Here is a 72,089-nt window from a genome sequence, read left to right on the forward strand (position 1 = left end):
CATAGAGCAATTGAGTAAACTTCTTTGAAGAGACATTCAGATCAGCTCCAGGTTTACCCATGTACACAGGTTTTGATGTATGCATGTAATAATATGTATGTAAATTATTTGAGTAGTTGTATATATATAAAAAAAAAAAAAAAAAAAAAAAACTCTTGTAAAATATTTTGGTATGTAATTAAATGTAAATTATTGTGATATAAATGTTGAGTCTTGTAATCAATGAAATGTTTCTTTTATGATGAGATTGGTTTGAAAATGAATTGGTTTGATTATTGAAATTTGAATTATGAGTTGAAATGAAGTTATTGAAGTTGTATTTGAGAAAACATATTAGGAGTGTGTTTCTTTGCAGGTTTTGAAGAACTGTTTTCTCAAAACACAACTGGCACTTTGCCAAAATTTTGAAAAAAAATTTATAACACCAAATTTTAATCGATAATTTAAATTTCACGAAAATTGTTTTAAAATCTCTTGTAGTATATCTAATGGGTTATCGGTAGGCGAAGTGCAGTAATTCATTAGGTGTACTACGGGATCATGTTACATCTTACGGGGGAGTAAAGTGTGACATGTTTTGTGGTATCAGAGCAATCGTTTTAAAGTAAATTTTGAACTGTGAATTTGAAATCTTATTATCGGTAACTACAACTGCTCAAATGTTTGATATATATAGTACATTTACATCATAAATATGAACTAGTGGAGAGAAATCTCCTTGTGTTAGTTGTACAGGAATAGAAAATCTTATGAAAAGATATGGAAGAGAATAATGAGATAATAGAACAGTCCGTGATGGTAGAAGTACAAGTTGAGGCCCCAGCTCCTTAGAGTGTCGAAGGCCTGACTGTACCAGTTTTGCCGGTACAAATTACTGCACAAATGGCCCAGCAAATGGCCACTTCCTTTCAACAAATGGCTGATACTCTGTCAGCTCAAGCTCAAGCACAAACCCAACCCCCACAAGGGCAACATGAAATGGAGAAGAGGGAGAAACATATGGGTCAGAGCTCGAACAGTAATTTAGGGAAGAGAAAAGAATTTGAGGAGCCCCGAGCTCAGGAATATGACAGAGGCGGATCATCAGGGCAGAGACCACCAAGACCTAGTTATCGAACAACTAGAAGTTCCTATCCTCCTCGTATCTGTAACTTTTGTGGTAAGCTACATGGAGGTATTTGTCGTAAGGCCTCTGGAGCCTGCTACAATTGTGGAAAGCTTGGACACTTTGTCAGAGATTATACTAGAGCACCTCGATCTAATCTCTGGAGTTCACAGACAGTCAGTCAGAGTTAAGATAGAAATAGAGTTGGTATTCCTCACAACCATAACATAGTGAATCAACTCAAACATAGTAGCGTATCAGTTAGAGCGTCCACTATGCGCCAAGGCAAAAGAACAGAAACTTCGGATGTAGCTGCTGGTAAGTTCTTAATTTTTGAAAGAAACAATTAGTTATTATTTGATCCCAGCACTACTTAGTTGTGTGCTGGTGTTAGAACTATATGTTCTGTTGCTATTCCTTTACATGGGAATGAATTTTGATGTATTAGTGACTAGTCTTTTAGGATAAAAACTATAATAACAAGTATGATTAACATTAATTTTGGAAGAATTGTTAGCTAAAAGTATTTTCTAACACACGATAAATTATAAAGTTAATTAGCGAGCCTACTTAATGTAAGGCAAGAGGACTTAAAAGTAAGTTACAGTAATAGAATTGCTCTAGATGAGGGCAAAGATGTTACTGTTAGTAATTGTCAAGGGATATTGTAATCAGAATCGGTTTAGGATATTAGTGGATTCGAGAAAGATAAGATGTTAGAAAACCTAGTCCGTGAGGTTATAACGTAGTGACTATGTAATGTTCTTGATGTTTGTATTGTAAGCTGCAGATTACAGTACCGACACGAGATTATTGTGTAGAGCTACGTGCTTCCTCGTGGTACAATAAAATAAGTAAGTAATCATTAAATTGATACAGTTACGCCCGAATAGAGTGCTATTACTGGAAATAAATGTGAAAATTTTAGTTAAAAATTTAAAACTTTAGAACTAGCCTATTAAAAGACTACACTTGTAAGGTAGCTGGAGTCAGTAACTCGGTTACAATAATGTGAACTACCTGCACCACAGTAATTGCTATAAGTTTAGAGATATCAGTACGACTTATCATCCTCAGAAGGATGGACAGTCGAAACAAGTGATTCAAGTAAAATTTGAAACTCATTGAGTTTCTGTAAATAATAAAATGAAATGAAATGATAATAATAACCTGTAAAATGTAATAAGCCCTCGAAAATATACTGAGAACTTGTGTCCTTGAATCTGAGGGGAGATGGGATAGATACCTTCCACTAACAGAATTTGTATACAATAATAAGTGTCAAGTTAGCATACAAACGGTACCCTATAAAACATTGCAAGGGAGCGGATAACTATGGATTTTGTGATGAGACTTCCGAGGACACAGAATAGTCATGATGCAGTATGGGTCATAGTTGATAGACTAACCAAGTCTACTCACTTTTTGCCAGCCTGGATGGACTATAGTTGGAGAGATTGGCTAGATTGTACATAAATGAGATTATTAAACTGCATGGAGTGCCAGTATCGATTGTATCAGACAGAGATCCTAGGTTCACTTCTAGATTCTGGGGTAGTCTTCAGAGAGCCCTAAGAACTAGATTGAACTTTAGCACGGCATTCCACCCATAGACAGATGGCCAGTCTGAGAGAGTAATTCAAATATTGGTGGATATGCTACGGGCTTGTGTGATTGAGTTTGAAGGTAGTTGGGATATACACTTGCCTTTGATTGAGTTTGCTTATAACAACAGCTACCAATCAAGCATTGGGATGCCTCCATATGAAGCTTTATATGGCAGAAAGTGCAGAACTCCCCTATGTTGGGATGAAGTAGGTGAAAGGAAAATGATTGGGCCAGAAATTGTTCAGCAGACAGAGAAAAAAATCAGATTGATCAAAAATCGACTCAAGGCTGCATCAGACCGTCAGAAGTCTTATGTTGATCTAAAGAGAAGAGATATTGAATATGCAGTGGGTGATAAAGTATTCCTCAAAGTTTCTCCTTGGAAGAGGATTATGAGATTTGGCAGAAAGGGGAAACTGAGTCCTCGTTTCATCAGACCATATGAGGTTCTAGAGAGAGTGGGTCCTTTAGCATATCGGTTGGCATTACCTCTAGAGCTAGAAAGGATACACAGTGTCTTCCATGTGTCCATGTTAAGGAGGTATAGATCTGACCCATCTCATGTACTATCAGTTGAAGAGATTGAGGTAAATCCAGACCTCTCATATGAGGAAGAACCCATAGAAATTCTGGCATATGAGGTGAAGCAGCTGAGGAATAAACAGATACACCTGGTTTAAGTACTGTGGAACCATCATTCAGGCCAGGAAGCTACTTGGGAACGTGAAGAGGACATGAGGAGACAGCACCCATAGCTGTTCAGAGACTGATGCCAGGTAAAATTTTGAGACGAAATTTATTTTAAGGGGGGGAGAATTGTAACACCCTTATGTTCGGTAGTGCATTCTACTGTTCTGGTGACCAGTGTTGGTCCGGACAGTTAGAATGCCTAAAACTACATTTAAATGTTAGTGAGGAGGCATAACATAATGAAATACAAAAAAAGAAAATACAAGAAAAACAAAGGAAAAATAATAGCAATAAAATGTAACCAAGTTAAATGAGCCGAAAACCGTAGCGATGGGTGACCGCACTGGGAAGTTGCGGTGTGGAACGTTGACTAGCCCTGGACCGTGGGGAATCCTAGAAAATAATTTTGAGGCATAAATAAACGTCTATTGAAGTATAAATATCATTAAAAATATCAAAAAAAAAATTAATTAGTACAAAGAAAGACGAGAAATCGAGAAAACGACAAAACTCGGTATTACTGAAAAATCGAGAGTACAACCCGAATAGGGGCATTTTAGTCAGTTGACACCCCGAGTTGCCTTTTAACCTAAATGTCCATTAAAAATAAGTGACATTAAAGTTGGAAAACCACATAAAAAAATTGAAATTGAAATGAAAAATAAATAAGGAAACTTTTGGGGTAAGGTTTTGAATAATGAAAAGTTTAATATTAATTTATCATTAAACTATGTTAGTGGAACATTATACATCATATAATATCATAAGTGGACAGAAATATCCACTAACATTCTGCAATTCATCTTCTCCACTTGAAAAATTCATTTGGCCAAATGAAAGCTCTCAAAACCTCTCCCATGGCCACCCACCTTTCAAGCCTAAATCTCCATGATTAAGCCATTATTTCCCCCACTTGTCTTCATTAAAGTTTATCCCCACCTTGCAAGGAAGAAGTTGATAGTAATTTTAAGAGTTTTGGTAAAGTTTAGGCAAGCTCACAAGAGGTAAATGTCCATTTCTTCTTCCTTTCTTTGTTAAAGTTTGTGTGGGTGTTGTGGTGAGTTGATTTATGAAGAAACTTTGAGGTTTTAATGAGTTATTGGAAGGTATTGTTTTTGGCAGCCATGGAATGTCAAGGTTAATGAATTATTTTTACATGTAAATGGTAGTTTGAGGTATTGATTTAAGTGTTTAAGTGTATTGAAGTTGATTTCCATGTATAAAGTGTGATTGTAAGTTGAAAAATGAAAATGAAAGTTTGGTATATATGTGTAATTTTTTGGCAGCCTCATGATGAAGATTGAAGTATTCAAATTCATGAAATGTTTTTGAAGTATTATAAAAAAAATTGGCAGCCTATGTGATGGTGTTAAATAGTGAGCAGCATGTGTAGTTTTCATGGATGTGTATGTGAAATATTGGTGTTGAAGTATGTGGTATTTCGGTGGAAATTGAATGTTGGACTTTAATGGTAAATTGTGTGCATTGAGCACTTGAGTGTTCTGCCCAATATACTTGCTGGAATTTTGTTTAATATTTGTTGAATTGCTATGCATGAATAATGAAGTAATGAGGAGGAGAAGGAATGTCAAATTGTAAGTATAAGTATCTTGTGCAAGTTATGTATTGATGGCAGTACCTAAATTAGGTTATAAGTGCAAAATTATGGACCCAATTGGTATGTGGCCAATGGAGAGTGAAAATATACACCAAATAGGCCAACTTTCATGTAGAAATGTTGCCAAAATTCTGCCTACAAACTAACCTTAAAAATGACCAAATCCGGATTAGTGACTTGAAAGCCTGAAAATTGACCATTTGGGTAGTAGTTAGTGTTTTGACCATAACTCACTCAAAACAGGTCCAATTGACCTGAAATTTTTACCATTAATAGTTTAGACATAGAGCTACAATTCTTATGAAGACACCAAAGCCCAGAAATGGCCAGAACAAAGTCATATAGCTTGCATAAATTCGGGTACCAAAACTGGCTTAACCAAAAGTGACCTAAAAATGACCTAAAGTGACCATTTTGATACATTCTGACCAGCATTGGTAAATTGACTATAACTTGGTCTACATAACTCAGAATGACCTAAAATTTTGCCCCGCGTGCAATAAGACATAGACCTACAAGTTTGTAGTTTTGACCGAAACCCGAAATATAACATCCCTATTTGCATAATCTAATAAATTATACTGTTTCGGTGACCGAAGTCGGTCCGGACAATTAAGGGAATTAGAACCACGCTTAAGACAACTGGATAAGCTATAAACACAAATGATTAGTAATTGCCAATTAGTTAAGCATAAATAAGAAGAACAGAACATAAGAAGTTAAATGAGCCGAGAGTCACAGCGATGGGTGACCTTCTCGGGAAGGACTGCGAAGTCATTTTAAACTCAAATTTTAAACCATAAAATGTGACGCTGCAGTCCTTAGGACCATTACGAACACAGTGAAAAATAGAAAATCATGAAAAAGAATTGTTAAGCCAGTCAAATAATTAGGTTAGGGATCCAGAAGAAATATTGAATTTTTTACAAACCGGGTTGAACCCGTGAGGGGCAATTTGGTCAATTGACCCCGAGAGCTGACTCCTGACCTAACTGTCAAATAAAATCAGAGAAAAGAAAATTTCAGAATCAAGAATTAAATTAAAGAACTAATAGAAAAATAAATAAATAAAAAAGAGAAAATGAAAAAGGTGTATGGAGATGACATCATGCATGACATCATGCATGATGCCATAAAGATTATAATTAATAAATTTAATTAAATTGATTTTTGGTCTTCCATAAGACAAAGTACATAAAAGAAAAGAAAAGAAAAAAATAAAAATAAAAAGATCCATCTTATTCTTTCTCGTAGCTCTCTTTCTCTCTTTCTCCCAAAGCTCTCTCACCCTTAAAACCTCCATGAAAGCTCATCTTTGAACTTGAAAAACCAAAAATCTCACCATAGAAAATTACTCTACCATGGTCAAAGCTTGTTTGGCAACTAGAAGAGGTGATTGAAGAATAAAGAAGGAAGAAAGGAAGAGGTTTGAAGAGAAAGAAAATTATGCACTAAGGTTAGTAAACTAAATTTGATTTTCTAGTTGAATTAGTTGTGTTTATAGCTTAATTAACTTAGAAATAAACTTAAAATAAAATGAAATTAATTGTTGGAGGACTAAACATGGATTTTGATCAGCTAGGGTTTGCTATGGTAGTGCATGAATTTGATTTGATTATAAGTGTAGGCAAGCTTATATGAATGTAGAGGTGATATTGAGATACTTGGATGTGGTTAAATGTAATTACTAGTGTAGTTAGGGTTTTGGACCTAGGGTTTAGAGGCAAAAATGTGAGAAATGGTAAAATGATGTGTTTGACCTAGTTTGAAGTGAGAAATGGTCATTTGAGACCAAATGAAATGTGTTGGAAGTGTTGGAGTTGGGACTAAATTCGGACTCAATGTGGTCATGCTGCCAGTCCCTTTGAGGGACCAAAAATGAAAATTTACAAGTCTAATGGGTATGAGACCAATTGGGAATGAAAATAGACACTAAATGACACAATTTTCATTTAGGAACCATACCCAAAAAGTGACCAAAACCTAGTGAACAAATTAACCAAACTTGGAAAATCACAGTCTGCCCTGTGCAAACTTACCAAATGAATAGTGTTTGTTCATTTGGCCATAACTTGAGCTAGGCACGTCTAAATGACCTGAAATTTTATCAGTAGACAATTTAGATATAGACCTAAAACTTTCATGAAGAACACAAACCCAAATTATGCCATTAACCAAGTCATTTGGCCACCCCAATTTGGTGACCTAAATCTGCCTGAACCAAAAATTGCCCAGAAAATCTGGGTTGAGTCCAATCCGGCAGCCATGGTTCAAATGGCTATAACTTGAGCTACGAAACTCCAATTGGAGTGATTCATAAAGGAGAATAAACTTAAGACAATAGGAAACATTTTCTATGGAGAAAGTTTTACCAAATTCTAACAGTAAAATGACCAATGGAACAGTGCAACCTAGGACACCAAAACTGAAAATTTGCAATTTTGCCTAAAAGACCTAAGTTTTGAGAAAATGACCAAAACTAACAAGTTTGGTAACCAAAATGTGGTATTTGGGTGAAGTTGGAGTTCCCATACCTATTAAGCCTTAGAAAGTCAATAAATTGACTTGAATAGTACCATGAATAGTAACTCCAAAATGAAAATTTTCAAGAATATTAGTTTAAGCATATTTGAGCTAGAATTAAGTATTTATGAATTAATTATTAGATTTATTGTGAAATAAGATACTGAACCACTATACATTTTGTGTTTTAGCTGAAAAAGACCCGAAAGGTATAAGGGACTGAGTCAAGGCCTAGAGGCGACTCACGTCAGGTTTATGCACAATAAACTTAAAATTCTTTATTTCTACTTGATAATTCTTGAAATAAATGTTATGAATAATTTTGATTGTTATGGCTTTGAAAATATTATTTGAAAAATAGTGTGTTGCCTACTTTATAAATAAAAAGTTTAGAATGAAATATGATTTGTGAATTGTATAAAATATTTGAATAACTTGATTTAAATTGTTTTTAATTCACACTTGGCATGACAATATTAATATGTTCCTCCTCCACTTGTGGGGTGAGTTTGATATTTGATCACTTTCCTCCCTCTCTGGCTTTCCAATCTGAGGGGCGAGTTTGGATGAGTACTCATTAGCTAGCTAGCCACCTCCCTCATTGATTTCGATTAGTGGGGTGAGTACGCCTTGTCGTGATGTACACACGGCATGTTCGGAAAATTTTGTGTCATGGCTTAAGTTGTGTTATTGTTTGGCAACACTATGTTTATTAAATTGTTTGATCAAGTTGTGCTATATTAAACTTTGAAAATTATGATTTGTTATAAATGTGATTTGAGAAAAAAATTGTGATATGCGATTATGAGATTTTTGAATGATGATTTGTTCATAAATGTTTTATATTATGCATTTTATGTTTTATTGTGCACCACTGAGTATTTATATACTCAGCGATAGCTTTAACTTGCTGTCGCATATAGAGAAAAGGACATAGCAGCAAAGCGAGCTGCTACAGTTAGAGAGGAGAAAAATTGAAGAATTTTTGTACGGGTATTTATCTATACCCTGGTAGTTTAGTTTGATGTAAATATGATAGTATGCATATGTATATCTATAATTTGAGCAGTTGTACAGATAAAATTATAATAATATTATTTTTGAGATTTTTCATCTGTAAATTAACTTATGATTGTAAATTAATGATTTAAAATGTAATGTGCATGAGTTATGAAATGTTTTGAGATATTAATTCTTGATTTGAAATTTGGATTTTAAATTGAAGTGTTGCTACTGCTGTTGATTTGAAGTTTGATGGTTGCAAATGGAGTTGTGATTGAGAAATATATTGGGAGTGTTTCTATTTTCAGGTTTTGAAGAACTGTTTTCTCAAAATATAGACGGCACTCTATCGAAATTTTTGTAAAAATTGCAGAGATTTTAAATATCTAAAAATTTAATTTATGTTTGGACTCTAAATAAAGGTTTTTAATATTTGAAAAAAAAATTTTACCCATCAATTCCAAAATGAACAAAAATTGTTTTAAAATCCCTTGTAGTATATTTAATGGGTCACCGGTACGTGAAGTACGGTAATTCATTAGGTGTACTACGGGAACATGTTGCATCTTACGAGGAGTAGGGTGTGACACAAAAATCGAGGAAACTAGATCGTCCGATTAGATCAAAATAGTACACCGAAATTCGGCAAATTGCAATAAAATGCAATTTACTTAAAAGTGAATTTGGTAACATGTACCAAAACTAAAAGGCTATAAAATGTGATATATTGGTAACATTAAACCTAATTCATCTATAGTGCATCAAGGGTCAACATTTTAGGTTGACTAAGGAAAATAATAAAATTCAATAAATTAATTATTAAGCCTTATTCTTAGAGACAGTTTAAATGACTACTGAAACACTTCAAATTGTGTGTTTCAGTTAGCGAAGACTCAGGGAAGGGGAAGGAAACACTGAGTCAGGGCCAAGAGACATTTATCAGAGGTTTGTGCACAACTAGTTTTTAACTAATTTTGTTCTGAATATTTCATATGATTAAATGACATATTTTTCTTATGTATTATGTTTAACAAGCATTGGATTTAATTCAATAATTATTGAAATTGTTATAGTATGTATGAATTTAGCTATGTGAAATGGTATTTTCACAAGTATTAAGCATTGTTGTGAATTGAATAAATTATGTTTTGGAAAATTGTGATAGAACATGTTTTGAATTGTGATGGGCAATTTGCATGGAAAAATGTTATGATTTAAATTGTGATGAGCATAAAAATTATTAGATATTGGAATTGACTTTGAATCGAATTGTATTGTGATTTATGCTCACTAAAAGGATTGTGATATTATTTTATATCTCACTATAGATGCTTGACTAGGTTATTACCCGTCTCTCTCATTTGTTGAGAAGACAATGGAGTTAGTTATGTTTTGATTACCATGGTACGTGCACAGGCTTAGATTTTCCTCTTATTAGAGGTTATATCTAAGTTTTTTTATGTTATGGCCCTTTCGGAATATTCATTATTGTGGTGTGTACTGTGCACGATGATTCGATCTCCCCGACCATAGGGAGTTAGAATCACCCCGAAGATGGCCCTTGTGGATTAGTCTTGCATAGTTAGTGAGATACAGAATAGTTTTTGAGATACATAATGGTTTTTGAGATACAGAATGGTTTTTGAGATACAGAATGTTTTTGAATAGTAAAAAATTGTGATTTCAATTATGATTTATGTATAATTGATTTTGTTGGAATTACCTTAAATGGTTAGTTATGATTTGATAAACTGAACTTCGAGATCAAAGTCATTTTATACAAATGATTCATATTATTGACAATGAATATTTTGAGTTTTGGAATTTAATGAGTATTCAGATTTTCAAATTAATTGCTGTAAATTTTGTCAATGTATATTGTACTATATTTTAAATTATAGTTGTGCACCACTGAGTTCACCACTCAGCGATAGCTTTGTATGCTGTCGCAGTTGAAAAGAGCATAGAGCAATTAAGTAAACTTCTTTGAAGAGACATTCAGATCAGCTCCAGGTTTACCCATGTACACAGGTTTTGAAGTATGCATGTAATAATATGTATGTAAATTATTTGAGCAGTTGTATAGGAAAAAAAAAAAAAAAAACTCTTGTGAAATACTTTGGTATGTAATTAAATGTAAATTATTGTGATATAAATGTTGAGTCTTGTAATCAATGAAATGTTTCTTTTATGATGAGATTGGTTTGAAAATGAATTGATTTGATTATTGAGATTTGAATTATGAGTTGAAATGAAGCTATTGGAGTTGTATTTGAGAAAACATATTGGGAGTGTGTTTCTTTGCAGGTTTTGAAGAACTGTTTTCTCAAAACACAACCGGTACTTTGCCGAAATTTTGAAAAAAATTTTATAACACCAAATTTTAATCGATGATTTAAATTTCATGAAAATTGTTTTAAAATCCCTTGTAGTATATCTAATGGGTTATCGGTAGGCGAAGTGCGGTAATTCATTAGGTTTACTGCGGGATCATGTTACATCTTACGAGGGAGTAAGGTGTGACACCTTTCTTGGCAACCATCGGAGCTATCATAGATGTTAAAAATGGGCTGTTAACTCTCAAAGTAGGAGAGGAGGAAGTAGAATTCAGCCTATTCAGAGCACTTAAACATAAGCCAGATCCTGATAAATGCTTAAGGGTTGACATTATAGATAAGCTAGTTAAAGAGGAATTCCATAAGAGATATCTTACATATCCTCTTAAAGCATACATAGTGCACAGCCACACCGTGGATGATGATAAAAAAGAAATTATATCCTATGCATAATGTTTTGAAGCTAGCCCACCTCTGCATTTAGCTCAAGCACTATAAGTGGAAGAGTTAAAGGAGTCACAACCCAAAGCTGAACCACAAGAGGCCAAAAAATAGGTGGAACTGAAACCTCTTCCTTCTACTTTAAAGTAAGCATTTCTGGACTCAAACTCTAATTATCCTATTATAATAAGTGCTAGCCTAACTAGTTTAGAAGAGGAAAAGCTCTTAAGAGAACTTAGGGTCTATAGTAGAACTATAGGCTATATAATAGAAGACCTTAAAGGAATTAGCCCTTCCATTTGTATGCATAGGATACCTATGGAAGAAAATAGTAAGCGTACCATTGAACATCAAAGGAGACTAAACCCTAATATGAAGGAAGTAATGAAAAAAGAAATTTTAAAACTATTAGATGCAGGTATTATGTACCCAAACTCTAATAGTAAATGGGATAGTCTGGTGCAGGTAGTGCCTAAAAAGGGTGGGATAACTATCATCAAAAATGAAAACAATAAGCTAATTCCCACTAGGACAGTCACTGGTTGGCATATGTGCATTGATTATAGAAAGCTGAATAGTGCCACTAGAAAGGACCACTTTCCTCTTCCATTCATTAACCAAATACGAGAAAAGCTAGTAAAGCATTCCTATTTGTATTACTTAGATGTGTATTCATAATTTTTCCAAATCCCAATTCACCCGAAAGATCAAGAAAAGACCACGTTTACTTGTCCCTATGGTATTTTTGCCTATAGGAGAATGCCTTTTGGTCTTTATAATGCCCCAGCTACTTTTTAAAGATGCATGATGGCCAATTTTTTTTTTTATTTTATTGAAAATATTATGGATGTCTTTATGGACTATTTCTCTATTTATGAAACCACTTTTAATGAGTGCTTAGCTTAACTTTCTAAAGTGCTACAAAGATGTGAGGAATTAAACCTAGTCCTCAATTGGGAGAAATGGCACTTCATGATAAGAGAGGGCACAATTCTTAGTCACCTTATGTCAAAAAGAGGGATTAAAGTGGACAAGGCAAAGATTGAGATAATAGAGAAAATGCCTCCACCATCATCAGTCAAGGGAGTGCAAAGTTCTTTGGGACATGCAATCTTCTACAAAAGATTTATTAAAGATTTCTCAAAAATAGCTAAGCCGTTAACTAACTTGTTAAATCATGATGTTCCTTTTGACTTTGATGATAGTAGCCTTGATTTATTTTGCAAGATAAAAGAAGCCTTAATTTATGCACCAATAATATAACCACCAGATTGAGAGCTACCATTTGAGGTGATGTGCGATGCAAGTGACTATGTAGTAGGAGCAGTACTTGGATAAAGGAAAGACATAAAAGTTTATGCTATCTACTATGCAAGCAAGACAGTTGATAATGCATAGGTTAAGTATGCAACCACATAGAAGAAACTTCTAGCAATAGTATTTGCAATTGACAAGTTCAGATACTATTTAGTTGGATCTAAAGTTATTGTATACACAGATCATGCTACTATCTAGTAACTCTTGAACAAAAAGGAAGCAAAACCAAGGTTGATCCGATGGATTCTTCTTCTACAGGAATTCAATCTTGAAATTAAAGAAAAAAAAGGGGATTGAAAATGTGGTAGCAGACCACCTCTCTAGACTCAAGAAAGAAGGCATAGGGATTTCCACCGAGGACCTGCCAATTGATGACTCCTTTTTGGACAAACACTTTTTATCTATCTCTTAACCCCCATGGTATGCAGATATTGTTAATTATCTTATACATAGAGTTTTACCGCTAAATATGTCCTACTAATAGAAGAAGAAATTCTTACATGATATAAGGGACTATACTTGAGAGGAACCTCTACTGTACTAGAGATATAATGATGGGCTTATTAAAAGATGCATACCAGAGGAGGAAATAGAAAGTGTGTTGTAGCATTGCTATTCATCACCCATAGAAGACACTTCAACACATCCAAGATAGCAGCAAAGATATTACAAGCAAGGTTTTACTAGTCATACTTGTTCAAAGATGTAAGGAACTTTATGTGATATACAATCAATGCCAAAGAGAAGGAAACATTTCAAAAAGGAATGAGATGCCATTCCATGGAATACTTGAAGTTAAACTATTCAATGTTTGGGGTAGAGACTTCATGGGTCCATTCCCATCCTCATTTAGCAACAAGTATATCCTGATTAGTGTAGATTATGTATCAAAGTGGGTAGAAGCAATAGCCTCACTAATAAATGATGCTAGAATAGTAATCAAGTTCCTCAAAAAATACATCTTTATAAGATATGGCACACCAATGGAAATCATTAGTGATGGGAGAAGTCACTTCTGCAACAACTAGTTTGCAGCTTTATATAAAAAATATAGAGTGACTCACAACGTGGCAACACCATACCATCCCTCAAACAAGTAGATAGGTGGAGATTTCAAATAGGGAATTAAAGAGAATCCTTGAAAAGATAGTAAATCACTCAAAGAAGGACTGGTTCGTGAAATTACATGAAGCACTATAGGCTTATTGCACTACCTTCAAAACACTCATTGGAACCAACCCATTTAGCTTGGTGTATGGGAAGTCATGCCACCTCCCTGTTAGACTTGAGCACAAAGCCTATTGGGCAATTCAAACCCTCAATTTTGACCTAAAGACTACTGAAGAAAAAAAGCTTCTACAGCTCAATGAATTGGAAGGGATTAGGCAAAATGCCTATGAAAATGTAAAGATCTTTAAGAAGAGGACCAAAAGTTGGCATGACAAGCATATCATAAGAAGAGAAATCAAAGAAAGAGATCTTGTCCTAGTTTTTAACTCTAGATTGAAGCTATTCCCAAGAAAGCTAAGATCTAGGTAGTTCGGTCGCTTCAAGATTCTGCAAGTCTTCCCACATGGAGCAATAGAAGTATGGAGTGAAACCTCTGAAGCTTTCAAGGTCAATGGCCAAAAGCTAAAGCCATACTTCTCGGAAGAGACAACAGAGAAAGAAGCAACACACTCCTTCAATAACCCACCTGCACAGCAATGAGCCAAGAGGAACAGTCAAGCTAAAGACTATAAATAAGCACTCCTTGAGAGACAACCCAAGACTTTAAAATTTTCTTTTCTTTAAGTTTGTTTTTGTTTTCTTGAAGTTTTGTAGGAATCCCAAACTCTAACTTTAGACATTGTAGATAAAAAGCAAGAAGCAGAGAGGAGAGAATGGATGGAGACAACAAGTGAAAACCACACAAGAGAGAGAATTTCAAAACTGAGGAAGTATTTTTGTTGCTAACCTCTATTATACATCTCATTCATTTATTTAGAAACAAGTTAGCATTAAAACTTGAAGAGATAGGGAATTAAAGTGCATAGAACTTTAGTCCAGAAACTTACACGAGGTACCCTGTGCTTTGAAGCTCACCCTGTATAACCTACTAAGCATAAAAATACACACATAATGCATTCTAGAAAGTTACACGAGGTGACCCATGCAAGGACACACGGCCTTTGTAACCTAGGAAGGAGAAAAAGAATGGGAATTTCAAGAAATAAAAACTTACACAAGGTGCCCTGTGCAATTCTACATAGGCCCACATAAGTTGATTAAGCTCAAAAAGAAGGAGAAAAGGGAGATAAAAAAGTTACACAAGTTACATAGGCCTTCATAGTGTTACACGGCTAGTGTAACCTGCCTTACTTTGAAAAAAATAATAAAATGGAAAATTACACGGGGTAACCCGTACAGTGACAAATGGCCCCATGTAATTCTTCATAAACAGCATACCAGAAAGGCAAGAAAATTTTCCTCAAACAATGTGCCCATCCCTTTAAATCCTATTTAAGCATTATAAAACCCATTCCAAAGATATAAAACCCCTTCCTCTTCAACAAACCTTCAAAAAACTCTCCCTCATTCTTGATTTTTCTCACAAACCCTAGCCCTTTCCTGATACCTCTCTTAATGGCTCCCACCACAAGATCCGCAGGAAGGATTGACTCTTCCTCAAGGGGAAGGAATGACTCACCATCACCACCCTAAAGGTTAAGAACAAGACAAGCAAGACAGGAAGAACCATAACCCCAACCTCAGCCACAACCCAATTTTACTTTAGCCTGGTAGTTAAAGAATGTTGCCCATAGAGATATTTATGCCTAGTTGAACAACAAGGAGATAACATCCACAAAATACTTAGATGCAGAGTTACTATAGCAACTCGGGCTCAAAAAAGAGGTGGATAGTTTTTTGGATAACATTAGGTGAACACGATTTGCCCAAGTGCACTATCTGACATACAGGGACACCACTCTAGAATTTTTGGATAGTTTTCAGGCCACCCTTTAGGCCATGGATAGAGGAGATAGGGGCAGAATTGAGTTTAGACTCTTAGACGTGGACAGGTTCATGAACATGGACGAGTTCAATGTTGTTTTTGGATTCAACAATGAGAGAATCCAGTAGATCCCTCAAAACATACTAGAGTATGATAACATCACTTTCTAGAGGACCATTACCCTAAACACCGAGATATACAACTCTAGCTAGTCAAAGTTATCGGGGTTGATAAACCTAGCATTAAGATATTTGCACAAACTCGTAGCCCACACCATTATGGGGCATAAAGATAGCCTAAGCATAGTTAATGCCAATGAGTTATTTTTTTTATGGTGTTTAGTGAATGGTAGGAGATGCAGCATTGGATATTTCTTATGCCAGCACCTAAGGAGGATTTCTCATCAGGCCACTGGTCACATTAGTGGTGGGAGGACTCATCACAGTACTTGCCTTGCAGTATGGGTTTGTGCTAGTATACATTAGGTTGTGCCCTATCTTAGGCACCACTAGGATAGATCAGACCATCTGCATATCCATGGGATTATGCAGAAGAGTTAGGGACGCATGCCTACTACTCAATGCAAAGGGAAATGTCATCACCAGGAGGCCACTAGCAACAGCAAAACAAGGGGAATCTTCCAAAGCATAAGAGTAAGCGCAATAGAAGTAGCAGGAAGAGTTGGACCCCCTCCTTGAAGGATTGCCAAACAGGGTCCCTCCATACACACCACCACCTATAGACACCATCCTCACATACTTGCAAAAGACAAAGATAACCATCAATAACAGAATGAGGACCCTAGAGACTACTATTTTAGATAGGATTAGAGCCACAGAGGACAGTCTCTAGGAGGCCCACAGCAAACTAGATATGGTCCTTAAAAGGCAGGATAAGAGGGCACCTTCCTCACCATCACAGATTTTCTAGGCATAGTACAGTAGACTAAGACACATTTTGATGCATTGTATAGGCTTAGGCCTTAGTCTTAGCGGCTAACTAGTCTAGTAGGTTTATTTTGTACAAATTATGTTCTTGACACTTGTATTATATAGATATTTTTAAGTACATTGGTATAATATTTCATAGCATTTAGATAAGTAATCTCACACATAATCATCAATTTTATCAACTTTTGTAAACTCCATGGTCAGGCTTTGAATTTTATATTTTTTGTATGTTTCCAGGTGTTCTGAAGAAGTTTCAAGGCATAGGAGCAAAGCAGAAAGCTTGGAAAGGCCAAAAGATTGAGAAATGTTACTGATACACCTTACACGGGTCGTGTGGCTTTGGGTCATGTAAGCAAAGCCACATACCTATGTAACCTACTGCCATGAGAAAGCCAAAGAACCAAGGAAGAAAAAAAGTACATGGGCCGTGTACCATGACCCGTGTAAAATATGGAGACCCGTTTAAGTCTCTGCCAGGCCAGTTTTGAAGAGTTCCCCGAGGTTCAAAAGTACACGGGCCATGTAATCAGGCCCGTGTAACTACCTAAGGTCCATGTAAAGTCCTGTCTCGATACAAGATACAACAATTCAAGCTCTAGCAAGTTACATGGCCCTGGGCCATGTAGTGACACACGGGCCATGTATTAGCCGATAGCTAGTTTCCTGATTTGGCTCCAGCTCTAATTTTTTACAAATAAAAAAGACTTCTAATGCTGCTAGGACTCTAAAAACCTAACCCTGGACATTGTATATAAATAGGAGTAGTAGAAAGTAGAAAAAGAAAAAAAGAGGAAAAAGTCGGACAATATCACCTTCACTATTTTCACACAGTCGTTTAGAAGAATAGTGCATCAGCATCAAGGAGTAACCCTCAGTTGAAGTTCCACAAAATCAAAGCTGCAAATTCTCTTCGGTTCTTTTGTTCTATTTCTTTAAGCAAACATTTCATATTCTTTTATTTTATTTCTATTATGTTTGTTAAACTCACCATGAGTGAGTAATTTCTTTACTATGGAATTGGGAGAGTAACACTCGTAATTATTATTATGGATGAATATTGAGTTTTATTTATCGGATCTGAGTTTTGTTCTTTGATTCAATTTCTTGTGATCTTAATGCATGCTTTGTGTTGGTACCCGCCTAGTATTGATTACAGATATTAATTGAAGGACTAAAAGGTAAAGATTAATATTAGAAAATCGAGATTTTGAACCTAGGAAATCTGATCTAGAGATAGGCTGATGACCTTTGTGGAGTTCCATAATTAATCAAAGATCTTAAGGGATTTTTTTAGGACTAATCACTAACGAAAGTATGGTTTAGCTCTAATTAAAACACACCTTAGGTGCCTTGAGAGAGGACCTAGGATATCTTAGGATTAATTTCCATCAAAGTGACGATTCTCAATCTAATGAATAGATAAGATTAAAACCCATAATAAGATTACAGTGTGAAATCTTAATTCTAGAATTGCTTCAATAGATAGTTTTATTTAAAGTTATTTTCAGCATCCAAAATAGATTTAATTCACTCTTCTTACATATCCGGTAGCCTAAACAGTCAGAATTATTGTGTAGCTTGATACTTGCTAACTAAATTCCTCGTGGGAGGATACTTCACTCATTACTTTATTACTTTTCAACGATCCGTGCACTTGCAGGGTTTAAAAACCAGCAAACAAGTTTTTAGAGCCATTGCCGGGGATTTTAGTTTTAGTAATATTAAGCTATAGGCAATTTAGCTGATTTAGGCATTAGTATTTATTATTTAGTTTTATTTAATTTATTTAATTTCTTTTATTTTCTCTCAGGCATTTGGTCTAGTGCATGACTAGAACAAAGCCAGAAAAAGAAAATTTGAACTTGGATCCCAAGATAGCTAAAACTCTGAAAGCAATCAGGAGAGAAAGGAGATACCAAGAACAAGATCAAAAAAATCCAGAAACTTCAATCATGGCTGACAACAACAACAACAGGCCAAGACTCTTGAAGGACTATGGAGCTCCATCTATACAAGGATTCCAACTAGTGTTACAAGATCCACAGTGGATGTCAATAATTTTGAATTAAAACCAGCATGACTCTAGATGATTCAACAGACCCAATTTGGGGGTTCACCAATAGAATATCCACATTATCACCTCTAATGCTTTCTTGGAGTCTCTAATCAAGCCATAAGACTCAGAGCATTTCCATTCTCCCTTCAAGATAGAGCAAGGAATTGGTTACTTTCTCAACCAGCTGGAACATTCATCAGTTAGGAAGACCTCTCACAAGCTTTTCTAGCAAGGTATTTCCCACCCACAAAGACTACAAAATTGAGGGTTGAACTCAATACCTTTAGGCAAAAGGAAGGTGAATCACTCTATGATGCATGGGAGAGATATAAAGACCTACAGAGAGAATGTCCACACTATGGCATAGAGGATTGGCTCCTGGTTCAGAACTTTTATAATGGGCTGCCCCCCTCTACAAGGAGCACACTAGATTCAGCTGCAGAAGGTGACCTGATGGAGAAAATAATGACCAAGCACTTGAACTTCTGGAGAGAGTCGAGTATCACGACTACGAGTGGTCAAATGAAAGGGGGAATAGAAGGAGAACAGCAGGGATGCTGGAAGTGGATGTCCTAAGCATGATAAATGCTCAATTCGACCAACTCACAAGAAGGCTTGATAGAATGCAAGCCAATGCTATAGGGATGAACAACCAACACTATGACAGCAGTAGAGAAGGATATTTGAATTCAGAATGTAACAACTTCAATGAACTCTCCACAGAACAGATGAACTATGTGAATAACGGAGGGAACTTCAACTAGAGGCAGCTCAACAATCCATATTCAAATACGTACAACCCTGGATGGAGGAACCACCCTAATTTCTCATGGTCCAATTCACAGAATCAGCCAATGAACAAACAGCAAGGATACAGACCACCAACACCCCTAGGATTTCAAAATAGGGGACCAAATCCTACACAGCCACCGCTACCTCCTCAGAACCAATAGCCTGAACCAAAGTCAACTATGGAATCCATGATGGAAGGCTTCCTAGTAGCCTAGCAACAACAGAATGAAATGATCAAACAGCTAGCTTCTAGGATGGACCAACTTGCTACCCACAACAATATGCTTGAAAATCAAATTGCTCAGCAGGCAAGTTCTTCAAGCAAGGCTGCTGGTAAATTGCCTAGCCAACTAGAGATGAACCCAAAGGAGCATTGTAAGGCAGTTACATTGAGGAGTGGAAGAGTGCTTGAACAGTCAGAAGAAGAACCACCAGAAAAAACCTTTGATAAATCTAAAAACCAAGCAAAGGAGAAAAAGGAAGAAGCCAAAAAGAACCAGGAAGAGGAAGCAAGAAAGAAAAAGAAACAACCGAAACCATATCACCCTCCTCTACCTTTTCCTCAGAGATTCCAGAAAGCCAAATTAAACAAGTAGTTTGGGAAGTTTTTAGAAGTTTTACAGAAACTCTACATCAACATTCCCTTCACTGAAGCACTTTTTCATGTGCCATCCTATACCAAATTTCTTAAGGAAATTTTGTCAAAGAAAAAAAAGATGGAAGACTATGAGACTGTTGCTCTCACAAAGGAATGCAGTGCCATACTACAAATAAATTGCCTCCAAAGCTGAAGGATCCAAGAAGCTTCTCTATACCTTATCTCATTGGCAATATAAAAATAAATAAGGCCCTCTGCGATCTTGGGGCAAGTGCAAGTCTAATGCCTCCATCAATATATCAAAAACTGGAAGTCAGCGAATTGAAGCCTAAAACAATTTCATTGCAATTGGCTTATCGCTCTTTTAAATATCCTATGGGCATCCTAAAGAACATCCCTATCAAGGTGGGCAAATTCTTCATCCCCGTTGACTTTGTTGTCTTAGAAATGGAAGAGGATGTCCAAATCCCTATCATCTTAGGAAGACCTTTCTTGGTAACTGCCGGAGCTATCATAGATGTCAAAATGGGCGGTTAACTCTCAAAGTAGGAGATGAAAAGGTGGAATTCAACCTATTTAGTGTAATGAAGCACAAACTTGAACTTGACGAATGCTTTAAGGTTGATATAATTGACAAGCAAGTTGAGGAGGAATTTCATAAAGAATATCCTAAAGATCCTCTTAAAGCATGCATTGTGCTCAACCACATAGCAGAGAATGAGAACACAAAAATTGCAGCTGGTGCACAATCCTCGATAGCAAATCCACCCCTACCATTGGCTCAAGTTTTCAAGGTAAAAGGGTTAAAGGAAGAATAACCCAGAGGAAAGCCGCAAGAAAACATTAAATAGGTAGAACTGAAACCTCTTCCCTCCATGCTAAGGTACACATTTTTAGACTCAAATTCTGAATATCCAATTATTAACAATGCTAGCTTATCCGAAATAGAAGAGGAAAAATTATTAAGGGTACTTAGGACCCATAGCAAAGCTATAGGGTATAAAATAGAAGACTTAAAGGGGATTAATCCTTCCATTTGCATGAATAGGATACCTATGGAAGAAAATAGTAAACCTACTATTAAACATCAAAGAAGGCTTAACCTAAACATGAAAGAAGTAGTTAAGAAATATATTCTAAAACTATTAGATGCTTGTATTATATACCCAATTTCTGATAGTAAATGGGTTAGTCCAGTACATGTAGTGCCTAAGAAGGCTGGGGCAACTGTCGTCCAGAATGCAAACAATGAACAGATCCCTACTAGGGTAGTCACTGGTTGGCAAATGTGCATAGATTATAGGAAATTGAATAGTGCCACCAGAAAAGACCATTTTCCTCTCCCTTTTATAAACCAAATGCTAGAAAGGCTAGTGAAATATTCTTACTTTTGTTATCTAGATGGGTATTCAGGATTTTTTAAATTCCTATTCACCCAGAAGACCAAGAAAATGCCACATTCACATGCTCCTATGGAACCTTTACATATAGAAGAATGCCTTTTGGTCTCTGTAATGCCCCTACCACTTTTCAAAAATACATGATGGCTATTTTTTCTGGTTATATTGAAAATATCATAGAAGTTTTTATGGATTATTTTTCTATTTATGGAACTACTTTTGATGATTGCCTAGCTAACTTATCCAAAGTGTTACAAAGATGTGAAGAATCAAACCTAGTCCTAAATTGGTAAAAATGCCATTTTATGATTAAGGAAGGTATAGTTCTTGGACATTTGATATTAGAAAGAGGAATTGAAGTTGACAAGGAAAAAATTGAAATCATTGAAAAGATGCCACCACCAACATCAGTCAAAGGAGTGCAAAGCTTTTTGGGACATGCAGGCTTCTACAGAAGATTCATTAAGGACTTCTCTAAAATATCTAAGCCACTTACCAACTTGTTAAGTCAAGATGTTCCCTTCAATTTTGATGAAAATTGCCTTATCTCCTTTAGCAGGATCAAAGAAGCCTTGATCTCAGCACCAATAATGCAACTGCCAGATTGGGAGCTACCATTTGAGGTGATGTGTGATGCAAGTGACTATGCAGTTGGAGCAGTACTTGGGCAAAGAAAGGATAAAAAGCTCCATGCCATTTATTACGCCAGCAAGACACTTGACGACACATAAATCAACTATGCTACCACAAAAAAGGAATTCCTAGCGGTAGTGTTTGCAATTGAGAAATTAGAATCCTAACTAATTGAATTGAAGGTCATTGTATTCACAGACCATGCTGCCATCCGGTACCTTTTGAACAAGAAGGAAGCAAAACCAAGGTTAATTCGATGGATTTTACTCCTGTAAGAATTTGACCTTGAAATCAAAAACAAAAAGGGATCTGAAAAAGTAGTAGCTGACCACCTCTCCAAACTGAAATTAGAAGACATAAGGGATATTGAAGATTTGCCAATTAATGATTCATTTCCTGATGAACAATTACTAGCATTCTCCCAAGCTCCATGGTATGCTAACTTTGTTAATTTGCTTGTATGCAGGGTATTGCCTCCCAACATGTCTTACCAGCAAAGGAAGAAATTACTGCATGATGTGTGATACTGCACATGGGAGGAACCTCTGCTGTACAAGAGATGTAATAACGAGCTGATAAGACAATGCATACTAGAGGAGGATATAGAGAGCATTCTTCAGCCTTACCACTCATCGTCATATGGAGGACACTTTGGCACCATAAAAACAGCAGCAAAGATTTTGCAAGCAGGGTTTTACTGGCCTAATCTGTTTAAGGATGTGAGATCCTTCTTGCTAGCTTGTGATCTATGCCAATGAACAAGTAATATTTTCAGATGGAATGAAATGCCACTGCACGGTATACTTGAGGTGGAGCTATTTGATGTGTGGGGGATAGACTTCATGGGCCCATTCCCCTTCTCCTTTGGAAATAAGTATATTTTAGTTAGTATAGATTATGTGTCAAAATGGGTAGAAGCAATAGCCACGCCAACTAACAATGCCAAAGTGTTCACAAAGTTCCTTAAGAAGAATATCTTCACAAGATTTAGCACGCCATGAGCAATAATCAATGATGGCGAAAGTCACTTTTACAACCAACAATTTGAAACTCTATTGAAGAAGTATGGAGTGACTCATAAAGTGGCCACACCTTATCATCCTCAAACTAGTGGTCAAGTAGAACTTCAAACAGGGAGCTGAAACAGATCCTATAGAAAACAGTAAACCACTCAAGGAAGGACTGGTCTCTGAAGTTAGATGATGCACTGTGGGCATACTGCACTGCATATAAAACTCCAATTGGCACAATACCCTTTTGGTTGGTTTATAGGAAATCATGACACCTCCTTGTCGAGCTTGAACATAGATCTTACTGGGCAATTCAAATCCTAAATTTTGACCTTAAAGCTGTTGGTTAAAAGAGACTCCTACAGCTCAATGAGTTGGACAAAATCAGGCAGGATGTGTATGAGAATGCCAAAACCTTCAAGGACAAAACCAAAAGATGGCACGATAAACGCATAAAAGAAAAGAAATAAAAGAAGGAGACCTTGTCCTACTCTTCAACTCTAAGTTAAAACTTTTTCCAGGGAAGCTGAGGTCATGATGGTCGGGACCCTTTAAGGTTATGCAAGTCTTCTCGCATGGAGTTGTAGAGATTTGGAGTGAAACCTTAGGAGTATTCAAAGTAAATGAGTAAAGGCTGAAACCATACTTTCAGGGAGAACCCATAGCGAAGGGAACCAACTGCACCTTCGACAACCCTCCAGACAGACCGTGAATAATGAGGGAACAGTCCAGGTAAAGACTATAAACAAGCGCTCTTTGGGAGGCAACCCAAAAATTTCTAAATTTTCTTTATATTTTAGCTCTTATTTTTGTTTTATGTTTGTTCATGTTTTATTTCATAAGTACCCCAAATCTCAATTCTGGGAAAACAAGGAACTGAAAACAATAGGAGCTCTGTGCTAATTTTTACATTCATTTCATTCATGGTAGTAGCATGAAATTTTAATACATAGAAAATTGGAAATCAAGAAAATTACACGGGTCATGTATAAGCTTTACACGCCCCGTGTAACCTTCTGGAACCACTGAACTACACTCGCATAAGCTCTAGAAAAGTACACGGCTTGACCCCGTGTAATATTACATGGAGCATGCTTTAGCAATGAAGAGGGAAATTTCAAGTTTGAGGGAGACAGAGAGTTACACGGATCCAAAATCCAATTTACACGGGCCGTGTAACTTAGCTAGCAATGACGCTTTCAGACAGGAAGTTACTCGGGTCCCAAAACTAGATTACACGGATCGTGTAACGTGGCTAGCAAAGTAACTTAGCGGTAAGAAGTTACACAGGTCCCCAAATGAATTTACATGGACCGTGTAATTTTACAGAAAGGGGAAATCTACAGCAGGAAGTTACACGGGCCAGACGGTCGGGACCCGTGTAGTGATACACACCCTGTGTATCATGTTGCAGACGCGATAACTGGGGTGCTAAAAACGCAAAACGAAGGGTCATAACGACGCTTTAAATTCACATAACTCCCATTAAACTCCCTCCCACTAAAAAACTCTTCCTCTCTAAGCTTCCTTCCCTTTAAAAACCCCTCAAATCTACTTTTCCCTCACAAAACCCTAGCCTTTTCCTCTCCCAAATCACCAATGGCACCTGCCAAGAGACCAGTGAGAAGAACGGGCTCCTCCTCATGGCAAGGAGCTAACTCCTCACCCTCACCTCCTCAGCCATCACCTCAACGCCCATGAACAGTAGTAGCCCCACCACAAGCCGCCCCACAACATTAACCACCACAACCCCAACAGCCGGCACAATCGGAATTCTCTATTACTCGAGGATTTCGTGATAACACCCATAGAGATCTATGTGCCCAGCTTAACAATCGAAGAATAATCTCCACAAAGTATATGTACTTCGGGCTACTGGAGCAAATAGGGCTACAAGAAGAAATCAATGGGCTCCTTGACAGCATTGGGTGGACCAGATTTGCCCAACTCCAATTCCCTGCCTACTGGGACACCACACTGGAGTTCCTTGGGAGTTTCAAGGCCACCTTATGGCCCACTGACAGGGAGGACAGGGGCAGGATTGAGTTTCAGCTCCTTGGTATCGATTGAGAAATAAGCATGGATGAGTTCAATGCCATCTTTGGATTTGACAACACCGGGCACCAGGAGATCCTGCAAAATCAGATGATCTACAAAAGTGTTGACTTCTGGCATTCCATAGCCCCGACCATGGAAGTCTACAACTCCAGCAAGTCAAAATCTATGAGTATCACCAGCCCTGCTTTGTGGTACATGCACAAGTTAGCCGCGCACACCATCATTGGCCGCGGTGATAGCTTAGGCATGGTGAATGCCAATGAGCTCTTCTTCCTTTGGTGTATGGTCACCAGGCAGCGTTGTAACATGGGATTCTTTCTATGCAACCACCTTCGCCGCCTGTCTCACCAGCTGATAGGGCATATAGTGCTTGGAGGCCTTATCACAGCCATCGTGCTCCTCTTCAGATTCATTCTAAGTCATTATAGGCTGCGCTCCATTCTGAGCACTGCCAAGATTGACCAGACCATCTGCATATCCATAGGGATATGTAAGAAGGTCAGCAACACCTGTTACCTGATTGACACTGAAGGGAATGTCATCCTAAGGAGAGACAAAGCAAAAGCAGAGCCTAATGAACCTTCACAACCACAAGAGGAAGCCCAAGAGCCACTCCATCATAAGTCTCCTGCCTGAGTGCCTCCTTACACACCACCAGCGTCGGACCCCATTCTTGCCTACCTTCAGCGAATGGAGACTACACTCAATAATAGAATGCAAGCACTTGAAGACAGTCTTTAGGAGGCTCACAACAAGCTTGACATGATTATAGAAAGACTTGATGAAGAGGACCATCATCCCCATTAGAGGCTTTTTAGAGTTAAGACTATAGGATAGTTTCCTCATGTAAATTTTTACTTATATGCCATAGTCCTACTCAATGCTCATAGCTTTTTGTCTGAACTTTCAAGTTTTTAATACATAATATGCTTTTTGATAATTTTGTGTACTATACCTTAATTTCGCATATTGTATTGCCATTGAGGACAATGTCAGATTTGAGTTTAGGGGTACAGATGCATTTCATGCATTGCATATCATCACATTTCATTACATTGCTTAATTATATCTATATCATACTTGTGTATCAAAAATCCATGAAATTTTGTAAATTTTGAACTTTTGAATTTCTTTTTTACTTAGAATTATAATCACAAATATTAATAAGCTTATAATTGGACTTCATGGGATTGAGGAATGAATGTATCTGGATAGGCAAAAAGGCTTTAATTTGTTGTCTGTGAAAAACTTAACCACTTTAGTGAAGCTAGACTAGTTAAACCCCTTCATAACTATTAATCTGTCACATTAAACTTGCAAAATCAAGAGAAAACCTTTAAAATACAAGCAAACCTAAAAATGCCTCACCAGCTCTAGAACATGTCTCTTAGACCTATCAAGGCGAAATCCTAGCAAATGCTTGATGAAGAGATGATTAAGGCATTCTTTCATTTAGCCCCATTAAGCCTTGAGCCACCCTTAGTCACTATATACCCCTTGCAGCCAACTTGAACTTATATTTTCACTGGTATAATTTTTCTTGCCTACCCACACATGTTTACCTATCCCCTAGCCTAAACACTCACCTCCACCTTTTGAGGAAGTCTAGTGTATAAAGGATAAGTATACCAAATGTAAAAGAAAACATGAGTGGAAGATGATAATACCAAGAAGAGTGCAAGTGTGCAATTAAAATCAAGGAAAAACTTGTCTTTCCAACCCAATAAAAGCAATGATTTTGGGGGAGAGGACAAAAGGGACATAAAAAAAAAGAAAAAAAAAAGAAGAGAGAAAAAGAGAGAGAGAAGAGAGTCCCAAAAATAAACATCATGACAGCATGCTTGGCACTATAAACCCTTCTTCCCCATGCAAAAATCAACAAAATAAACTTGGTATACTTAAGACCTTGTACATGAATGCTATCCTCATATTTGCATTCCCTAAAAACCTTTTATTGGCAACCAAATCATTATCCCTTTTAACCCCATTACAACCCTTCTGAAGACCTTTTGATCTTTTGAAAATTTGTGCTACATTAGTGGAGATAGGAAATTGGGATGTGCCTATGGAGTTGGAAGTAAATCATTCTCAGCAATTTTTATAATAGAGACAAAATTTGAAAGAGTAAGTATTTCTTAATTCTATCCTAATAAAACAGGTTATTTGTGACTTATTGATAGCCTTGCATAAAGGAGCAATTAGTTGAAACATCACAAAAGGGGGTGAGGTTTTAAGCAAGTAGCTATTGAAACAGTTATGCCTTAAAGGATGGGGATTGGTATGAAAGTTGAAGGAGTCCAATTATATGCATATCGAATTTATGGTTATGCTTCTGAGTTTTTCCCCTAACATGCATTTTAAAATGGAATTTCAAATTACTTGAGGATAAGCAAAAGTTTGAGTTTTGGGGTATTTGATACACTTGTATTATATAGATATTTTTAAATACATTTGTATAATATTTCATAGCATTTAGAAAAATAATCTCATACATAATCATCAATTTCACCAACTTTTGTAAATTCCATGGTCAAGCTCCGAATTTTAAGTTTTCTGTATGTTTCCAGGTGTTTTGAAGAAGTTCCATGGCATAGGAGCAAAGTAGAGAGCTTAGAAAGGCCAAAAGATTGAGAAGTGTTGTTGATACACCTTACACGGGTCATGTAAGCAAAGCCACAAAACCGTGTAACCTACTGCCAAGAGAAAGCCAAAGAACCAAGGAATAAACAAAGTACACAGGCCATGTACCATGACCCATGTAAAATATGGAGACTCGTGTAAGTCTCTGCCGAGCCAGTCTCAAAGAATTCCCCAAAGTACAAAAGTACACGGGCCATGTAATTAGGCCCGTGTAACTACCTAAGGTCCACGTAAAGTCCTGTCCCGATACAAGATACAATAATTTAAGCTCCATCAAGTTACACGGCCCTGGGCCGTGTAGTGACACACGAGCCATGTATCACCCGACAGCTAGTTTCCTGATTTGGCTCCAGCTCCAATTTTTGACAAAGAGAAGAGACTTCTAATGCTGTTAGGACTCTAAAAACCTAACCCTAGACATTGTATATAAATAGGAGCAGCAGAAAGCAGAAAAAAAAAAAAAAAAAAAAAAAAAAAAAAAAAAGAGGAAAAAGTCGGACAATATCACCTTCACTATTTTCACACAGCCATCTAGAAGAATAGTGCATCAGCATCAAGGAGGATCCCTCAACTAAAGTTCCATAAGATCAAAGCTGCAGATTCTCTTCAGTTCTTTTGTTCTATTTCTTTAAGCGAACATTTTATGTTCTTTTATTTTATTTCTATTATGTTTGTTAAACTCACCATGAGTGAGTAATTTCTTTATTCTGGAATTGGGAGAGTAACACTCGTAATTATTATTATGGATGAATACTGAGTTTTATTTATTAGATTTGAGTTTTGTTCTTTGATTCAATTTCTTGTGATCTTAATGCATGCTTTGTGTTAGTATCTACCTAGTATTGATTACAGATATTAATTGAATGACTGAAAGGTGAAGATTAATATTAAAATATCAAGATTTTAAACCTAGGAAATCTAATCTAGAGATGGGCAGATGACCTTTGTGGAGTTCCATAATTAATCAAAGATCTTAAGGGATTTTTTTTAGGACTAATCACCAACGAAAGTAGGATTTAGCTCTAATCAAAACACACTTTAGGTGCCTTGAGAGAGGACCTAGGATATCTTAGGATTAATTTCCATCAAAGTAACAATTCTTAATCCAATGAATAGACAAGATTAAAACACATAATAAGATTACAGTGTAAAATCTTAATTATGGAATTGCTTCAATAGATAGTTTTATTTAAAGTTATTTTCATTATCCAAAATAGATTTAATTCACTCTTCATACATATCCGGTAGCCTAAACAGTCAGAATTACTGTGTAGCTTGGTACTTGCTAACTAAATTCCTCGTGGGATGATACTTCACTCACTATTTTATTACTTGTTAGCGATCTGTGCACTTGCGGGATTAAAAAACCAGCAAACAGCCCTTAATGCTCATATGCCTTTCTTAATATATATATATATATATATATATATATATATATATGCTTTGCTACTATCTTGTGTTCATTGTTTTATCTTTATTTAACTTGCATAATATGTTGCCATTGAGGAAAATTCCAAATTTGAGTTTGGGGGTGCATTCATGCATTACATTTCATCTTTATCATTTTGCATTACTTTATTATACCTCTATCATACTTGTGTATCAATATCCAGAAAAATTTTTAAAAAAATTTGAAAATTTTTAAACTTTTTTAAGAATTTTTATCTTAGAACTATAACTAAAAACCTTAATAAGCTAATAATTGATCTCTCTTAGAAAGAGGAAAGAATGTAACTTGATAGGCAAAAAGACTTCAATATATTATTTGAAAAAAAATTTAATTGCCTAAGTGAAGTCAAACTAATTAAACCCCTTCATAGTTATTAGTCTGTCACATTGGACTTATAAAATTGGGAGAAATTTTCTAAAATATGAACAAACCTAAATATGCCTCACCAACCCTAGATCATGTCTCTTGGACCTATTAAGGTGAAATTCTAGCATATGCCTGATAGAGAGATGATTAAGGCATTCTTTGTTTATAAACTTATTATAGCCTTAATCAGCCAACAATAAGTTTTCACCCCTTATAGTCAATTTGAGCCTATATCTATTCCCTTGAATGATTTTTGATAACCCACAACATTACCTTAGCCCTTAGCCTAAACACTTATTCTACCCTATGAGAAAGCTAAAGTGCATAAGTGAAAGGTATGCTAGGTGTATACAAAGAGAGAAAATTGAAGGAACGGAAGCGTGAAAAACACAAGTTTATACCATTGAATTCAAAAATTTTCACCTAGGGTCACATGCATTATGCAAGATTTATTTTTATTTATTTGATTTCAATGATAAACAACATATTAAAACTCTTTTAATATGTTTTTGGATCTGTATTTTCCATTTAAGATTTTAAAATTAATCAGATTAATTTTAGAACCCTAGATTAAATCAAGAACGATTACACTAACCTCTTGATGCCTTTGAGATTCGTCTTCAGGACACCAGATGTTGTCCCTCTAGCTTGTCCACACCAAGAACACCTATGGCAGCCCTTGAACAGCTTCTAAAGCCTTTTCTATTAATTAGAAATTCAAGTTCTGCCTTTTAAAATATTAGAGATGTAAACAGGACACTAGAAACAATTTCTAGTGTTCTTAATTCAAGATATTGATGGCTAATCTCTTTGAATTGATGAGAGATGAAGAAGAATAGATGAAAAACCTCAAAGTGGCATGACAAAGGAGAGGAGTTGTTGCTGGTTATTTTTTCTTTTCATAACCACACTTAAATAGCTAGCTTAACACATTAAACCCTTGCCACTTGTCACCCTTTGATTAGCTCTAGGTTTAAGTGACCCAATCAAATTGTGCCAAGTGTCAAACCTATATTTAATCTTGACTTTAATCATCCTACATGATTAAAAAAAAAACATTTGGCAAGCTTATGTGTAATCCCATGTGTCACCATCTCATGGTGCCACGTGTCACACTGTGAAATGACCAAAATGCCCCTGTGTCTTAATTTTGAGTTCTTAACCCAAAATAATTATTTTTCTTCTTCTAATTAATTTATATCAAATATAAATTAATTAATTAATCTCTATTAATTAATTTCTCATTAATTAAATTCATATTTAAACACTTTAAATATAAATTTAATTTATACTACACATCCAATAATCTAGATTTGGTTTCAAGTCATGCTAGGGACTTTGCAATTTAATTGTAAATCAAACCTATTTAATTAATCAATTAAACTCTTTAATTAATTAATTAAATCATATTTAAATAGGTGATAACTTGTGTATATGTGTAACTTACTAGGCTCATTACTAATTGGCAATGAGACATGATATCAACTCTTAATATCATCAGAACTCTTTCTTACCATAAATGATTTCTCTAAATCATTTTATGAACCTCATAGACTATGGTTAACACCTAGCATAGCATGCCATGGCCACCCAATTAGTAATAAGGTTTACCTTAAATGAACCTATAATCATATGTTACCATGTACTAGAATCTCTCTATTATAAAATCCCAACTCAAGCTGGAGTCATGGTTTATGTCAAACTCCATTTGCTATGAATATTATGTTCTCTTTTAATTCTAGTTCTTGATTAAAAAGATTTTCTCATCAGAAACTCTTTTCTGAATAAATCTATCTGTCCTGGCCAGGAACTTGAAACATCAAGAACAATTAAATGAACATAGGATTTTATCTCTATTTACTTAGAGGAACAGATTCCATCTTGATCAACACCTACCTCCATATATAACTAGTAGGAGCCAACACATGCCCATATACCCATACATAGTATAAGTATGAAAGCAGTATCAAACTCAAACTACCTATATACAAGATAACTATGTTATCTCAGGTCTAAAGATTATATGCACTAATATGATTTATGACAAAACATTGACAAGAGTAAACTCCATGTGCTTGTCATAAGTGTCACTACTTATCATTTATAAGTGCCTATCATGTTTGTTATATGGCATGAGACTCACCATTCCATCTTATTTATATCTCATATAAATAACTTGGGAACAAACATGAATACAATCTTTCTGGATAAGTCATGTCCTTATTATGAAGTATCCTCGATTGTGAACCTATTTATGATACTTTGTGCTAGAAATATTGTCACTCATATTCTTAACAACTTAAGAATAATATTTCTAACAAAATATCAATGGACCTTTTCTATTACACATAAATATATTATGTAAACGGAAAAGTGAAAATGCCTTTTATTAATAAAATATATATAAGATACATACTAAATAATATGCTCTAGGGCATACTACTAACAAAAATATGGTAAGAGGGTGCAAAATTCAAAAAAGAAGTGCAAGTGTGTAATAAAAAGCATTTAAGAACTACCCTTCCAACCTATCAAAAACAAGGAGTTTGGGGGTAAGAAAAAAAAGGGATACAAATATCAAATTAAGAAAAACAAAAAAAGAACTAAAGTGAGCATCAAGCAAGCATACTTGGCACTAAAAACCAAATGCTCCTCCTTTCCATGCAAAAACAAAGAAAAATAAACGTAGTCTATTTAAAACCTTTGCACAATAGCAATTCTCATATTTATATTCCCTAAAACCTTTCATTGGCAGCCAAACCACTACCCTTTAGCCCCATTACAACCTTTTTAAAGACCTTTTGATCTTTTGAAAAGTGCATGCCATATTAATGGAGATAGAAAATTAAGGTATGCTTATTAAGTTGGAAATATATCACCTCACTTCATCACAATCATCCATATTAGAGGCAATCTTAGGAAAGTAAATATTTCTTAAATATATCCTAGTAAAATAGGTTATTTGTGACTTATTAATGCCTTACAAGTGGAATGATTGGTTGAAACTCCGTGAGGGGGATGAGATTCTAACAGGCAAATGTTGATGTCTCTATGCCTTGAGAGGTAGGGAAAATTGGTACGAAAGCTATAAAGAGTTTAATTATATGCAAGTTAAGTTTTTTGTTGTGTTTCTAAGAAAAAATCAAGTACCCTAATAAGTTTTCAAAGATTTTTTTTAGCTTGAGGACAAGCAAAAGTTCTAGTTTGAGGGTATTTGATACACTTGTATCATATAGGTATTTCAAGGCACTATTGTATTGCATTTCATCTCATTTAGGTAGTCAATTGCATGCATATTACTTAGTTTCATTAGTTTTAGTTAATTTTGTTAATCTCTGCTTAATTTCATATTTTCTACATCTTTTTAAGTGTTTTAAAGGAGATCTATGACATAAAAGTCAATTGGACAAGTTTGGGAAACAAAAAAAGCAAGAAGGGTTGCTGCATAACTGTAACACCCTCACTGTAGCAATTCCGTACATTCTACTGTTCCGATGAACAGTGTTGGTCTGAATAGCAAGAACGTCTGAAAAAATATTTAGACGAGAGTGAGGAATCATAAATAACTCAAATAATAATAAGAAAATTTTAGGAAAAATTTTAGAAATAAAATACAACCAAGTTAAATGAGTCGATGCCCTAGTGATGGGTAACCCAGTGGGAAGTTGCGGTCTTCACAGCTAGAAGCCCTAAACCCGGGGAAAAATTTATGAAATAATTTTTGAGACTCCAGAGAAGAGTCATTGAGGTTTCGATGGTATTATAATGCCAAGAAAATGCTTAGAAAAATTTTTAGATCGGTACAGATGATTTTGGCTCGATAAGCCAAACGGAGGGCATTTTGATCATTTCTTCTTCAGAGATAATTTTTGACTGACTTTTCCAGTTAAGTAAATAATTATTATGACATAAAATGTGAATAAATATTGCTAAAAATTTGATTAAAAATGAGTAGAAAAGAAAAGAAAAGAAAATGAAATAAAAGTCATATTTATGACATAAGCATGATGCAATTAAAGTATTTTCACCCAACCAAATTTTGACACATCATTATATACTACTTAAACATGAATAAAAGAAGATAAAAATTGAAAAAAAAAAAAAACAGCCACCTTCAACCTTGGGCAGCCGAATTTAGACAGAGAGAGAGAAGAGAAACCACCATTAAAGCACCCTTTCAAGCTTTGGTTAACCCACCAAATCACCTCAAAACCGTAGTTTGCCTTCACTAAAGTTAGTCCCTATACTAAGAGGAAGCTTTTGATTGTTACAAAGTGAAGAAATTCCAAGGTTTACATAAGTCAAGAATTGAATTACAAGAAGTTAGTGCCTAATATCATTATCTCTTTTGTTTAAAGTTTGATTTAGACTTAAGAAGAGTTGAAATTACTTGAAATAAAAAGACAATGATAAATTTGTGTAGAATTAAATTTTCAGTAGCTATGAGAATTGATAGGATTTTGATGACATGAAGGTTATACTTGTGGTTATAAGTGTTGATTAATAAGTAAATGTGATTAACATGTTGATTTACATGTGGTGTGCATAAATTGAGACTTTGATTAATTAGGGTTTGTGATGAATTGAGGGTTATGGTATTTTAATGTTAAGTGGAGTTTTAATGGTCAATTAGTGACCATTTGGCTGAGAATAATGAGGAATTGAAGTGAATTGTAGCTTGGGATTTGAGGTTGAGTGTGCTGCCATGAGTGACCTACAGGGCTGGGTGTGAGTCCACTAAGGTTGGACAGCTTTAACTTGAGTTGTGTAGGTTCAATTGGTGCAAGGCCAATTGAACAAGAAATTAGACACATAATGGCACAACTTTGATGAAAGAAACCAGTCTAGAAAACAAACTTAGGATGCCCTAAAAATTGACCAAATCCGGGTAGCACCAATCTGCCTGTGCAAAATGACCAAATAAACAGTGTTCATTTATTTGGCCATAACTCACTGTAGAAATGTCCAATTAACCTAAAATTTATATCAATAGAAAGATTAGACAATTTAGGACAACTTTTATGAGGGACATAACTTCAAATTTTAACCAAAACTTAATGAAATTGCCCACCAAACTCAGGACACCAAAATTGTCAGAATAGATTCTGCCCAGAAATTCTGGGTACTACCCTATCCAGCTAATTATGGTATTTAGGCCATAATTTGAGCTACAAAACTCCAAAAGGAGTGATTCAAAAAGGGAATTAAATATGACACATAAAGTAACAACTTTCATGAAGAGAATTTTGTCAAATTCCTACTGTACAAATGACCAATGGAGCAGTAACCTTAGTGCTTGAAATCTGAAAATTGTAAATAATCAACACTAAGCTTTGAAATGGTATTGGAAATCAATGCCAACAAAAATAAAATGCAAAATGTGGTATCTTGGTGAACTTAGACTTAACAAATCTATTATGAATTAAAAAGTCAACCTTTGAAGAGAAATGGTCAAGTGAATAGTAACCTCAATAATATTAATGCAAGGGACCAAAACTTAAATTGCAAATGATAAGTTATATAAATAGTGTAATGAATAAATGGATCATGTTAATGTATGAATGAGACATTAGTTCTCATTATTGTATAAAGGAAAAGTACTTTAAGTACAATGGTAAAGAAAGATAATTCATGTGAATTGCGATCATATGAATGATCAAATGAATGTATAAATTATAATTGGAATTTGTCATGAAATAATGAAGTCATAAAACACAATATGTTAACATTTATTGGTACTATGTGCCCATGTATTACCTAGACACGCATGTCAGATTAGATAGATTGGCATGCCAATAGGGTATTATTTTAGCAGTACTGCAAAAGGCTTTATGCCTGTATTCATGGCTTTATGCCTATATTCATAGCTTTATGCCTGTATTCATGGCTTTATGCCTGCACTCATGGCTTTTATGCCTAATTATGTGTTATCATGGCTTTTTAGCCATTTTGATTGCATACGTGGTTGATGTTCCGCGTCTCATGGTATGACGACCCGAGGCACTACGGTGTCCAGTACCAATGACCCGTTAAAGTTTAGTCAGCCTGTCATAGGTTACTTGGACAATGAAATTTGTTAAGAATAATGTAAATTAAATGAATGAATAAAAAAGAAACTAGAATTAGTTTTAAAATTTTATTTACTATGAAATGATCCAAACACCTAGGAAATGTTGAGTGAAAGGATAAAAAGATTAGCAAAATAGATATCGTTTAAATAAATAATTATAACTGCATCTTCTGAAATAACATGAATAGAAATGTAATATACTAATATATTTCGTATTTTGTATATGACTACAGTAAATTTAGGAAACAAGCAATTCCAAAGAACAATATAATATGACAAAAGATAATTAATATTAGGAATTCCATATGAAATGAAAATAATTCTTGATTATGCAAATTAGGTTTTATTTCCATCTGTATTTTGTATATATTATTTTCATGTTATATTATTACACCACTAAGTAGAAATGCTTAGGGCGATGGATTTTTTTCTCACACAGGTACTGAACGTAAAGCCCAACGAATATTAAACAAAGATTTTGGAGTTATGATCTGCAGAAGTGTCTGAAGTATTCAAGGTTGTCACCTCCTCAGCCATGCATGTAGATAGGGCCCATATAGGTCATAAGCTGTATGTTGTATAAAATGCTTAGTTATAGTATTGTAATGTAAATTATGAAAATGTAATTAATAGGTATGCGATGTAAATTAATAAATCAGTTAGTTCATATGTGATTAAATTGTATATCATGTAAATTAATGAAGATTAAAAATTTTTCATACATGAGTTGAGCATGAATGGGAATGTATGGAAATGGATATAAATGAAATTGTATGGACTGAATACGATATTGAAATATATAGATGATGCATGAAATTATGAGATTTTTATTTTAAAATATTATTGAACATTTCAAACAGGTGAATAGTGAAACACGTCAAACGATAATAAAATAAGAGAAAATTCGTTGGTTTCTCCATCGAAAAATAATTGATATTAAAATATAATGAGAATAAATTATTAAAGGAATAAAGTAAGATAAGATAGGGTGCTCCGGCACCGAGTGTGACATGCCTTGCTCGGCTACATTGTAGACGGGTGAGGAGTGTTACAATAATATTACACGAGTCATGTAAGCATGGAGCTCGACCCATGTAACTAACTAATCAAGAGAAATTAAAGAATGCATGGAGAAGCTATAGTGCATAGATCGTGTAATAGACCCCATGTAAATCACCAGGCCTCGTGTAACCTTTTGGAAGTCAAGAGTTGAAGAACTGTGGAGAGATGATAGTACACGGGCCATGTTAATAGCCCCATGCAAACTTCCTACCCTCGTGTAACTTCCTGTCTCCCTCATGAACGAAGCCCGAATTAGTCCAGAGACTTACACGGTCCTAGTCTGTGTACTTTGCAGTAGATAGACTTCTATTTCAATTCCAATCCTTCCACTTGTTTTGAAAAGACTTCTTAGGCTCTTGGAACTGTGAAACATGACTCTAAGGCACATGATATATATACTAGAAGACCAAAACCTGTAAGAGAGCTTTTAGTTCAAGTTAGAGTCAGTTTTAGTTTACTTCAAACCCTAGTTTTCAAAGCAACTTTGAGAGAATCTGCATCAGCATCAAGGAGAAGGACTCTCAGCTGAAGTTCCAAAAGTTCAAGGCTGCAGATCTTTGTTCTGGGTTCTTTTGTTATATTTCTTCAAATTGTCTTATGTTGTTTTACTTTAATTTTAGTATATTTGTCAAACTCACCATGAGTGAGTAGTTTATTTAATTTTAAGATTAGGAGAGTAGCACTTTTAATTTTTGTTATGGATATATATTGAGGTTATTTATTATTATTAAATTTTATTCTTTGATTCGATAATCTATGTTTTTAATGCATGCTATGTGTTGGTACACACTTAGTGATGATATAAAATACTAATTGAAGAACTGAAAGGTGAAGATTCATATTGGAAATCAAAATTTTTAACCTAGAAAATCTGACCTAGTAGAATCCATAATTAATTAAAGAGCTTAAAGGATTTTAGTTAAGATTGATTGCCATAAAAGTAGGGTTCAGGTTAATTAAAATATACCTTAGCTACCTTGAGAGAGGACTTAAGATATCTTAGGATTAATTTTCATCAAAATAATAATTCTCAGTATATTAAACAGGTGAAGTTAAGTCCATAATAAGGTTGATGTGTGAAATCTTAATTATGGAGTTGTCGTAGTTAATTGATATCTAAATTTAAGTTTATAACTTTTTTTCTTCTAATTCTTAACATCTGTAGTAATCTAGAATTAATCTCTCAAAACATTCGATAGTTTAAAACAGTTAAAATTGTTGTCTGCTTGGTACTTATGCCTATAAATTCCTCGTAGAAACGATACTCTACTCACTATTTTATTACTTGTTTGCGATCCATACACTTGCAGGGTTGTAAACTAGCAAACATGGCTATGTGGATTTAGATTTTGCAAGGGATTTGAACAAGAGAAAATCTTTGACAGGTTATTTATTTACTCTCTTTGGAAGTGCTATCAATTAGAAGGCAAAATTGCAAGCTACAGTTGTTTTGTCTACCTCAGAGACTGAATATATGGCTTTAGCAGAGGCAATAAAAAAAACTTTATGATTACAGGTTTAGTGAGTGGTCTTAGGTTGATACAAAACAAACCAATAGTGCTTTGTGAAAGCCAATGTAATATATCTCATAAAGAATCAAATGTACCATGAGCAAACTATACACATTGATGTCATTTATCACTTCATTTTGGACATTATAACTCAGGGATTATAGTTTGTAAAAAATCTTTACACATGATAATCCAACAGATATAATGACCAAGTGAGTCCCAGTCAGCAAGTTTAGGCATTGCCTAGACTTGATTAGTGTTTGTAGTGCTCAGTAGTGCCTTTGTGAGGGCATATGGCAAGACAAAGTGTTTGAGGTAAATTTTTGTTAATGATGAAGGGAATTCAAGCCAAAGGGAAGAATTGTTATTTTTATGTGGCTTGAATTTTGAATATTTTTTCATGGACCTGAATTATGACCTGACCCAAAAGTTTCACGCACAACCCAATCGGAATAAAAAAGTGAGGTCTGTGGGAGTAGTGTGGACTAGTATAAATATTATATTTTTTCTCCTTTATGGTAGATTTGTGAGATATTAGGAAAACACACTGGGGTTAAGATTTAAGAGTTCTAAGTGATTGTATCTTGCTCCTTTTCATCATAATGGATCTTTTTCTCTCATCTTGTCCGTGGACGTAGACCTTACAATCGAACCATGTAAATTTTATGTTATTCTTCTTTTTTTTTTCTATATTGTGTGATTGTGCAAATATATTTGTGCTTTAAATTTGCATGTCTACTATAACACAATCAAATAAATTTTAATCAAAAAAGGGGAATGAAGAAAAATAGTTTAGTTCTTTATAACTCACACAAATTGTAAAAGTTATCGATTTATATTCCTTCCGTGTTATACCACTTTATTTATTTTCCCTGCTCTGAATGATCTTCTCATTTTCCTTCTAATAAGATTCATATGTACCCGTGGTCATGGACATTTAAGCTTACTAACGAAATAAAATTGAAAAAGATATTTGATATTCGTTAATGGCTGAAGTTCTTCACTGAAAAGGCCAAGGGTATTTTTGGTTAGCTTATGATGTAATTTCTAGCGTCATACAATGTTTTAGGATATTTGTGTTATTAATTTATTCATAGAAAAAACAATGAATAAAGTTTTGTTTATTTTTGAATAAACAATGACTACCTTCCATACAATGTTCTAGCGCCAATTTTTTGTTATTTTTGAATTTTTAACTTTCTCATATATATATATATATATATATATATATATGATAAAGTTTTCGTTAATTATAATTTTATTTTTTTATGATAATAATTAAATAAGTTGATTAATATATTATTTTTTAAATTAACTGACATATAATAATAAGATAATAAACAAAGTTGTATATATAACGATTTTTAAAATATCATTATTAAAATTTTTATACATAAATGTTTTTAAATATAAATTTTTAAATTTTATAAATAATTTTTTATTAAATAATTATTTAAATAATATATATTAATATAATTTTTATTGAATAATATATTATTTTTTTAATCTAATTGAAAAATTAATTAAAAATTATTAAATAAAATAATTATTATTTTTTATATGAAATAAAATTTTAATAGTTAAAATTTAGAAATATTTAAATAAAAGTTAATATTTAATATAATTGACTAATCTTTATATAAAAAATATAATAATAAATAAAAAAAGAGATATGCACATGTCAATTTCACATTTTTTTTTAATTGTAAAAAAGAATGATAGCCATAACCCCTTAGGCTTGAAGTCTATGGTCACTCATTGACTCCTCGATTTAATCCAATCTCATAAGAATAAATTTATCGCTGAATTCGAGATGACACCCCTTTAGATGAACTATTGGATAATTTGTCGTTGCCTCCCATTACACTCTTAAATAGAAATAATATTTAGTTATCATGTTGATACAGAGAGTAAAACTGGAGTAGGATAAAACTGTCTCACCAAATTAACTATCAAGCTACCACACGTTACAATAAGTGGTTCTCTATTTTAAGTTAGGTGCTTTCATATATATATATATATATATATATATATATATATATATGTGTGTGTTTCATATATTTTTTGTTTTAATTAATAAAAAATTTTTCTCTCGATTTTTAAAAAATCAAATATATTTAAACACATTTTTATCTATGTAAATTGAATAGAGCTTTCGTTTCCTTAGGATTCCTTTTGCCCCCACCTGTCACACCTCTTATCTTTGTTCCAAGGTACACCTTGGGCTGAACCCTAAAAGCTAAGCTCTTTTTTATTCTTTGAGAGAAAAAAACAAGAAATGTGCTGGAAATATAATCATACCAAACAATCTGTGAGTTGTGACCACTAGTTCTATTCATACTTATAAGTAACTCAATCAAAATAAAAATTAGATCTTTTTTTCTTAGCATTTTTTTAAAAATATAATTTCAATTAAAATTTAAATGTTATAAATTTAAACGTTTTAATCCTATCACTAGCCAGCCTTTAAATGTAAAGAAAACTCAAAATAATTTAATTAAGAAAGCTTAGCCAAAGCATATTCAGAAATATATTAATTTTGGAGACTTATAAATAGATATATTTTTATTTAGGCTAAGATAGACATATCATTTCAATATGCATGCTTAATCAAATTTTATTTATTTTTCTAATTTTATTTTATTTGTAACAATAATAATAATAATAATAATTATAATAATAATTTTAATCCTAATATCATAAATTTTCATGTGTCTAAATTAGTTTAAAGAACAAAATTATAATGAAATTTATTTGTATATATAAAATATTATTTATTATGCAAGATATAAAAAAGAAACTCAGACAATTTAATATCAAAAGGTCAAATGTTTGGAATAGTTTGCAATTATAGCTAAATGTTTCAATTTGGATCACAAATTGCAACCTTTAAGATTGGTTAATAAAAAATTGATTTAAAAAAATTTTAATTATATCCACTAAATTTATAATTGTGGTAGTCAAATACGGTAAACTTATAATAATAGTAACCATACACTTTAAATAGATTTTGTAATTCAATAATTAAACTAACTAATTATTTTAAAAATTATGACCACATCAATTAAAGAATAAAAAATCAATTCATTCAAAATATATATAATAAATTGAAAATTTTAAATATTTAGTTGTCATAATTATAAATTTAATGGGTAAAATTTAAAATTTTTAAATTAATTTTAATAATTACACCAAATATTAAAGATTAAAATTTATTATTAAAAATTAGAACATTTATCATAATTATAAATTATTGTAAATGTTTGGCCTGGAAAAAAATTTATTATGATGTTATTTATTATTTTAGTTATAATTTTGATAGAAAAACAAAGTTGCTGTCAAATCAATTTTTTTGAATAATTAATTTTATTGTAATTATGCTTATAAATAAATTGCAAACATAGTATATAAATAATTTTCATATACTATTATAAATATATTGTGATAAAAGATTATGATCTTATTACGATAATAAGGGCGAGTTTGGAAAAATTAGAATGTGATAATTATAGAATAGATTAAAAGGTCTTTTTTTTTTCTTTACACGTGTAAGATAGGCTCATCGCTTATGCCTTGCTTGATGTGATTATATAAGTACATATTGGTCTGTGTGTGATCTCTGCACAAGAGAGCTTTGCCTTTCTTTGAAGAAGCAAGTTAAAGTATAGATGTTTTCATTAACCATGTGTTTGAAGTCTCTTTTAAGTTCATCTTTGCATCGCTTCATCCATGAAGATTTCCATAGCGTCGTTGCTTCCATGAGTATCATCGACACTTTTCTTTTCCTCGTAAAATCCCACACTCCCTTCATTATTTTTTATAATTATAAGCTCTACATGATAGTAAATGCATAGCACTAATTAATCTGTACTTTTTTTTTTTTTCAGATTATGCACACCATTGATAAGCTCGGCATATGGCCTAAGTTACCAGTACTTTTAGGTTTGGTTTATCTGGTTATCCGGCGGCACCTTCACCAGAAGTACAACTTAATCAATGTCGGAGTAACTCCGGTTGGTGTTCGATTTAACCCTGCAGATTATCCTTACAGAACTGAGGATGGAAAGTATAATGATCCCTTCAATGAGAATGCAGGCAGCCAAGGAACCTTTTTCGGCAGAAACATTCTCCCTGTTCACCAGAAACATAAGGTATAATGACGAATTTAATCTCAGCGCTAATCCTTAGTAGACCTGTTGCTACTGACTTGTAACAAATTGGTCCCTAATCTGTCACAAAATATTTTATAAATAATTTAAACTATTAATGAGGGATTTAAATCATTCTTTATTTTCATTACTAAAAGTTATTTTTTTTTAGTGTTAGTAATTAAAATTTTAGAAAGTATTTCAAAATTTTTTATTTTGAATATATTATATGTCGATATATAAAATGTGCTTTTAAAATCGTTTAGAGAAAAAATTTAATTCAATACATAAAAATTGGCTAAAAATACTCTTAAATAAATATATAAAAAGACATTAATACCTATTATAGTATTAATTTTTTAGAGTAATTAGTAAATATATAATATTTAAGAAGAGGAAAGAAAAGATAAAATGTTCAATTTCACCCATTTACTTATTAGGAAATTCAATTTAATTTAATTTTAATTTTTATTTAAATTAGTCTAAAAATTTTAATTTAAGCTTAATTTAATCTAAAAATTAAAATATATGATCTAAAATTCTTGATTTGTTGATTTAAATTAAAAATTAAGAAGTTTAATTTCTTATTTTTAGACTAAATTTTTTGATTTCTTGATTTAAATTTAAAAATTAAAAAAAATATTTTTTTATTTTATTGATTTTTAGACTATATTGAGTTTATATTAAAAATTTTAAATTAATTTAAGTAAAAAATTAAAAAATAAGTTAAATTAAATTTCTCTGATAAATATGGAGATGAAACTGCACTTTAAACCGAAACAGAATAGCAATGTCTGACGTTCCCAAACATTTGTTTGCCATCTCAGGTAATAAAAACATTCCCTACAGTATGACATATCTAGCGGTTTATATGGTGTTTAATTAATTTCATATCATAAAGTACAGATTTATTTATTTTTGTGCGGTAAATCACCTATTGATTTCTTGAAACATGCTTGCGTATTATTTGCATTATTTATTTTCTTGATAAAAGAGGAAAAAAAATATATAAACATATATAATTATAAACAAGTAGAGTACGAAGTACGATCGAACCCTTCAATCTTCTGTGATGTAGTGTTAATTTGATAATTTATGCAGCTTCTGAAACCTGATCCAGCTATGGTTGTCACAAAACTTCTGGCAAGGAGAAAGTTAATAGACACAGGAAAACAATTCAATATGATAGCAGCTTCTTGGGCTCAGTTTATGATCCATGATTGGGTTGATCACTTGGAGGATACCAAACAGGTCTATCTCTCTTAATTTCCATTTTATACCAAATTTTTATATCCATAACCATTTCATTATTAATTTGCCTATTATTATTATTATTATTATTTGATTTTTGCTTTGCTAAACACCTCTCTTTTTTTAATCCTAATTAAAGAGATGTTTATTACAGGAAATGACGGGGTGCATTTGAATTGCATGTTGAATTTTAAAAGAAGAAAAAAATTATTATTTAATTTTTATATTTTAATAAAATTAATTATTAGTTTTTTGGTCAAATTTTTTAGTTGTTGATAATTGTTAAATTGTTATTTTATTTTATTGAAATTAATTAATTACTCATTATAATTGAAAAAAATATTATTATTTAGTCATTTTATTTTAATATAATTAATTAATTAATTTTTATATTTTAAAATTATAATATTTTAAAAAATATATTCTTAGATAAAAATAAAAATTTTATTATATGGAGATTAAATCTAAATTTATATTTGTTTAAATTATTCAAGTAATTTTATTCAACTCATTGAACATATTTTTATGTGTTTATCTATTAAAAAATAATTTTTTCAAATTATTACTTTAATTACTTAAAAATTTAAAAAAATTAATTAATTTTTTTATACATATAATTTATATTAATTTTTAATAAAAAATAAAAATAAAAAAATAAAAAAAAGAAATATATGGGTAAAAAGATAAAAAATTAAAGAGGAAAGAAAAAAAAAAAGAGAAAAAGATTATCAAAGTAATTTGAATAAATTTAAATAAAAGAGGCTAAAGAATTGGCATGACTAATTAATATATTTTTTAAAATATATAAATTAATTAATTAATTTTAAAAAATTAAATAATAATTTAATTTGATATTAAAAAACTTAATAAAAAATTAAATAAATAAAATAAATGACTTAAATAATATATTTTTAAAATATAAAAAATAAATAATTAATTTTATTCAAAATGCAGAGAGTATATGATTATTTTCCTTGAAAGATTCTTTTGTATTTGTAGGAGACTAGTAGGGACATGCAGTCCTCCTCTGGACGCTCCACTGCAAAAATGCCTGTCAATCCCATCAATCTCAGTCCTTCTGTCTAAACCACAATTTTTTCTTCCAAATAAAGATTGAGCTGAAAAGAAAAAAAGTACATTTTTTTTAGGAAAAATAATTATAAGTGTTTTTGAAAAAAAAATTATTTTATTATTTTATAATTAAATGTGTTAAAATTAATTACAAATTAATTTTAATAATTTTTAATTAATATATTTAAAAAAATATTTTTTAGTAACGATTTTAATGATAATATTAAACACACCTTGAAACTCAACTAATGCACGATTATATATATATATATATATATATATATATATATATATATATATATATATATATATGTTGAAATTTTAAAATTCATTTCCGATAAAAGCAATTAAAATTATTTAAAAAAATACCATGTGTTACAATCTCTTCATTTTTTTTATTTTTATATTTTTTAAAATAACTTATTATATTAAACATTAAATTTTTAAATAATTTCAAATTTCAACTATCAAAATTTTATTTTATTCAAAAAATTATCAAATTTTTTTATAATATATATTTTTAAAATTTTAAAATTTATAATTTTAAATATTAAAAAATTTATTATCACCTAAAATAAAATTATAATTAATTAAAAAATTTATTATTAACATAAATTTATAATATAATTATAAAAATATAAAATATATATTAATTAACATTATTAAAATAAAATAATAAATAATTCTCATAATACCGACTAATTAAAGTTTAAATTTAAGTTCGTAGGTGGTACGTTCAAATGTTGTATTCAATGCAACTTTAGAAACTTTCGTCGGATTTCATTTGAACTTTGTGATTGCCTACAAAGTTGATCGAGATATACCTATATGTTAATCTCAAAGAATAATAATGTATAGATACATTCTATGTGTAAGAGATCTACTGGATAAAGAAGAAACTTAGGAATAAAATTAAGTGATTTGATTAATTAAATCAATGAACTATAAGACTCAATAATTCTTTAAATGTCCTCATTTAAATTAAAAATAAAAAATAAAAAATAAAAATTCATATTAAGTAAATCATGTTATTTAGTTTTATAGCGTAAGAAGGAATCGAGTCCACCCATAATAAGTCCATCTGATTTGGGTCCATATCAGTGAATATGAACCTACAACACAGTAGCTGAAGGACTCTAAAGAAAAAGGTGAACTAATTAATAAATTAAATGTTCCATTAGAATAGGAAAAGGTGAATTATTTTAAAATGTAGATTTTACCATTATTTATAATAAATTTAATTATATATATATTTAAAAAAATTATATTAACATATATACATATATTTAAATAATTATTTATTAAAAAATTATTTGCAAAATTTAAACATTTATTATTAAAAATATTTCTTATATTTAAAATTAAATAATTTTAATAATGATGTTTAAAAATTGCCATATAGTATATATGTCTTTTCTACTTTATTTATCTATTATATTGACATATATAAACTAATTTAAAAAAATAAAAAAAATCTATTAATCAATTTATTTTAAAATTTAAAATTAAATAATATATAATTTTATATATTTTATTAAATATAAAGTTATACCAATTACTATTAAAAAATTTATTTATTAATACTTAAAATAAAATTAGAATTAATTAAAATTTTATCATTAATAAAATTTTATTATATGATTTTAAAAATATAAAATAAAAAATAAATATTATATTATATTAAAGCAGAATAATGAATATTAACTCGCGATAAAACAACTGGTTATTAGGTGGTTTCTAATAACTTGTTGTAAAAAAGCTGATTTAAAAAAAAAAATAGTAAGGATATGTTTCAAAATTTAAATATAATTTTATGGCAATTTTATAATTTTATACACTTACATAATTTGTATGATAAATGCACAATTTGGTTTGTAAACATTTTCAAGGGTCGAGATTTATCTCATAGGGACAAGAATCATTTTTCTTCTTGTTATCTTTATCTTTTAATAAGTCAAAGAGATTCAAAATCTATCCATCAAAATTGAAAATCTTCGTTGTTCTTGCCTTTCACCTGCATTTCATTCAGCTACATTCCTGGCAGTGGGCAGAAACTTGTAACATCTTTAGAAGTTCTCTTTTTCTCTAGCTATCTTCATCTTTTAATAAATAAAATACTCTTTTTTAATTGAAAAAATAAAAATAGAAAATCTTGATAATCCTTTCTTTTTAAAAAAAAATTAATGAAAAATACAAACCAGAGAATACTAAAATTTTGCATGTTTAATATTGTGTGTTTTTATTATATATATATAGATTGAGCTGATTGCACCTAAACAAGTTGCAAGTCAATGTCCTCTTCATTCTTTCAAGTTCTTCAAGACAAAGGAAGCTCACACTGGCTTCTATGATATCAAGACTGGCACATTGAATATTCGTACGTCTTGGTGGTAAGAACAGTACACTCTAATAATGAATAAATTAGACACCAATTTTAAAAACCATCATTATTAATGAATATCTTTAATTTCAGGAGGTGGGTTCTTAAATTTTCATTAAATTCTAATAATCAATATAACCTTTTTTTTTCTTGGTGCCTTTAAATAAAAGGGATGGAAGTGTTATATATGGGAACAATGCAGAAAGATTGCAGCAAGTGAGAACATTCATAGATGGGAAGCTCAAAATATCAGAAGAAGGTCTTCTTATACATGACTGTAATGGGATTGCTGTGTCTGGAGATGTTCGCAATAGTTGGATAGGCGTCTCCACATTGCAAGCCCTTTTTATCAAGGAGCATAATGCAGTCTGTGATGCTCTCATGGTAGCCCAATCACTTCAATTCTCCTGTCTAATGTTTCAGAAGGATTATCAAGATATATAATCAATTATTTCTATCCTATTGTGATGTTTCAGAAGGAAAATCCACATTTGAGAGACGAGGAATTATACAGGTATGCAAGATTGGTGACCTCTGCTGTGATTGCAAAGATTCATACCATTGATTGGTCGGTAAAGCTTTTGAAAACTGATACATTGTTGGCTGCAATGCGTGCAAACTGGTAATTTGACTACTCTAAGCAGGGAAAAACTTACTTAAACCTAATCCATCATGGATTTAGAGCACATAATGTGTCTTGGATCCATGATACGCAAGGTTTAGGTAAGAAATTGTTGAAAGCGAAAGCTTCTTTTATTAAATTTCCTTTCGGTTTAAAAATCTACTTAGGTACGGATTGTTGGGAAAGAAATTCAAGGACAGATTTGGGCACGTTGGAGGAGCCATATTGGGAGGTCTTGTGGGTCTTAAGAAACCTGAAAATTATGGTGTCCCTTATTCTTTGACTGAGGAATTTGTTGGCGTTTACAGAATGCATTCACTCCTACCTGATCATCTTGCTATTAGGGACACTACTTCTGAACCTGGACCAAACAAATCTCCACCGTTGATCCAAGAGTATAACACTACTATCAAATCTTCCTCTCTCTTTAATGTAGTAATCGATTCAATTAGATGTTATTTCCTCTTACTTTTATTTTATATGGACGCACAGGATTCCTATGGAGAACCTGATAGGCCTAAAAGGAGAAACGGTTCTACCAGAGATTGGATTCACTAGGCAATTGGTCTCAATGGGTCACCAAGCCTGTGGAGCCCTAAAGCTCTGGAATTATCCTACATGGCTCAGGGACCTTGTAGTGCATGATGTAGATGGCCATGAGAGGCTTCATCACGTAGACCTACCAGTTCTTGAAGGTACAGAAATATAGCAAACATGACCACGATTATTTGCTTCAGGTGAATGATATTCATGGAGTTAATCTGTTGGTGATTGATGCAGTTTACAGGGACAGAGAGAGGAACGTTGCAAGGTATAATCAGTTTCGTAGAGGTCTAATGATGATACCCATATCGAAATGGGAAGATCTGACGGATGATAAAGAAGCTATTCAGGTACTAAATGAGGTGTATGGTGATGATGTAGAAGAACTTGATCTTCTAGTGGGTCTCATGGCAGAGAAAAAGATCAAAGGATTTGCAATTAGTGAGACTGCATTTTTCACATTCATTCTCATGGCATCAAGGTAATTAACATTTGATTATATTAGACAATTTCAATGACGTTGAGGTTTCTGTTAATATAATTTGTGGGGGCAGGAGGCTGGAGGCTGACAGGTTCTTCACAAGCAATTTCAACAAGGAAACATACACAGTGAAGGGACTTGAATGGGTGAATACTACAGAAAGTCTAAAGGATGTGATAGATCGTCATTACCCAGAAATAACAAAGAAATGGATGAACTCTACAAGTGCATTCTCTGTGTGGGACTCTCCTCCTGAATCTCAGAATCCCATTCCTCTTTATCTTCGTGTTCCGCAGTGATCTTAAAAGTTCATGTGAGAAGAAATGCAAATGGATTCGCTCAGTAATAAATAAAAGCCTTTAAATTTCCTCAGCTGTAGTGCCTTTGTTTGCCAAATATATACTTTTTTTGTGAAAATTGGAATAGCTCTTCCGATAAATAAAGCTATGTTGCCTTTCCTATTTTTCGTGCAAATAAATTCCTTATTCTTCCTTTATCTTCATGTTGCTTGAAGATTGACGCTCAAGGCATCTTCAAATTTATGGGTAGTACTAACTAATTAAGATTCTTTATATACATAACTTTCAGATGATTTAAAATCAATTGATGATCATTTGCTTTGTAGATCTGGCTAGTAGCCAGTTAGGGAATCCTTATATGGATAATAATTTTTTAAAAATTATTAATTATGGTGGATTCATATAAATCCTATTATAATTAATAGTAAAAATATATCCTTGTAAATACAAGGATTGCATTAAATAATTCTCGAAGTCAACGATTCCTAGACTCATATTAATCCTAAATGATCCCACTGGAGAGTTTTGATCCCTCCAGCAAAATCTTAGCTGATTCTAATATATATATATATATATGAAGATATTCTCAAAGGTTGACATGTGAAATTGTCTTTCATAGTATTGTCATATAGTATTTTATATAGTATTATCACATAGATTTTTTATTTGTTTATCTTTTCTTTTTCTTTCAGATCTTGTTTAGCTCAATTTTATAATGAAATTTATTTTAATTATAAATAAATTTTATGATAAAATTCATTATTTAGTATATTTTATATTAAATATGAAATTCATTTCAAATGAAATGAATTTTATGTTTGAAATAAATAAAATAAAATATAATGAATGGATAATTTTATCACTTGAAATATATGATTTTAAGTTTAGAATTCATTTGTAAATTTTATCAATTTTAATGAAATTTGGTTTAGTAATAATAAATTTTATATTTACAAAATGAATTTTATAAAATTTTATGAAATTCATCTATATCAAATACTACCTTAAATATATTATTATTATTACAAAATTTTTATGATGTAAATGGTTTTTGTGACTTAAATTTATTATTTACAATATTATATTACTTTTTAATAAAAAATAAAATCGATATATATATATATATATATATATATATATAAATACTACCTTAAATATATTATTATTATTACAAAATTTTTATGATGTAAATGGTTTTTGTGACTTAAATTTATTATTTACAATATTATATTACTTTTTAATAAAAAATAAAATCGATATATATATATATATATATATATAAAGGAGGAAGGTATCCTCTAAAGGCTGACATGTGGTATTGTCCTACATGGTATTGCTATATGACATTTTCTATAGTATTGCCACATATATTATCCATTTAATTCTCTTTTTTCCTTTTTTTAAATATATTATTATTATTATCATTACATATATATATATATATATATATATATATATATATATAATTTTATTAAATTTTCTTTATTTTTTTATTAATTAATTATTTTAAATTATAATTAAGTTATTAATTTTCTAAATATATATATATGTACATTACAAATTATTTAATAATTATTTTTTTAATATTATAATAAATAGTCATTATTATAAGATCAGTTATAATATATTAATATATATTTATTATATATGCTTGTAATTTTATTATATATGCTTGTAATTTTATATAATATATATATTTTTTTCACTTTATTTATGTTTTTTCATATTATTAATATTACTTTTAAGAATAATATTAAAATTAGGAAATAAAGATAATATTTGAATATATTATATTTCTTTATTATATTAAGAGGATATAATAAAATTTTGATTTTAAAATGATAGAAATAAATATATGATTGAACTAATTTCAAATGATTCTATACTTTTAATTAATATTTTTATTATATTACTATATTTTTATTACGAAATCTTGATTATAAAGATTGAAAAATAAAAATTTAATAAAAAATATGAAATAATATTTAATTAATGAAAAATAAAAAATAAAATAATTAATAAAAAAATTTAAGACATTATTTAATTTTTGTAAATATTAAAATTTAAAAAATATATATATATATATATATATATAAAGTTATTATTAACCACGCACATTATCACGCCAATTCCCTTGTTTAACTTATAATTTTTTTAAAAAATTTTCCCACATAAACATGTAGGAAGATGCCACATGGCTCAACCTATGCATGCCACCTGATGCTCATCCTCCACTTAGCAGCGCCATCCCTTAAAATTCCGCTTTCCTACTCTCATGCGGCCATTGGGGGTTAGACGTTGCTTTATATATATATATATATATATATGGTGGGAAAAGAAAATTTTACCCCTTATAACGAGGAAAAAAAAAATAAGAAAAATAATTTTTGAGGGCATTTTGAAAATATGAAATTAAATTTTTGTTTTCCTATAAATACCACACATTACACACAAATTCAATTTTCCTTCCAGTATACTATTTCTCTCAACTCTCTAATATTTTTCACTCTCAAAATATTTTCCACTCTCTAATATTTTTCCCTATAATATTTTCCATCCTTCAACACGTTCCACTCTCTCAATTCTCACTCTCTAAAATTCCTCTTTAATTTTTCTATTGTTTTTAACTTTCTCTTTCAAAAAAGATGTCAAGCATAAATTCATCAACCGTGTTTTATAGCTGACAAGGGAAAAGAGAAAATTGGAGAAACTTAATTTTTCATTGACCTTAATTTTAGCCTAGCTACTACTGAAAAGTAGCTATGTTGCTAGTGATTAAAAGCAGAGTCCCTTGCTAGTTATATAAAAGTAACCTCGCTATTAGTGATTATAGAAGCTTGCTTCAAGTGTTAGGGAACAAGGTTTGCCTCCAAGTGTATCCCCTCTCAACTTTAGGTTTGTGCTCATGAGCCATAAACTAGTGAAATTACCAAGTAATAAATCAGCTAGGCGAACAAAATTATAAACGTAAGTGATTGCTAGAGTTTAATTGTGTACAAATGTTGCCTTCTTAATTGTGGTTGCATAATCTTGGATAATGAGTATCAATCTTGTTCGACTTAGTGATACATTAATAAAAGAATATACAAGTAAATTTTAGAAACAAATTGTTTTATTATGTGTTTTTAAAATCCCTAGGAAAGGATAAAGCAATGAACCAAAGGTTGCAAACTATTTTAAATGTTAAATACAAGAGAACATTGACAGAGTGATATTGAGACCCTTAATTGTGAACAGTATGTGCAAATGAGCATTTTAGTATTAAAGTGAAGAAGTGATGCCAACAATTGTAGTATGAATGTAAGGTAAATGAAGAAACACCCAAATATTGATATTTCTGAGAAACGTGACATTTTTATGAAATATATTTTGGATTGTAGTTATGAACTGACATATGAAAAGTGATTTGAGTGGCATCGCCACACAGTGACTATTACATATATGAAAGTGTTGTGTTGCTAAACATACAAGTGAAATTAGTGCCAATGTAATGAGTGTCTATTTTTATTTTATTAAAAAGACAACCATAAGGACCCTAAAACTCATTGTAAAGGCCACGGGTCTCATAAAATTTCCAATGATGAAATTGTCTCAATTGGTCTCTATTTGAAAATCTCAATGTGCAAAGCATGCTAGGAACCTCGAATTTTCGATTGGATTAGCCATTTGGGAGGACCGGGAAGGTCCGTAACTTTTAAAGCTTAATTCACACAAATTGAAATGACAGCATGCAAGGTCGGTTTACATTAATTTTTTGCTAACTTATGACCTAAATAAAATAAATCCCAAAAATTTAGAAGAAATATTTAAGACATAGAAATCATCTAAAATATGCCACGTGGTTTTTGAAAGAAAAATGCACAGTGTTAACAATTTTAAATTTTATAACCCTAGGGTTTCATACAACATCTAAACAATTTAAGCTATTGCAAAAACACTTAGATTTGGTCATAAAGCATATATCTCAATTGCTAACAAGCCTAATTTCCATTAGGAAACAAAAGCCCTAAAATTCAACAAGTTAAAGTTTAGGAGAAATTACCCCTTAGGCATAGAATCAAATCCTAACATCAATCCGGGGAGTGGAGACTACCAAGTGTTAGTCCTCTAACTTGTCCACACAAGCAACTTGATCAAAGCACCCTTGAAGAACCAAAACCTCCCCTTTAGGATTCTGCCAAGCATGGAAGAATGGTGAGGATTAGTTTCTTCTAGGTTTTCTTGTATGGAAGTGATGAGAAATTCTTTCTCAAACTTTAATTCAAGAACATTAACACTTAATCTTCTTGAATCAAACAAAGGAAGAAGAAAGAAAACTTTGGTTATGGTGAGAAGGTGGGTCGGCCAAGAAGGAGAAAAAAAAAGATGAGAGATATTTTTATTTTCTCATCTTTATCATATATATGTATATTTTAATTTCCATAATTAAAATTAAGTTAAAAAGTATCCACTTCTTATTCCATAACAAAAAGTGTTGTCTAATTTCCATTAGACCACTTGTCATCTTAAAGTAATTAAGAAAATTAAAATTACAATTAATTATTATCATATAATAATTAATTTATTTTTCTTTTTTCTTTTGACCAAGTCAAAGTAGTCAAAGTTTGACCAAGTCAAACTAGCCAAAATTGACAAAGATTAATTTCCTTCCTTTTGCTTAATTAATCAAGTTTATATTTAAACACTTTAAATATTAACTTGATTACTTTCATAAATAAATTTAGTTTCAAGTTATGTTAGAGACTTTGCAATTTAATTGCAAAGTAAATATATTAATTCAATTAATTAATTAATTAAATTAATTTTGCTTTGATCATATTGCTCTTATGTGTGTGACTTACTAGATTTATTACTAATTGGTAATGACGATAATATTAACTCTTTAATATTATTGAAACTATTTCAAACTTGAAATGAAATTCTCTTTTCATTTAAGTTATCATAAATCTTAGTTGACATCTAGTATAATGTACCATGACTACCTAATTACTTATGAATTAATCTTAATTTAAGAACTTTGATCATACATGCTATGTACTAAAATCTCTCCATTACAAAATTCTGATTCTAGCTAGAGTCATGGTTTATGTCAAACTCTTATGCTTAGAATCATATATCCTTATTTTAATTCTAATTCTTAATTAATGAGACTTTCTTGTCAGAAACTCTTTTTTGACTAAGTCTATCTATCCTGGCCAGGAATTTAAATTATCAAGAACAATTTAAATGGACATAGGATTTTATCCCTATTTACTTAGGATAACAAATCCCATCTTGATTAACACTTATCTCCATATATAGCTAGTTGGAGCCAACACATGCCCATATACTTATACATAGTGCAAGCATGAAAGCAGTATCAATCTCAAACCACCTATATACAAGATAATTGTATTCTCTTAGGTCAAGGGACTATATGAACTATTATGATCTATATGACTACGTATTGACAAAAGTAAACTCCATGTAGAAGTCATATTTATGTCACTGGCCTACTTATCTCATAAGTGCTCACCATGTTTATCATATGGCATGAGACTCACAATTCCATCCCATTAGTATCTCATACTAATCTATGAAAATGAACAAAGATGACAATCATTTCGGATAAATCATGTCCAATGTGGTATCCTAGATTGTGAACTAAAATTTATAACACTTATAATAGAATGTTCTGTCACTATATTCTTAACAACTTAAGAGTGGAATATCTAACAAGATGTTAAAGGACATTTTTCAATTAAATTTAAACCATTTAAAAATAAGAGAAAAAGATATATGCTATTAATAAAAATAAATGTTTACAAGATACAATACATGATATGCTCTAGGACATACTACTAACAGTTTTTAAATAATTTAAAATAAATTCTTGAAATAAAATACAATAAAATGCATAACACAAAATTAAATTCTGAAAAAATTTCAAATAAATTTCTAAAATTTTTATACATTGAGAGATACCTAAATGCATCAAACACTATAAGAAAAATATATAATTATGACACCCCTTATCATACTACAGTATAGCCGAGCAAGATATGCCACACTGTGTATCGGAACACCATAACTTATCCCATTGATATTTATCCATTCGTAATTTATTTATTTATAGTTAGTAAGTGAAATTTATGAAATTGATCTCATTTAGATCATTTATTGAAATTATAAATTAATTTGCGATTTCAAAAATTTTATAGAAAATCTGGCAGAGTGCCAGCTAAAAATGGAGAAAATAGTTCTTCGGAACCTATAGAAAACACTTCCAATAATTGTTCAAATCACAACTCCAAATATCACATCAATTTTCAACAATTTCTCAATAATTCTTCCATTTGTCATTCATTCATTTCACATCATCATCATGCTCAAATCATAAATAAATACTCATATGTTATTTATAAACACAAAGTTACAAATACTTACATTAATATAAAATTATATTACATAGGTTTCAAATATACATGATAAAATAAGAGTTTAATTACAAAACTTACAAAAATCACAAAATACAATATAGAACCTAGTGTTCTACCAATGCACTGTAGCCTGAGAGGTGACTCTGATACTATGCAGATCTGTGGCCTAACCCAGTCTGTGGTCTGCTGGGCTCTCTATTAGTCTCTTGAGAACTTACGCGTGGAAAAAGCAACGCGCTAAGCAATACTACTTAGTGGTGCCAATAATAAAATAAAAAGAACTAAAATGGAACAAGCATGCAGAGTGTATGCAGATATTCCATACGGACAATTTCTGGTACTTATTTGTAGTATTATTATTAATTTGTTACCGTTTATAGTAATTATTTAATTAAATTTATCAACTTCCATTTTTGGTTGCCCAAGTAACCTATACTGGATGACTGAACTGGATAAACGGGTAAACTGGCACTGGGTACCAAGTACCTCAGGCCGTCACACCATCGGTCACAAGGTATCTCTCGGTGTGCAACAAAACAGCTAGTGAGCTATAATAAATATTAGGTACAAGGCCAAGTGTGACACCCCTTACCCATCTACAGTGTAGCCGAGCAAGTTATGCCACTCAGTATGCCGGAACACCAATTTATGTTTCTATTATAATTTATCCCTTTAAAATTCATTTATTTTCAATTTTGATAATTCTGAATTTATCCACAAATTTTATAGAAAATCCGGCAGAGCGCCGGCTGTAAATTGGAAAAATAGTTCTTCTGAACCTGTTTAAAAACACTTCCAAAATAATTTCCAAATCCAAACTCCATTATACACATTCAAGTCAATCTCTAACTCTTAATCTCAAATCACAATACTATTTTCAAAACTTTTCTGTTCACTTCATCACTAGAAGCATATTCACAAATAATTCTCAATATTTTATTTATCAACATACATAATGCAAAAAATCTCAATAATATGAAATTTCATAGATTTACATTAATACATAATTACAGGAGTTTATAGTTACAATCCAAACTAATACAAAATGCAAAATACAAAAGGGTCACCTATAGTCCTAATGTCCTACCATATGCAGTGCAAATGTGAGGTGACTCTGGACTCCTGATGCAGCTCTGAAGACTCACCCCGTCTGATGTCTGCTGGGCTCCCCAGCTAGCTCCCCAGTATCTGCGCGTGGCAAAAGCGACGTGCTAAGCAATTCTGCTTAGTGGTGACAATATAAAATAAAATAAAATAAAATAAAATAATTATGCAAAATGTATGATTTCATTTTATTGTAGACTTAATTTCTGGTATTATTTATAGTATTATTCACTTGAAATTTGATAAGGTTTATTATCATTGCCCGAGTAACCCATACTAGTTGACTGGACTGGATAAACGGGTAAACTGGCACTGGGTACTAAGTACCTCGGACCATTACACCATCGGTCACACCGGTCTCTTGGCAGGTAATAGAACGCTAATAAGTCAGATAATTATCAGGGTTAAAACCCAAGTATATCAACTCAAATAACTTAGCCAAAGGCTATTATGTCACAGAATGGCATGGGAGCCATGAAACACAGAATGGCATGAAGCCATATGCAGTACTGCTAACAAAACCATATTGTCATGCCAAGCTATCCAAACCAATCTTGTTAGGTATACTAGGGCATTTTACACTTTTGAGTTTTACAATTTTTGAATTTCAAGTTTTGGTGTTACTATTCACTTCATTAGTCAATCAAAATGTTGACTTTTGCATAGACAATAGGTATATTGGTTTTAATACTCCCAACATATCACATTTTGCATTCAAAATTTGTTGGTATTGGTTGCCAATACCATTTCTAAGCTTAATGTTAATTGAGCAGAATTTTTAGTTTTCATACCTTATTTTTACTGTTCCATTGGTCAATTTTGCAGTGGGAATTTGGCAAAATGATCAACATGAAAGTTGTTCCTTATTTTGTCTAGTTTAATTTACTTTTTTGAATCACTCCATTTGGAGTTTTGTAGCTTAAGTTATTATCCAAAAACTACAACTGGCAGGATTGAAATTTTTCTGGATTGACCATATCTATAGTGCAGTGAATAGTGATTGCAACTCACTTGTTGGATAAGTTCTGGTCATAATTTGGGTTAGGTTCCTTCATGAAAGTTGTTGGTCTATATCTCAACTTGTTGTTGGTAAAATTTCAGGTCAATTGGACCTTTCTACATTGAGTTATGGCCAAATAAACAATCACTGTTCATTTGGTCATTCTGCAGAAACAGACTGCAGGTCACCTGGATTAGGGCAAGCTTTTGGTCCACTTGGTTTGGTTTTATAGACATGGTTTCTTCACCAAAGTTGTGCCATTATGTGTCTAGTTTCATGTCCAATTAGCCTTACACCAATTGAACCTCTACAATTCAAGTTATAGCTACCCAAACCTGCTGGACTAAAGTCCAATTCTGCAGGTCACTCCATTCTGCAGGTCACTTTCATGGCAGCCACACCAAACCCAATCTCATCACTCAACACACTTCATTTTTTATTTAAACAGAACTAAATGGTCACTAATTGACCATTAAAACCTATTTTCATCGTCACATGGTCAAAATCTCATTTTTCCACCCTAAACCCTAACTCACACATTACCCTTCATGCATTTTCATTACATTTCTTCAATCCACTTGGTAAATACATATTATGGGCAGCCATGATAGTCTTTTAATTTCATTAAACTCAATACAATCAAACCCTAACCATGGCTACTAAAAATCTAGGGTTTACATACAAATGGTATTCAACAAATTTTTTGTTTGCAATTTACACATATTCAAAGTTCTTAACATGAATTTAAAGAAAAATTCATGGTTAGGTCACTAACCTTTGTTGGAGAGTTTCCCTAGCTTAGAAAACTTCTTGATTTTTCTTTCTTTTTGCTGCCCAAAGCTTCCTTAAGGTGCTAGGTTAATTTTTTGTGAAGAAGCCTAGGGTTTTGGAGTGAGATTTAGTGAGGTTGGGAGCTTGGGTGAGCTTTAATGGAGTTTTTCCTTCCTCTCTCTCTCTCTCTCCACGTTTTTGGCTGCCCCAAAGGTTGAAGAAGCAACTGATTTTTCTTTCTTTTTCCAGCCCATTTTACCTATTTTATATATGTTTATGCCATGTGTCAAGATTGGGTTGGTTGGGTGAGTTTTAATGACATCATGATGATGTCATAAATCCATTTTCTTTCATTTCCTCTCTATTTTTTGTCTATTTAATTGCAATTAAATTTTTACAATATTTATTTATATTTTATGTTATATAAATTATTTATTTAACTGGACAAGTTGGCCCAAAAATCATCTCTGAAGACGAAATGATCAAAATGCCCTCCGTTTGGCTTAACGGGCCAAAATTGTTTGTACCGATTGAAAAATTTTTCTAAGTATTTTCTTGGCATTCTAATGCCATAAGAACCTCAATGACCCTTCTCTGGAGTCCCAAAAATTATTTTATAATTTTTCCTAAATTTTTTTTTCTTATTAATATTTGAGTTAATTTTTGGTTCCTTACTTTAGTTTAAATATTTTTCCGAACGTTCTAGCTGTCTGGACCGACACTGATCACCGGAACAGTAGATTGTACGGACTAGTTAAAATGAGGATGTTACACCAAGTATCACAACAATATCAGAATGGCTAAAAACCATAAAATTACCGAATGGCCACTTAAGCCATAAATCACAGAATGGCGTGATGCCATAAGCAGTACTACTATCCGAACCCTATTGGTATGCCAACCTATCCAACCCAATCTTACTAGGTCTACCAGGGCATATTACAAAATTCTTAATTAAATTTTTGTGTTTAACATGTAAGATTACTATTCATTCTACCATTTAAGTCAAAATATTGACTTTCCCATACATAATAGTTATATGAGTTTTAATATGAAGGAGCGAAAGCATGAAAATTATTAGTTTAGAACATTGAATTCAAAATTTTTCTTCTAGGGTCTCATGCATCATGCAAAATTCATTATTTACCTAAATGATTTCAATGTTCAATTGTATATTAAAACACTTTTAATATGTTTTTGAATCTACATTTGCCATTTAAGATTTTAGAATTAACAGATTAATTCATTAGAACCCTAGATTAATTCAAGAACATGTGTACTAACCTTTTGATGCATTGTAGATGTGTTTGGTATCTTTGGGAAGCACCTAGGACCCCATATGTTGTCCCTTTAGCTTGTCCACACCAGGATCACCAATGGCAGCCCCTTGAACAGCTTCTAAAGCCTTGCCAACCAATTAGAAAACAGGGATTTGCCTTTAGAGAGGTTGTAGATGTATACAGAACACTAGAAATGATTTCTAGCAATTTTAATTCAAGAAAATGTGGGCAATTCTCTTTGAATTGATGAGAGATGAAGAAGAAGAGAGGAAGAAGGCTTCAAGAGTGGTAGCACACTTTTGATAAAATCAGAATGTTCTTTCATTCTTTCATAACAACACATTATATAATTAGATCATCACTTAAAACCCTTGCCACATGTCATGTTTTGATTGGCTCAAAAATTTAATTAACCTAATCACATTAAGCCAAGTGTCAAAGCTAGATTTAATCTTGACTTTGATCATCTTACATGATTGGAAGACAAATGGTAAGCTTATATGGTGCCATGTGTCACCATCTCATGGTGCCACATGTCACCTTGTGAAATGACCAAATTACCATTGTGTTGTAATTTTGAGTTCTCAACCCAAAATAATTATTTCTCCTTTATCAATTTATATCAAATATAAATTAATTAATTAATCTCCATTAATTAATTTCTCATAATTAAATTTATATTTAAACACTTTAAATATAAATTTAACTTATACTATACATCCAATAACCTAGATTTGGTTTCACGCCATGCTAGGGACTTTGCAATCTAATTGCAAACTAAACCTATTTAATTAATCAATTAAACTATTTAACTAATTAATTAAATCACATTTAACTTGGTGATTACTTGTGTATGTGTGTGGCTCACTAGGTTCATCACTAATTGGCAATGAGATATGATATTAACTCTTAATATCATCAGAACTCTTTCTTACTATAAATGATTTCTCTAAATTATTTTAGGCACCTCATAGACCAGGGTTAACACCTAGCATAACATGCCATGGCTACCAAATTAGTAATAAGGAATACTTTAAATGAACCTTTAATCATATGTTACCATGCACTAGAATCTCTTTGTTACAAAATCCCAATTCCAGCTGGAGTCATGGTTTATGTCAAACTCCATTTGCTATGAATATTATGTTCTCTTTTAATTCAAATTCTTGATTAAAATGATTCTCATCAGAAATTCTTTTCTGATTAAATCTATCTGTCCTGACCAGGAACTTGAAACATCAAGAACAATTAAATGAACATAGGATTTTATCCCTATTTACTTAGGGTAATAGATTCCATCTTAATCAACGCCTACCTCCATATATAACTAGTAGGAGCCAACACATGCCCATATACCCATACACAGTACAAGTATGAAAGCAGTATCAAACTCAAACCACCTATATACAAGATAACTGTGCTATCTCAGGTCTAAAGATTATATGCACTGATATGATTTATGACAGTGCATTGATAAGAGTAAACTCCATGTGCTTATCATAAATGTCACTGGTTCGTCCTACTTATCATGCATAAGTGCCTATCATATTTGTTATATGGCATGAGACTCATCATTCCATCTTATTTACATCTCGTATAAATAACTTGGGAACAAACATGATTACAATCTTTCTGGATAAGTCATGTCCTTATTTTGAAGTATCCTCGATTATGAACCAATTTATGATACTTTGTGCTAGAAATACTGTCACTCATATTCTTAACAACTTCAGAATAGAATTTCTAACAAAATATCAATGGACCTTTTCTATTACACATAAATATATTATGTAAACGGAAAAGTGAAAATGCCTTTTTATTAATAAAACATGTACAAGATACATACTAAATGATATGCTCTCGGGCATACTACTAACAATCTCCCACTAGCACTAAAGCCATTCATTACAATATCTTAGACCCATCTTCTCAAGATGACGATCTAACTGAGCTTATGACATAGGCTTAGTGAATGGATCAGCTGGATTTTCAGCTAATGCTATTTTCTGCATGGGTACATCACCTCGCCCAACTATCTCTCTGATAATGTGGTAGCGCCTTTCTATGTGTTTGGATTTCTAGTGAGACCAGAGTTCCTTAGCCTGTATGACTGCTCCATTGTTGTCACAGTGAAGTGGAACTACTAACTCAATGGAAGGAACTACTGCAAGTTTTATCACAAACTTCTTTATCCAAACAACTTCCTTTGTAGCATCTGATGCAGCAATATACTTAGCTTCGATAGTGGAATCTGCAGTCGTACTCTATTTGGAACTCTTCCAACTGACTGTACATCCATTACAAATGAACACATACCGAGAAGTAGACTTTCTATCATCGATATCTGATTGAAAATCAGAATCAGTATAACCGTCCAATTGCAAGTCACCACCTCCATATATCAAGAATAAATCCTTAGTTCTTCTCAAGTACTTAAGGATATTCTTGATAGCTATCCAATGTTCCAAACCTGGATTGGATTGATACCTGCAAGTCAAACTAACAACATATGTTATATCCGGCCTAGTACACAATATTGCATACATCAAACTTCCAATAGCCAAAGAATATGGAATCCTGGCCATTTTATCTCTTTCTTCAGATGTCTTTAGAGACATCCCTTTAGAAAGGTGGATACCATGTGTCACACCCTACCCCTCTGTAAGGCATAACATGATCCCGTAGTATACCTAATGAATTACCAACTTCGTCTGCTGATAACCCATTAAATACACTATAAGGGATTTTAAAACTTTTCTTACTTCTTTTTTTTACAGTAGTGAGCACTATTTACAGGTGTTAAAAACTTTTTGAACTGAAGTAATGAAACTAACACATTTGAATTATTACGAATTTTTGTAAAAATTTTGGCAGAGTGTCATCTGTATTTTGGATAAAATAGATCTTCAGGAAACCTGTAAAAAAAACACTTCAATATATTTCTCAAACTCAACTCCAACAGTTAAACAACACAATATATTTTCCTCAACTCAATTCCACAATAATTTTTCAAAGACTGAGATTAAAGAGATACAGTACAAATTTTAAAAGTCAAAATAACTCATAATTTATTTTACAACTTCAATGTACAATTTTATTTTACAACTGCTCAAACCAAGAACAAAATATACATACAGTGAACATACATTACAGTATAAAATGCAAAATGAGGTATACTCAATATACCCGATGATCTCTCGCTGAATGTACTAGCGACCTAGTCTCACGCTCTGTCTGTCTGTCTCATCTGACAAAGAATGAAAAGCTATCGCTGAGACAATGTCTCAGTGGTGCACAACATTAACCAAATACAAATTTAAATCACAAATCATAAGTCATATAAATAGTGGATACGTAAACCATAGTTAAATTCAAAAGACAGTGAATGTCAATAAGAATTTAAACTCCATTTCACAATCTTACAATACGTATCAATAAATCACACACAGCTTAAATCATGTTCCAAAATTCAATTCATCCCAAAAGCCGATGGCTAATGAAGTATTCAATTCATCCCAGAAGCTGATGACTAATGAGGAATAACATAGCTAGCTAGCAAAAATATGAGTACTCATTCTATTCATCCTCAACAGGCACACACCTCAACACTTCAGCCAGAGAGGGAATTCAATTCGTCCCACTAGACAAGCTAGCGAGGAATACAATCAATATACATGATAGCTGTAGTTTCAAATCATTTCCAATGCTTTTCATCAATAAGTATCCATCAATATCATTCAAACAATTTTTCACAGTTTCAAACCATTTACAATGCTTTTCAAGCAATAAATATTCATTCAAACACATTTCTACAATTTAAAACAATAATGTACAAATAGTCATAATTCATTTTAATTGAAAATTTAAAAGAAATAGCTGTTGTGCACAAACCTCTGATAACTGTCTCCTAGCCTTGACTCAGTGTTTCCTTCCCTTTCCCTGAGTCTTTGCTAACTGAGAAATACAATTTGAAGTGTTTAGTATTCATTTAAACTGTCTCTAACGATAATGCTCGATAATTAATTCACTGAATTCTATTATTTGCTTAGTCAACCTAATATGTTAACGCTCAATGCGTTCTAGGTAAATTAGGTTTTAATATTACTAATTTGTCACATTCAATAGTCTTTTAGGGTTGGTACATGTTACCAAATTCATTTCCTTGTATATTGCATTTTCTTGCAATTTGCTGGATTTCGGGATACTAGTTTGACCTAGCCGGACGACCTAGTTCCCTCAGTTTTCGAGTTTCGGTCAAAACTACAAACTTGTAGATCTATGTCTTATTGCACGCGGGGCAAAATTTCAGGTCATTCTGAGTTAAGTAGACCAAGTTATGGTCATTTTACTATTGCTGGTCAAAATGCATCAAAATTGGTCACTTTAGGTCATTTTAGGTCAATTTTAGTTCAGCCAGTTTTTGGACCCGAACTTGTGCAAGCTGTTTGACTTACTTATGGTCATTTCTGGGTTTTGGTGTCTTAATAAGACTTGTAGATATGGGTCTTAAATATTTATGGTCAAAATTTCAGGTCAATTGGACCTGTTTTGAGTGAGTTATAGCCTAAACATTAACTGCAGCCCAAATGGTAAATTTTCAGGCCTTAATTGCACTAATCCGGATTTGGTCATTTTTCAAGCTACCTTGCAAGCAGAATTTTGGCAAGCTTTCTTCATGAAAGTTGGCACATTTTGTGCCTAGTTTCACCTTCAATTGGTCTCATACCAATTAGAGCCACACACTTAAAGTTCTAGGCTCAAAACACAAACTGCCTTATTGCATTTCCTTCATACACATTAAGGATCACTTTTAACACTTATCAAACTCAACATTCAAGCCAATTCTGGTTGTACCATAACCTAAACATAATTCACAACATATTATAGGTCATTTTGGCAGCTTACAATTACATTCAATGTGCACCATTTAGTACAGAATTTTTCAAACTCAATTTATAACAATTCAATCACCTAACCATAACACTTATACATGCCCAACCTCACACCATCATACATACACTCAAACTGCCATAACCCCTATCACAATTCAACACTATTATTCCATAAACCAAGCATGAATTCCAGCATTCTTCAAGAGTTAACAAACTGCCGCAATGGTATACCTCCATAATTGCCTTCAAACTCAAAATTTTCACTTGGTCACCATTCCATATACATGAAGTTAACTTACCAAAACTTTGAATCACATTAGTCAAAGTTAATTCTCCACAATACATGTATTAATATTTCATTTAGTGTACAATCCCATGGCTGTCCATTTAGACAATCACGCATACAATTCCAAATTCAACAAAAATTTCCAATTCAAGTGTTCAATTTAACATACAACAATAATTAACCTACTAAACTTTGATTTACTTTAATCAACACTAATACCCATCAAATGCATGTGAAAATAATTCAAGTTCTTAAATTGCCATGGCTGCCTAAACTAGTGCATAATAACAATTCACCAAAATCTCAAAATTTCTTCATCAATTCAATGATCTCAAGCTTCCCATAAACTTTACTTAAGAAATAAATCAATTTAAACACTTACCTATTGTTGAGGCTTGTTAAATCTTCACCAAACTCCCTTGATTTTAGTATCTACTTCTTCCTTGTGAGGTGGGGATAAAAATTTGTGAAGTGACTTTGGTGTTTAGGATGGAAATGGTGGGGGTTTAGGAAGCTTTAAACATTTTGGCCATGGATGGTTTTGGAGAGCTTCCTTTCGGCAATGGAAGAATGAATGAGGAAGATGGAGTTTGAGTGGAAGTACACCTACCCACATAGTGTTTATTTAATCCCCATAGTGCTCCACTCACCTAAGAAAATGATTTAAGTGTTAATTACTCAATTTATACCCCATTTTTGTTATTTACATTAGGTACCCCTAATTTAATTTTTCATTATATTTTCCAAGTGTAATATTATTTATTTTTAATGGACATTCAGGTCAAAAGGCAACTCGGAGTGTCAAATGACCACAATGCCTCTGTTCGGGTTGCATTCCCGATTTTTCGGTAACACTGGGTTTTGTCCGTTTTTTGATTTCTCACTTTTCTTTGTACTAATTATTTAATTTTTATTTGATATTTCTAATGGTATTTATACTTCAATTGATGTCTCTTTAAGTTCTAAAAATAATTTCCAGGATTCCCCGCAGTCCAGGGTTAGTCAACGGTCCACGTCGTGACTTCCCGGTGCGGTCACCCATTGCTAGGGTTCTCAGCTCGCTTAACTTGGTTACATTTCTTTGCTATTATTTTTCCTTTATTTTTCTTGTATTTTCTTTTCTTGTATTTCATTATTTTATATCTCCTCACTCATATCGAAGTGTAGTTCTAGGCATTCTAGCTGTCCGGACAACACTAGTCATTGGAACAGTAGAACGCACTGCCGAACATAGGGGTGTTACACCATGTCTCACTGGCAACAATCCTCTCTTGGAATCAAGCATGTTAAACCTCTTTAACACCTTTTCTAAGTATAAACTTTGGGATAAACCAATTATTCTTTTCGCTCTATCTCTATAGATGCGAATCCCAAGAATATAGGTTGCCTCCCTTAAGTTTTCATGGAGAATGTATTTGATAACCATACCTTTACAGTTGTCAACATACCTGTGTCATTACCCATCAACAAAATGTCATCCACATATAAGACAAGGAAAGTGACAGCACTATCACTAACCTTCTTATATACACATGGCTCATCCTTATTTTTGATACAACCAAATGACTTAATGGCTTCATCAAAATAGATGTTCCAACTCCTCGAAGCTTGTTTCAACCCATAAATGGATCACTTTAGTATGCATACTTTAGAATCATCTTGGGATTCAAAACCCCTAGGTTATTCCGTGAAAATGTTTTCTTCAATGTATCCATTGAGAAAAGCTATTTTGACATCCATCTGCCAAATCTCATAATCATAGTTTGCAGCTATTGCTAATAGAATCCTAATTGATTTAAGCATGGCAACAGGTGAGAAAGTCTCCTCATAGTCGATTCCTTGCCTTTGGAGAAACCCTTTCGCTACTAGCCTTACTTTATAGGTCTCTACCTTTCCATCAGAACCAATTTTCTTCTTGAAAACCCATTTGTTCCCTATAGGTACAATACCTTCAGGTGGGTCAACAAGATCCCAAACTTGATTCTTATACATGGAATCAATATCAGATTTCATAGCATCAATCCATTTTAAAGAGTCTATATCTGATATAGCTTCGTCATAGATAAGTGGATCATCTCCATGATCTACTTCTTCATGAGTAGACAACTCTTGTTCTTATTCATGAAGAAAACCATATCTCACTGGTGGGTGAGATATCCTGGTTGATCTGTGAGGAATAGCTGTAGATGTTTCATCAATAGGTGTAGGTTGACTAGATGAATCCATATCTATCTGATCTGTTGGTTGGTCAGAATTCTCCAATTCTAACTCTATTTGCCTTCCTTTGCCTCCTTCTTGAGCAAATTGTTGTTCAAGAAATGTGATATCTCTACTTACCACAACCTTTTGTGATGTAGCCAAATAAAAATAATATCTAAAACTCTCTTTTGGATATCCAACAAATTAACCCTTTTCTGATCTGGTTTCCAATTTATCAGTGTTCAGCTTTTTGATATAAGCTAGACAACCCCAAATCTTAACATGCTTAAGACTTGGTTTTCTTCCATGCTATATCTCATAAGGTGTGGAAGATACTGATTTTGATGGAATCCTATTCAGAATATGCAAAGCTGATTCTAATGCAAATCCCCAAAAGGAGATTGGCATATCAGTATAGCTCATCATACTACGTACCATATCCAATAGGGCACGATTTCTCCTTTCAGATACTCCATTCAGCTGTGGTGTTCCTGGAGGAGTCAGCTTGTAACACCCCTTACCCGTGTACAGTATACCCGAATAAGTAATGCCACCTGGTGTACCGGCACACTCTAATATTCCTCAATTAATTTAGACAATGCTTTTGCATATAATTTATGAAATACAATTTATTTAAACCATTTATCAAAAGTATCATTCATTTAAGGTTCCGAAAATTTTAAAGAAAATCCATGAGTAGGCTAAAAATGGAGAAAACCGTTCTTCGGAACCTGTTAAAAACACTTCCAATAAACAAATTCATTCATTCTCAACTTCAATATCATCACAAAACTCAATATCAAGATTTGAACAATTTTTCAGTTTCAGGTTTCAACAACCTTTTCATTTCTCAACATCCATTTCTCATATACAAGCAATAAATACATGCTCAAATCTTGCATTCATAGTCATAACTTTCATTATTTATATAAACATCAAAATATATTACATGAGTTCAAATACATATGAGAAAATACAAATCTGCTACAAAATATCAAAATGACAAAATGACACCTAGTGCCCTACCGATGCAATCGCAGTAGTGAGGTGACACGGACACCGAGCGTCGGATGGACTCACCGTGGTCTACTGGGCTCACGGTCGGAATCTCCAGTACCTACGCGTGGCAAAAGCAACGCGCTAAGCAATAATGCTTAGTGGTGCAATAATATAATAGAAGAAAATAGCAAGAAAATAAATGTGTATACAATGTGTATGCTTTCTTTGTTTGATCTTGGTATATTCATTAATTCATTAACTTTGTTCACTTTTATTCATTTGGTTGCCCAAGTAACCTACACTAGACGATCGATGGATAACGGTAACCGGCTGGTACCTAGTACCTCGGGCGTTACACCATCGGTCACATATGCATCTCCTAACAAGTCGTAAATAATATCGGGCACAAGGCCAAGTCTCAATGCAAAGTCGAATGGCTAAAAGCCATGAAATCACTGAATGGCATTTTTGCCATGTGCGATCGCTAACTGAACCCTATTGGCATGCCAAACTATCCAAACCAATCTTGTTAGGTATACTAGGGCATTTGAAACTCTTAAATTCGTCAATTTGTGAATTTCAACTTTTTTGGTGTTACTATTCATCATTGGTCAACAAAAATGTTGACTTTTAGAATAAAAATGTGTACATTGACTTTGGCACTCCCAACATACCACATTTGGTGTTTAAAACTTGTTGGCATTAAGTGTTAAAACCATTCCAAAGTGAAACTCAAAACCAGCAGAATTTTCAGTTTTGGGAAGTCAAGTTCACTGTTCCATTGGACACTGTTACTGTTGGAATTTGAAGAAATGTAAAACATGAAAGTTGTTCCTTATTTTGTCTAGTTGAATTTCCTTTTTTGAATCACTCCATTTGGAGTTTTGTAGCTCCAGATATGGCTCAAAAACCCAGGCTGTCCGGATATGCAGTCTGCAGAATTTTACCATATCTACAGTGCATGAATAGTGACTTGAGTCACTTGGTTGAATGGGTTCTGGCCATAATTTGGGGTAGGTTCCTTCATGAAAGTTGTTTTTCTATGTCTTAACTTGTTGCTGTAAAAATTTCAGACCAATTGACCAAATCTACAGTGACTTATGGCCAAATGAACAGTTACTGTTCATTTGGTCAAATTCTGCAGAGGCAGTTTCAGGGTTCCGGATTGTGGCTGAGTTTTGACCCTTTTGCTTTGGTCTTTCGGGCATGGTTTCTTCAGCAAAAATGTGCCATTATAAGCCTAGTTTCATGTCCAATTGGCCAAACATCAATTGGACAAGCACAGCCCAAGTTATGGCAGTGCAAAGGGACTGAAATTTTAGTCCCTATGCTGCTGTCCATAGGGCAGATTTCACCTCACTTTGCCATAGCATTTTTCAGTCCCATTTATGGTCAACATATCTAAAATGGTCACTAATTGACCATTAAAATGTGCCCTAACAATTTCCTAAACCAAGTTTACATTTTGCTCACAAAACCCTAATTCAAGTTCATGTTTTACACAACTTACCTTTGTTAACTTTTAATCCATTATTCTTGTGTTTATCAACTTCTAATATAATTCTAGATCACTTCAAGCTCATAAAAACACTCCCTCCTATTCCATAGCTAGGGCAGCCAAAATTCAAGAGCTCATACACTTAGGTTTTTGTTCATTTAAATCACAATTCTCACTAAGTTTCAAGTCCTAAACCATGAAAATAATGAGTTTTTAAGTTATAGTTGCACTAACCTTGTGTGGCAGATTTTTCCAAGCCTCTAAACCTCAATTTCCTTCCTCTTGTTGGCTGCCAAGAGTTTTTTTAAGATGTGGGATTAATTTTTAATGAAGGGACTTATGGGTTTTAGTGAGTGGATGAAGAGAAAATCAAGTTCAAAGCTTGATAAAAATGGTGGAGGGAGAGGGAAGAGGGAAACGGCTGAAATGGGGAAGGCATGGCTGCTCACGTTTTTGGTCTTCTTTTGGTCTTTATTTAGTCTTATTTATCTCTTTTATTTGTTGGTTAAATGGGTGCTTAAGTGTGATTGGTTGGAAATTACAAATGACATCACATTGATGTCATAAATTGCATTTTATTGCATTTTTCTTTTCTTTCCTCCACTACTCATTTTCAATTTAATTTCTAGCAATGTTTCTTGATATTTTATGTTATATTAATTATTTACTCAACTGGACAAGTCGGCCAAAAATCACCTCGGAAGGCGAAATGACCAAAATGCCCTCCGTTTGGCTTAACGGGTCAAAATCGTCTGTACCGATTGAAAAATTTTTCTAGGTATTTTCTTGGCATTCTAATGCCATGGGAACCTCAATTACCCTTCTCTGGAGTCCCAAAAATTATTTTATAATTTTTCCCCCGGGTCTAGGGCTCCTCGTTGCGAGAACCGCAACTTCCCTCCGGTGACCCATCGCTTGGGCACCGGCTTGACTTCAGTTGTATTTTATTTCTAAAATTTTTACTAAATTTTTCTTATTAATATTTGAGTTAATTAGGGTTCTGACTTTAGTTTAAATATTTTTCCGACGTTCTAGCATTCGACCGACACTCACCGAATGAGAATGTACGGAATGATTACTGGAGGGTGTTACAACTCTTCCTCTAATTTAAATTTCGTCCTCGAAATTTACCTGATGCAAACAGTTGAGGGAACTGTTGCCTCATCGTCTCTTCACTTTCCCAAGTTGCCTCCTCGGTGTTGTGGTGCCTCCAAAGCACTTTCACCAATGGAATTTGCTTGTTCCTCAATTCTTTTACATCCTGAGCCAGGATCCATAGAGGTTCTTCTTCATATGTCAAATTGTATTTCAATTTCTTCTCTGGAGATGACATGCGAAGGATCCGAGCGATATCTTCGAGCATAGACACGTGGAACACATTGTGGATCTTGTCCACTCGGTGGTAAAGCTAGCCTATAGGCCATTGGACCCACACGCTCAATGACTTCATATGGGCCAATGAACCTAGGGCTTAACTTACCTTTCCTTCCAAACCTCAATACCTTCTTCCATGGTGACACCTTGAGAAACACTTTGTCGCCAACCACATATTCTATTTCTTTTCTCTTGGTCGGCATAAGATTTACATGCATCGAGGCAACCTTCAAGTTGGCTTTGATTATTTTCACTTTTTCCTCACTGTTTCACTGTGTCCGGCCCTACCGATTTGTCTTCTCCCAATTCAGTCCAAAGACACTGAGTTCTACATTTTCTCCCATACGATTGCTTCATACGGGGCCATTTGAATACTAGCTTGGTAGCTATTGTTGTATGCAAATTACGCTGGGAGGTATCTATCCCACTTCCCTCAAACTCAATGACACAACTCCTCAAAGATATCCTCAAGGACACGGCAAGTATTTCACGTTATTGTTATCATTTCAATTCAATATTTGTATCAATTTCATGGGTTTCAATTGTTTACTGGATTACTCTTTACGATTGCCCATCCGTGCGAGGATGGAAAGTCATCTTGAAATGGAGTTGTGTACCCAAGGATTCATGCAACTTCTTCCGAATCTCGATGTAAACCTTGGGTCTCGGCCGATATGATGGAAAGTGGAATTCCATGCGCCTAACTATCTCAGCGATATACACTCGCTAACTTCTCGGTGAGTAGTCACCCTAATCGGCAGAAAGTGTGCTGACTTCGTCAATCTATCAACTATCACCCATGCTGCATCATGTTTCTTCCAGGTGAGAGGTAGACCACTTACAAAATCCATGGTGACCCGATCCCATTTCCATTCAGGTATGCGTATAGGCTGTAGCAAACCCGATGGAACTTGATGTTCTGCCTTGACTTGCTGACATGTCAAGCATCTAGTCACATAGTCAGCTATGTCCTTCTTCATACTAGGCCACCAATACTGAAGCTTCAGGTCATGATACATCTTTGTACTTCCTGGGTGCATAGCATATACACTGGTGTGTGCCTCTTTTAGAATACTAGCTTTCAATTCCCCATTATCTGGTACACACAGTCTTCCTTTGTAATACAGACACCCATCTGCTTTCACCTCATAGTCAGTTGCTTTTCCCTCTGGGATTTTGCTCATAATAGCCATTAGCTTCTCATCTGCCTTTTGCCCATCTAAAATCTGCTGTAGCAGGTT

At 32.9% G+C, this 72,089-nt stretch overlaps 1 protein-coding gene and 1 non-coding gene across 2 annotated transcripts; one reads left to right on the forward strand and one right to left on the reverse strand.

Annotated features, from left to right (window-relative positions):
- Positions 1 to 18,899: 18,899 nt before the first annotated feature.
- Positions 18,900 to 19,006, reverse strand: LOC131174307 (small nucleolar RNA R71). Its single transcript, XR_009144555.1, has one exon. It is a non-coding gene; the product is annotated as a small nucleolar RNA R71 (small nucleolar RNA).
- A 22,863-nt stretch (positions 19,007 to 41,869) lies between these two features.
- Positions 41,870 to 49,189, forward strand: LOC110632577 (alpha-dioxygenase PIOX). The gene is made up of 10 exons (XM_021780845.2): positions 41,870 to 42,019; positions 42,119 to 42,382; positions 43,481 to 43,630; positions 46,958 to 47,091; positions 47,252 to 47,465; positions 47,558 to 47,703; positions 47,871 to 48,098; positions 48,196 to 48,398; positions 48,484 to 48,727; positions 48,801 to 49,189. The coding sequence occupies exons 1-10, from the start codon at positions 41,900 to 41,902 to the stop codon at positions 49,024 to 49,026; spliced, it is 1,929 nt and encodes a 642-aa protein (XP_021636537.2). The 5' UTR covers positions 41,870 to 41,899; the 3' UTR covers positions 49,027 to 49,189.
- The last annotated feature ends 22,900 nt before the right edge of the window (positions 49,190 to 72,089 follow it).

Source organism: Hevea brasiliensis, chromosome 15 (genome assembly GCF_030052815.1).
Source record: "Hevea brasiliensis isolate MT/VB/25A 57/8 chromosome 15, ASM3005281v1, whole genome shotgun sequence".
NCBI lineage: Eukaryota > Viridiplantae > Streptophyta > Magnoliopsida > Malpighiales > Euphorbiaceae > Hevea > Hevea brasiliensis.

Excerpts from the sequence above, each read along its gene's own strand:
- LOC110632577 (XM_021780845.2), top strand. The coding sequence starts at position 41,900 with ATGTTTTCATTAACCATGTGTTTGAAGTCTCTTTTAAGTTCATCTTTG. Across the intron at positions 42,020-42,118 it reads TCGACACTTTTCTTTTCCTC|ATTATGCACACCATTGATAA; the intron begins GTAAAATCCCAC and ends TTTTTTTTTCAG. Across the intron at positions 47,704-47,870 it reads GCTGCAATGCGTGCAAACTG|GTACGGATTGTTGGGAAAGA; the intron begins GTAATTTGACTA and ends AAATCTACTTAG.